The sequence below is a fragment of the Salvia hispanica genome, chromosome 1 (genome assembly GCF_029641045.1).
Source record: "Salvia hispanica isolate PSC_SH4W2 chromosome 1, Shi_PSC_v1, whole genome shotgun sequence".
NCBI lineage: Eukaryota > Viridiplantae > Streptophyta > Magnoliopsida > Lamiales > Lamiaceae > Salvia > Salvia hispanica.
The window spans coordinates 36,322,492-36,394,580 of record NC_142692.1 but is presented as its reverse complement, the minus strand read 5'-3'; the positions used below and the strand labels follow the sequence as shown (position 1 = coordinate 36,394,580).

The 72,089-nt window shown below is 36.5% G+C and overlaps 4 protein-coding genes and 1 long non-coding RNA gene across 6 annotated transcripts; 3 read left to right on the top strand and 2 right to left on the bottom strand.

Annotated features, from left to right (window-relative positions):
- Positions 1–24,922: 24,922 nt before the first annotated feature.
- Positions 24,923–28,240, bottom strand: LOC148933702 (uncharacterized). Its single transcript, XR_016134395.1, has 3 exons — positions 27,546–28,240; positions 25,306–26,657; positions 24,923–25,234 (listed from the first exon to the last, which is right to left on the bottom strand). It is a non-coding gene; the product is annotated as an uncharacterized LOC148933702 (long non-coding RNA).
- A 3,017-nt stretch (positions 28,241–31,257) lies between these two features.
- Positions 31,258–35,658, top strand: LOC125223586 (serine/threonine-protein kinase Nek4-like). Its single transcript, XM_048126790.2, has 15 exons — positions 31,258–31,518; positions 32,225–32,368; positions 32,457–32,523; positions 32,643–32,708; positions 32,966–33,012; positions 33,094–33,139; positions 33,231–33,311; positions 33,395–33,437; positions 33,535–33,584; positions 33,665–33,746; positions 33,836–33,885; positions 34,047–34,120; positions 34,222–34,273; positions 34,355–34,810; positions 34,884–35,658. The coding sequence occupies exons 2-15, from the start codon at positions 32,283–32,285 to the stop codon at positions 35,490–35,492; spliced, it is 1,809 nt and encodes a 602-aa protein (XP_047982747.2). The 5' UTR covers positions 31,258–31,518; positions 32,225–32,282; the 3' UTR covers positions 35,493–35,658.
- A 4,179-nt stretch (positions 35,659–39,837) lies between these two features.
- Positions 39,838–43,319, top strand: LOC125218305 (VAN3-binding protein-like). Its single transcript, XM_048119945.2, has 7 exons — positions 39,838–40,247; positions 40,320–40,439; positions 41,715–42,159; positions 42,243–42,482; positions 42,733–42,782; positions 42,870–42,927; positions 43,013–43,319. The coding sequence occupies exons 1-7, from the start codon at positions 39,936–39,938 to the stop codon at positions 43,225–43,227; spliced, it is 1,440 nt and encodes a 479-aa protein (XP_047975902.2). The 5' UTR covers positions 39,838–39,935; the 3' UTR covers positions 43,228–43,319.
- Positions 43,320–47,878: 4,559 nt separating this feature from the next.
- Positions 47,879–51,861, top strand: LOC125221906 (protein TIFY 4B-like). Of its 2 annotated transcripts, XM_048124232.2 has the most exons (9): positions 47,879–48,195; positions 48,263–48,429; positions 48,585–48,733; positions 48,954–49,044; positions 49,162–49,321; positions 49,654–49,719; positions 50,646–50,706; positions 50,797–50,996; positions 51,632–51,861. In XM_048124232.2, exons 1-9 carry the CDS (start codon positions 48,060–48,062, stop codon positions 51,637–51,639), a joined length of 1,038 nt encoding a protein of 345 aa, XP_047980189.2. In that variant the 5' UTR covers positions 47,879–48,059; the 3' UTR covers positions 51,640–51,861. The 2 variants fall into 2 exon arrangements, with proteins under 2 accessions (XP_047980189.2, XP_047980191.2); XM_048124234.2 differs by lacking the exon at positions 51,632–51,861 and having other exon boundaries at positions 50,791–50,924.
- A 38-nt stretch (positions 51,862–51,899) lies between these two features.
- On the bottom strand, positions 51,900–56,204 carry LOC125221905 (ETO1-like protein 1). The gene is made up of 6 exons (XM_048124231.2): positions 55,985–56,204; positions 55,596–55,854; positions 53,304–55,010; positions 52,938–53,229; positions 52,335–52,644; positions 51,900–52,258 (listed from the first exon to the last, which is right to left on the bottom strand). The coding sequence occupies exons 2-6, from the start codon at positions 55,703–55,705 to the stop codon at positions 52,038–52,040; spliced, it is 2,640 nt and encodes an 879-aa protein (XP_047980188.2). The 5' UTR covers positions 55,706–55,854; positions 55,985–56,204; the 3' UTR covers positions 51,900–52,037.
- Positions 56,205–72,089: the final 15,885 nt, after the last annotated feature.

The window sequence follows — 72,089 nt, the reverse complement described above, 5'->3', positions numbered from 1 at the left end:
CAAATCGCACTTATAATTCACATATCAATACCGAGAATATCGAATGTCAACAACTCGTATTAAAATGTCAACAACTAACAAATCGCACTTATAATTCACATATCAATACCGAGAATATCGAATGTCAACAACTCGTATTAAAATGTCAACAACTAACAAATAACACTTATCATTCACGTATCAATACCGAGAATATCGAATGTCAACAACTCGTATGAAAATGTCAACAACTAACAAATAACACTTACTATTCACATATCAATACCGAGAATATCGAATGTCAACAACTCGCATTAAAATGTCAACAACTAAAAAATAACACTTATTATTCACATATCAATACCGAGAATATCGAATGTCAACAACTCATATTAAAATGTCAACAACTAACAAATAACACTTACTATTCACATATCAATACCGAGAATATCGAATGTCAACAACTCGTATTAAAATGTCAACAACTAACAAATAATACTTACAATTCATATATCAATACCGAGAATATCGAATGTCAACTACTCGTATTAAAATGTCAACAACTAACAAATAATACTTATAATTCACATATCAATATCGAGAATATCGAATGTCAACAACTCATATTAAAATGTCAACAACTAACAAATAATACTTATAATTCACATATCAATATCGAGAATATCGAATGTCAACAACCCGTATTAAAATGTCAACAACTAACAAATAACACTTATAATTCACATACCAATAGTGAGAATATCGAATGTCAACAACTCGTATTAAAATGTCAACAACTAACAAATAACACTTATAATTCACAACTAAGGGAATTGTTGTTGACATGGTTTGAAAGTGTAGTTGACATGACTTATAATTGTTGTTGACATGACTTGTACGTGTACTTGACATGGCTTGTACGTGTAGCTGACATATTATATACCGTAGTTGACATGACTTGTATGTGGAGTTGAGACGATATGTACTATAGTTGACATGACTTATACGTGCAGTTGACACGATATGGGTTGTACGTGTAGTTGACATGGTTTGCAAGTGTAGTTGACATGACTTATAATTGTTGTTGACATGGCTTGTACGTGTAGTTGACATGGTTTGAAAGTGTAGTGGACATGACTTGTATTAAAATAACACTTATAATTCACATTTTAATACTGAGAATATCAAATGTTAACAACTAAAAAATAAAACTTATAATTTATATCTCAATACCGAGAATATCAAATATCAACAACTCGTATTAAAATATCAACAACTTATAAAATTCATACTGATAAACTTCTAAACCATGTACATGCCAAAAAAAATGACACGAAATCAAACATTTAAAACTTGAAAAAACACAAAATAGAAAAGAAAAAAGAAAGTAAGAAAGAAAGAAATGCATTTGTTTTGTTGCAACAGACATAGCAACTGCATTATAACCCTCAATGAAACATTAATAACAGAGTGAAAAAGTTAATTAAACGAGAATTGAAGTGCAACTGCGAAGAAACCAATCCGTTTCCTACTCAATTCAAATGAAACAGCTACTCGATGGATTATTCATGAGAAAACTCCAAAACATATTCCAAAAACATCAACTCGCACCTTCAAACTAACACAATTAACAATTACTTGTTTAGCATAATGAAACAGCTACTCAAAATCGAAAGCATGAGGAACAACAAACCTGAGCCATAGGTTGAGCCGGAACGACGAGTGAGCCAACTGCATCAACGAGTAGAGCATTATGCGTCAATCCACCGTACAAATTCCTCCTATATTCCTCGTAGTATTTAACAATAGCTTGTATATCAAATGTTAACAATTTGTCAACAACTTGTATATAGTGTCAACAACTCAAAAACAATTCTTGAAAGTGTGGCCTCTTAGATTTTAAGCTGAGTCTTATGAAGAGAAGAACCAGTTCATAAATTAACTAATGGCCCTACAAGAACAGCATCAGCAGCAGACTCCTATTTCTCAGTTTCTGGTCTAGAAAATAGAGTTAAGATAAGTTACTCCACGGATAAAGTAACTAATCCATGCTGTCAATAGTCTCCTAGCAAGTTTATCATAAAATTAGAGTGGTATCACTTGACTTCCAAAAAATTTCTCAAAGTGCTGATTATTTTCATATTAGTATACACCAGAACTAATCTACAAAATATAAGATGCAGATATACATATATATCACTTTTGAAAACTCAGAAATTATAAGAATTGACCTTATTGCGATTTACAAATTTGAGAGATGAGGATTTAAGCTTTTGTCGTTTAGAGACTCTCAACTGGAATTCTAAATCCAGTGAGCAACCATCATGCAACTCATGTACAGTGATCCAAACAGAGCAATGAAAAGAAATAAAATATGGAAGTAAAATTTAAACAGGCATATTTCCAATTCATATCCAGAGTATCATTATCTACCAAAAGAATCTTACACCCGCAAACAAACTTTCCGGAAACGACAAAATCAGTGAATATAATTCATGAGTTGAACATGCCACTTCAATCCAAAACAAGAAGACCATCGTCAGTAGTATTTTTTGCGGCTCTGCACAACATCAGTAGTATTTTTTTAAGCTAGATTCAAGCTACTGTAAATTTGTGAAAAATCATCAAGTAATCAACACTAATTCGACATCTAATGCCAGATTCATACACGAGCTTAAATCACTGAGCAGAAATCAACCTCTTCTTGTTATGAGAAAGCTGAGGCGATTCATTAATGGCGGAATTCTCAATTTGACTGCTAGAAAACGAGCAGCTGAAATCCAGCACATTTGCCGGCGTCAACAGCCCCGATGCCGCCACCATCACATCGTAACAATGCAGCAATTCCTCCTGCCACCAAAAAAATAACACTTATAATTCACATATCAATAGCGAGAATATTGAATGTCAACAACTATCAAATAACACTTATAATTCACATATCAATACCGAGAATATCGAATGTCAACAACTCGTATTAAAATGTCAACAACCAACAAATAACACTTATAATTCACATATCAATACCAAGAATATCGAATGTCAACAACTCGTATTAAAATGTCATCAGCCAAAAAATTAAACTTATAATTCACATATCAATAGCCAGAATATCGAATGTCAACAACTCGTATTAAAATGTCAACAACTAAAAAATAACACTTATAATTCACATATCAATAGCCAAAATATCAAATGTCAACAATTAAAACAAAGTTGAGATATCACAGTTAACAGGAATATCATTATTTAGGTGAATCTCCATCCCCATCATCATCCATACATCAATCATTCAAGCAAGAAAAAACAACAAAAACAAAAAAAGCAACAAAATCCGAGGGGAAAGACGAAGAATATGTATAAAAATCAATACAAAATCAATCGGATCAAGGTTGCTGCTATCAAAATCTAAACGAGAAAAATGAAATGAGATTAGAAATTAAATTACATGCGTGTCCAAGTATGATCTGCGAATTCCAGAAAGCGCCGCCTTCGCCGAGAGGAGATTGCGGCAGAGCTCCCGCCGGCGACATTCTCCGACATGTGGACGTCCGGTCGCGTAGGCGTTTCTCGCCTGAATCGCGTATTTCCGATCTTGCCTTATCCTCGTTCACGAATCTCTGAATTCCAGCTTCTCGAACCCCCATTCCCTGTGTTTTCCCTAAATTTCACCGAATTAGGTTTTCAATTAACGCGAATTGAACATTCAGATCATCAATTGATTCAATTCAGTTGCTGATTCAGCTTCTCGAATACCGCCATTTCCTCGACGGCGTCGAAAACGCCGATTCATTCAGCTTCAACGGTGAAGGATCGAAGCGCGCTCATGAAAGCTCTCTCCACCTATCCGGAATATCTAAGAAACAAAGCTTCCGATGAGAAATCAGCGAAATGACAAAGAATTTCGAAGGATTGATCTGGTTGAGAGAGAAGAATGATGATTGGATCACCGCATCGACTCTCTGGGTGGCCATCTTCTTCATCCCTAATTAAAACATAAAATTACTATTATGCCCTTTCATATTAAATTAATCTAAAAATATTTATTGTGTGGCAAAATCTGGACCACTCATTTAATAAAAATGAGTGGCTGATATTGCATCTCATTTCTCAATTACCCTAAAAAATCTCAATTGATCATGGACCTATATAATAGGGGTTGTGATCAATTGAGATTATTTAGGCTAATTGAGAAATGAGATGCAATATCAGCCACTCATTTTTATTAAATGAGTGGTCCAGATTTTGCCACACAAAAAATATTTTTAGATTAATTTATTATAAAAGGGTAAAATGGTAATTTCATAGTAATTAAACTTGAACAGCAACTCCCATCTCTTACTCTCTGCTTCTCGATCTCTCTCTCCATCTCTCATTTCTCTCTAGCCGCTGCGCCTCTCTCTCGTTCCTGGCACCACAGTGCCATTGCTGCTCGCCGAAGTCAGCCCCTCGCGTATCTCTCTCTCGTTTCTTTTCTTTTCCGGCGTTTCACAACGCCATCGCTGTTTCCTGCCGGCGTACCCTCTCAAATCGATGAGGAAGGTTTGGGGAAGGAGAAGAAGCTCAGGGGAAAAATCGATGAGGTTTGTGAATTCGCGAAGAAAATCATGAGAGAGAAGGAATCGGAGCTGTGGCGGCAATCGACGCTTGAATCGGAGGATTTACTCTCTAGCTCTCTCAGATCTGGTCAATCCGACGAGGAATTCATCATCGACGTCGTGATCTGCTTCATCCTCGCCGGAAGAGACACCACGTCAGCGGCGCTGATGTCGTTGCTAAATTGATTGCGCTGCCGTATTCAGTGGTTAGTTGTTTTCTCTTTTCCCCTAATTTGATTAGGTTTTGCTGATTCATCTCCAATTGTTTATATTATCGGTTACAGTAAAATGCAGTGATGCAATCTAGCAAATTTGGTTGTGCATTCTTCTTCACGATTAGGTTGGATTGATTTGGAATTATTTGAATTCATGAAGAATGCTAATTCCTTCGTACTCCTTTAACTTTGGTAGTTATTAGTAGTATTTAAGTTTTTGAGGTTCAATTTGATAAAATTTTGTATCACTGAATTGAAATGCTAGTGTGTGTTTGTGTGTGTGCGTTTCTTCCCAATTTTAATCATTTTGTTGTGATGAACTTGATTGAATTGAAAATATTTTCCAACACAGAGATTGTGATTGGGGATTTGATGTGGCAGGCTGATTTTGAGGATGCGTTGACAATTGATATTCTCGGTATCCAAATGTGAATTATAAGTGTTATTTTTTAATTGTTGACATATTAATACGAGTTGTTGACATTTGATATTTTGGGTATTGATATGTGAATTATATGTGAATTATAAGTCTTATTTTTTAGTTGTTGACATTTTAATTCGAGTTGTTGACATTTGATATTCTCGGTATTCAAATGTGAATTATAGTAAGTGTTATTTTTTTAGTTGTTGACATTTTAATACGAGTTGTTGACATTTGATATTCTCGGTATTGATATGTGAATTATAAGTGTTATTTGTTAGTTGTTGACATTTTAATACGAGTTGTTGACATTCGATATTCACGGTATTGATATGTGAAAAATAAGTGTTATTTGTTAGTTGTTGACATTTTAATACGAGTTGTTGACATTCGATATTCTCGGTATTGATATGTGAATTTTAAGTGTTATTTTTTAGTTGTTGACATTTTAATACGAGTTGTTGACATTCGATATTCTCGCTATTGATATGTGAATTATAAGGGTTATTTGTTAATTGTTGACATTTAATAGGAGTTGTTGACATTCGATATTCTAGCTATTGAATGTGAATTGAATAGGTTGTTTTTATTCAGTAAAGTTTCTTGTTGATTTCTTGTCTTTTATTGCTCCTTCCATTCTATATAATCATTAAATTCTTTGTCTCTCAACAAAACTAGTAAAGGTTGTGTTCTTGTGCAACATTTCATTCGATACATACAAATTCAAAATTATGGAGTATGGGAGAGATGGCTTCTCTTTGAAGTTACGCAGAGGTATGTAATCTCTTAATTTGTATCTCACAAAAAAAGTAAATGTATGATGATTCATTCAGTTTAATTAATCAATCAATTGTCTAGTGTAAATTAATGATGTTTGAATTAATGGCAGCATGGAGAAATGGATGAATTGGGGCAGAAGCTGTTGTACATGAGCCTGGAACTGGAGAAGCTGAAATTAGAAGCGATGAAAGAAATGCAGAAAAACAAAGAATACGTGAACCAACTGATCCAGCTCTAGAAATGCGCCATCGAAGAGCGAGACTAAACAAAATCAATTATTGATTCGTTTATGGAATTGGAAGTTTTAGGGTTTGGATTATCAATTGTGTTGGATGTGAGCTGGATTAGGGAATCAAGTTTTTTATATGACAAATAAATGACAAACCATTTGCATAAACCGTCATTGAAGATGTTGAAATCAGCTATATAATTCATGTCAACTATACGCATATAATGTCAGCTAGTGTACAATCCATGTCAATTATATATATAATCCATGTCAACTACATACATATAATGTCAACTACAATCCATGTCAACCGCATACATATAATGTCAACTACATATATCTACATACATAGAGAAAGCAATTGAAAAGGCAAATAAACCTCATAGGCATTGTGGAAAATGTCATAAAGTGAACGATCATAATGCCAGAAGTTGTGGCAAAGAGAAGACATAATTGTTCTTTTTTAATAATCAGAGTTGTTTTTTAGTTTTTGACATATACTACAAGTTTTTGACATTTTCTTATTAGTTGTTGATATTTGATTTTGCTCTCTATTGATGTGTATTGTATGATCATCATACCAGAACTTGTGGTAAAAAGGAAAAAAAAAAAGAAAAAAAATACTTGTTCATTTTTAATTATAAGATTTGTTTTTTGAGCGGTTCACACTATAAAAGTTGTTGGCAAACTGTTGACATTTTGCTATAAGTTGTTGACATTTGATATGCATTGACACGTATTGTATGACCACGATGTCAGAACTTGTGTCAAATAAAAAAATTAAGATACAATAGTTGTTATATTTTAATTACTAGAATTATTTTTGAGTTGTTAACACTTCATACAAATTGTTGACAAGCTGTTGATATTTTGCTATAAGTTGTTGACATTTGATATGCAAGCTATTGACATGTGTTGTATGATCATGATGTCAGAACTTGTGTCAAATAAAAAATATTAAGATAAAATAGTTGTTATTTTTTAATTACAAGAATTGTTTTTGAGTTGTTGACACTATATACAAGTTGTTGACATTTTTATATAAATTGTTGACATTTGATATGAAAGCTGTTGACATGATACCAGAACTTGTTTCAAATAAAAAAATTAAGAGAAAATAGTTGTTCTTTTTTTAAATTTTAAGAATTGTATTTGCGTTGTTGACATTTCAATACAAGTTGTTGAACTGATTGACATTTGATATATATTACTTACTACTAAGTTCAAAAGTCAGAATCCACAATAGTAGTCCATGGTTTGTGTTGGAAGTGTAGGTTTTGGGAAGAAGCCTTCAGCAACCCAAAATTTGATGAGTTTAGAGGCACATATCTCACAATCTTCTGAGAATGCACCCAGGTAAAGGAAACAACCTTGAAGTCTAGCGGGCAAGTAAATGTAGCTGAGAACCAAGATCTCCATGTAGGAACCCTCCCCCATTGCAGCATCAGCTGTATTTTCTTCAATCCTTTTCTAGAAATCAATATTTTCTATCTCCTAATGAGAAGACCACCAACCACAACCAGTGACAGGGGAAGACCTTTCCATTTCTCGACGATCAATCTTCCAATTTCCTTCAAATGAGGAGGGCAATGCAATGTAACATCATCATTATCATTTTTCAGCATATCACCGAAGGTAAGATAACAGAGCAACTGCTAATTGTGCTCCAACCCGAGCAGCTGCATCTCATGAAGTAAACTAGATTTTTTGAAAATTTTATCAGCGACCTCCCGAAGCCTAGTGGTGAGAAGAATCCAACTGCCATTCCCCTTATCCGGCAAGGTGTGCGCGATCCGATCCCAAGCATTAGTGTCCCATACATCATCCACGACGATTAGAAACTTGAGATTGTAAAGCTCCTAATGCAGGCACTGGAGCAACGTCTGCTCGTCGCCCTAGGTGGCATAGTGGTCTGATTGGTAGTTTTTACTCTCCATGATTACTAGCAGTTCATGACCTCAACTATAATTCATTTTCTACTGTTGAATATCAAATGAACTTAGTAAATTTGTTAAATTTAGTCATGCATCAAAAACATTATTCCGATATTTCATACTGAGAAACATGTTTTTACAGCGGAACGAAATTAATTGATATCAAAATCATAAAAATAAAAAAATAAAAAAACACTTTGACAAACTTTTAGTAGCCAACTTCATTGAGGACTTTCATCAAACAGTTGGCAGAAAGATGCCACTTACATATGTCAACAGTATACATTATCATGTCAATAGCTATTGTATAAAATGTTAATAATCTTAAAAATTTAAACAAATCCTTAACTGGAAGGCGATGTTTGTTCTCTTCCTTTTTACCAGCAGCAATATTCAATTCCATCTCTTCCGGTTTTACCATAGCTAATCAACAAAAAAAAATCAGCAGAAATCGAATTCATAAGAAAACAAATCCAGATGTGTTTTAACAACACTAAAATCGAAGCAATATACTTAAAATTTGAATAAATTTCTTAACCTGTAGAAGTCGCTTCAACGATCGCCGATTTGTATGCCTTTTTCCGGCAACAATCGGCGCTTCAGCTCCATCCGATTCGCTTACATTTAGTTCTTCGATCCTCATTTTCGGAAATTATTGATGTAGGAAATTGACTTCGTAGATCTAGGATTAGGAGATGAATAACAATGTTTGATTGATTTTTGAAGATTTGCAGAATTGTATAAGTGATTTTTGAAGATTTGCAGAATTGTTTGGGAGAGAAACTTGGGAGAGAAACGTTCGAGAGTTTTAGAGGGATTTTGAATATAATTTAAACATTTAGAACTGAAATGACAATAATACCCCCTTATTGACATAAACTACATATTGTTGACATTTCATAAATATTATGGATGAGTGGCTGAGATTACATCTCAATTCTCAATTAGGCCCAAAAATCTCAATCTAATAGGACCCTAGGTTGAGATTATTTAGCTAAATTGAGAAATGAGATGCAATATGGGCCACTAATCCACAAGATTAACAAAATGTCAACAAATACCACATTATGTCAACAAGGGGGTATAATTGTCTTTTCATTAAATAGTGTTTGAAATCATTTTCTAAAATCCTCTCTAAAATTCTAGCTACAAAGTCTTCAAATCTTCAACATTCAAATATTCAAATCTTCAAATCTTCAACATTCATATCTTCAAATCTTCAACATTCAAATCTTCAAATCTTCAAATCTTCAATATTCATATCTTCAAATCTTCAAATCTTCAACATTCATATCTTCAAATCTTCAACATTCATATCTTCAAATCTTCAACATTCAAATCTTCAAATCTTCTCATATCTTCAAATCTTCAACTCTTCAACATTCAAATCTTCAAATCTTCAAATCTTCAACATTCATATCTTCAAATCTTCAAATCTTCAACATTCATATCTTCAAATCTTCAAATCTTCAACATTTATATCTTCAAATCTTCAAATCTTCAACATTCAAATGTTCAAATCTTTGAATCTTCAAATCTTCAACATTCAAATCTTCAAACCCCTTCAATATTCAAATCATCAAATCTTCAAATCTTCAACATTCAATAAAATAACACTTATAATTCACATATCAATACCGAGAATATCGAATATCAACAACTCGTATTAAAATGTCAACAACTAACAAATAACACTTACAATTCACATATCAATACCGAGAATATCGAATGTCAACAACTCGTATTAAAATGTCAACAACTAACAAATAACACTTACAATTCACATATCAATACCGAGAATATCGAATGTCAACAACACGTATTAAAATGTCAACAACTAAAAAACAACACTTACAATTCACATATCAATACCGAGAATATCGAATGTCAACAACTCGTATTAAAATGTCAACAACTAACAAATAACACTTACTATTCACATGTCAATATCGAGAATATCGAATGTCAACAACTCGTATTAAAATGTCAACAACTAACAAATAACACTTATAATTCACATATCAATAGCGAGAATATCGAATGTCAACAACAAACATTATTTATGTCAACTACAATGTCAACAACAAACTTTATTTATGTCAACTACAATGTCAACAACAACTTTATTTATGTCAACTATTATGTCAACAACAAATATTTTCATGTCAACGACGTATATTGTTTATGTCAACAGCAATGTTTTTCTTATAATTCATGTCAACAATAATGTTTTACATATAATTTATGTCAACAACATTTTTCATAAAAATTATACCAACGATCTATATAATTCATGTCAACAACAAACGTTATTATGTCAACGAGCTATATAATTCATGTAAAAAATAAACATTTTCATGTCAACAACTTATATAATTTATGTCAACAATACTATTTTAGGCAATATCACAAACACCTTATCTACACAACTAAAAAATTCCAGCAACATAATCGAATTAAAAACTGCATCCATATATTTCACAAATTTCATTGTACAATTAAACACACGCAAATTTAAATCTACAAATATTGACAAACACCAAACCCAGCATGGCTCCGAACAAATACACAAAAAATACAACCTAAACTCAACCCTTCTCACCATCACCCACAGCTCCATCTCATCCACAACTCCCACACCTTCCACAACATGACTCCCCACATCTTTCTCCACCACCAATCACACTATTTCTATTCAATTTTTACAGTGAACAAACACTTCATTTATTGCTCAACATATGAACACAACAATCACTTATTATCTCTTTGCATCATCAACAATCATATACACAATAATTAATGTCAACCACAAATATTTTCATGTCAACAACCTATATTATTTATGTCAACAACAACGTTTTACGCATATCAACAACAATGTTTTACATATAACTCATGCCAACAATATTTTTCATAATATTTGTGTCAACGACTTATATAATTCATGTCAACAACAAACGTTATTATGTCAACGAGCAAATGCAAGTGATTTACGAAGCAGATTTGAGAGGCATAAATCGAATTAAATAAAAAATTGCAAGATCTGTGCTGAAGTCGCGAGATAAAAGCGAAATTCAGCATTGAAATGAGCAGAAATCAGTATTTTCAGATTTTTTCCCAAATGTTCAAGCATTTTGATAAAAACAGTGAAAATCGTGAAGATGAACCTCAAAATAGTCGACTTTTACACAGAGCTCCGGCGAAAAAACAGAGGTAGCAATTTCTCTCACTAAAAATCAGTTCACATCCAACACAATTGATAATGCAAAGCTTAATACCTCCAAATCCATACTCGAATCAACAATTAAGCTTCCGGCGAAGCGACGGCGTGAGAAGCGAAGCTGTTCGGAGCTTCGTACAGCAGGAGCGGCGAAGCACGGTGAACAGCGGCGGCGTTAAACCGCGCGCGAGAGAGAGAGGGGGCTTGTCTGGAGGCGTCGAGGATTTTCCTTTGATTGTATTTCGAGGATTTCCTTCGGATTGGATCCGGCGGAGCTGGATTTGTCGCCAGAATTCGGCCACCTCGCCTCCTCCTCTTTCCGCCACCGTCCACATCATGATCCTCCGCCTTCGCCGCACTGATCTCTATCTCCAGTTTCGCCTTCTCCGCATCGTCTTCTCCAAGCTTCGATTTCAGCTCGCAGATATGCTCAATTCAACACAAATTCAAAAATTGAAGCTCAGTTTTCCCTGCCGCCGTCCAGATCCTGATCGTCCGCCTCCGCCGCGCCGATCTTGATCTCCAGTTTCGCCTTCTCCGCATCGTCTTCTCCGAGCTTCGATTTCAGCTCGCGGATCTGCTCAATTCAACACAAATTCAAAAACTGAAGCTAAGGTTCGTGAGATGGAGATCTTCGTGTAATTGAGAAGAGGATGAATCTAAACCCGTTTCCTAACTAAAACATGGAATTTGACAACTAACAAATAACACTTAAAATTCACATATCAATATCGAGAATATCAAATGTCAACAACTCGTATTAAAATGTCAACAACTAAAAAATAACACTTATAAATCACATATTAATACCGAGAATATCGAATGTCAACAACTCGTATTAAAATGTCAACAACTAAAAAATAACACTTATAATTCACATATCAATGCCGAGATTATCAAATGTCAACAATTCGAATTAAAATAGCTTAAACCAAAGTAAAGTCGACACTGATATTTTTGTTTTTCGAATTAAGAAATAGCTTAATTAGAAAAAAAAAATCATGGAAAAAGTTTAACAAACTGTATAGAATAGTAGAATACCAATAGTTTAAACAAACAAAAGTCAAACCTAGCTAAGAATAGCAATTTAGAAAACTTCCAAAATTACTGTAGATTGAATGAAAATGATTCTAAATGACCTGTGATGATTCAATAAACATGAGCTCAGTAAAATTTAGATATAAAATGAAAATAGTTAAAAAACTGTGAAATTAAACAGAGCAATAACTTCAAGTGAACTGAACTAGAGAGCTACGCTCTACTTCAAAATTAGCTTCCAATAACAAAAAATAAAATTATTTCAGTAGCACGTTTCCAGTAAGCATCAACAAATCAACATACAAATTTGATATTGTACGAAAATAAACAGAATTCCGATCGCGATCACCTGGTGCTGGTAATTCCAGTAGCTGTTGGATCCAGCGAACAGGACAGCCCACCGAGTCCCCTCGGAGTCGTCGGCGCTCAAATCCTCCTCGCTCTCCTCACACTCTCCGCGTTTTTCCTCTCGCTCCACGCCGCGGCCGATTCGGATCTGTCGAGGTCTCTGCTCCAGAATTCAGAACCGGAGAGAATAGGTGCGGATCCTCCGTCGGAGGCGGAGGCACCGGCGGTGTGGGAGAGCAGGAAGATCGGGAAGCACCACCGCTCATCGGACAGATCGGTAGCAGTTTGAACGTAATCCGCCGAATTTTGCGCCGCTGGAGCCTCGGAGCAGCCGCGGCGGAGGCCATGTAGTGTTGATTTAGGTCGTCGTTGAACGGATTGTGAGGATCCGATGGCTGATAGAGCTGCACCACAGCTCTGCCGTTGAGATCCAAGGTGAATTCGGTCATGCTCGTAGTCCTCTTCATCGGCGGCCGACCTCTCTTCCCCACCATCATGTCTACTCTAGAAGCTTCCTCTTACAGATTTATGATTCAATCTAGGCGATTTGCGAAAGTTAGGGAGAGTGCAGAGAAGGGGAAGGTTGGGGAAGATAACAAAGAGCCAGAAACGACGACGGATTTGACGGCGACGAAATGGAGGGGAGAAGTTGCTGCACTTTGTTTTCAATTGGGTTTAAACAAAATTACCATTATGCCCTTTTATAATTAATTAATCTAAAAATATTTATTGTGTGGCAAAATCTGGACCACTCATTTAATAAAAATGAGTGGCTGATATTGCATCTCATTTCTCAATTAGCCTAAATAATCTCAATTGATCACAATCCTATATATATATATATATATAGGGTCATGTTAGGTTGAGATTTTTGGGCCTAATTGAGAATTGAGATGCAATCTCAGCCACTCATTCACAATCTTTGTGCGATGTCAACAATGTCTGGTTTATGTCAACAGGGGGGGTATTTTTGTCATTTCTGTTCAAAAATGTTCCAGTTGTATTCAAAACACGCCGCTAAATTCTCGAACATTTCTCTGAGTTCTCTCCCAAATTTCTTCTACAATTCTGCATCTTCTCTCCCCTTCGTCGCAATTCATCTCCTAATCTTAGACTTCGTTCAGTTTTCTACATCAATTAATTTCCAAAAATGAGGATCGAAGAAGTAGTTGAAGCTGAAGCACCGATTGTAGCCAGAAAAAGACATTCCAAATCGGCGGTCGTTGAAGCGAATTCTTCAGGTTAGAAATTGATTCAAATTTAAGTATATTGCTTCGATTTTAGTGTATTAAAACAGATCTGGATTTGTTTTCTTCTGAATTCGATTTCTGCTGATTTTTTTGTTGTTGATTAGCGATGGTAGAATTGGAAGAGAGGGAAATCAACAAGGCTGCTGGAAAAAACGAAAGAGAACATGCATCTGCTTCCAGTTAAGGATTTGTTTAAATTTTTAATATTATTGACATTTCATATAATAGCTACTGACATAGTTATGATAATAGACTTGTGTTTTCTATAAACAGCATATACTTGTCATTGAGATGATATTGTATACTGTTGACATAGTGTATGCTTGTTTGGATTGCTGTTGACATTATAAACTTTAACAATTGATATAAAAGTAATAAGATAGTTATATGTTTGCTTTAAACATGATATACTTGTTATTGACATAGTGTATACTTATTAGAATCGCTGTTGACATAGTCAAATTGACATAATAGTAACCAGATAATTGTGTTTGCTATATATGAGATATACTTGTTATTGACATTGATTTATTATGTACTTTATCTATTGACATAATTTTAAAAATATACACGCACTTGTTGTCGATAGGGTATACTTGTTATTGACATAGATTTATTGTGTACTTTATCTATTGACATAATCGTAATAACATACATGCATTTGTTGTCAACAGGGTATACTTTTTATTAACATGATATCGTGTATAATTGATATTGATTTATTCTGTTTGATTTTAAAACAGAGAAAAGAAAAATATCAAAGCAAACTAGGAGTGTTATTGAGATTAGAAGTGTAGATCAAATAAAAAATTTGAAAAAATAAAAGAAAAGTATAGAGGAAATACGAATAAACAGCGAAGATGAAGAGATGCACAATTAGAATAAAGAACAGACTCACATAAAGAGGAATGACCTCCTTGTTAACAGAGTTCACCTTAAGGATAAGGCCACTGTTCAAGGCCTTCGCCCCGATGTCGTTTATGGAAAATTTCTCAGTATTATTCCTCACTTTTGATATATTCTATGATATTATGTTCTTTTTTCTTGATTTTGTATTTTCATGTCACAGTTTTTAAGATGCCATTTTGCACTGATTTTCTCAAGTTCTGCTTTGAACGCTTTGAGGTTACTCTGTGGTCTTCTGCAAGAGAGTAATTCTGATCTTCATTTATTTCTTTCTTTTCCATTCATGTTTAGTTATTTATGAAAAATGTTTTATGATTTTGAATGCATGATTGCTCAGGCATAACATAGAAGGTGTTTTAACCAATATTACTGATGGGAGTGCAAACAGAAACAAGTTGCTATTCATTTGGGTAAGTAATGCAGTCACATACCAATTTGCATCACAAAAAATGATTATAACAATTTATTAAGTTTCCTCAATTACATGAACATGACCAAATGTATCTCTTCCGTGGGCTACTAGGCTAAAAGTGGCGCAGGATGCTGCAAAAGGACTAGCATATCTTCATGAGGGCATGAAAATTCAAGTATAACTACTTTCTCTCTGTCGAAATTCGCCTCAACGTATCTCAGCAGCGTAACTTTATATAAAGAGATGGCTTTTCGTGTAGATTATATTCAGAGATTTCAAGTCTTCAAACATTATTTTGGATGAGCAGTGAAATGCTAAGCTCTCGGATTTTGGGTTGGCCAAATAAGGCCCTACTGATGGATTAAGTCATGTCTCTACTGCTAAGGGAGAGATCACCCAGACATTGGAGAAAGCGGATGAAATCAGGTGTTACTGTACAAGACAGAGGAGCGTCTTTCCTTCACCCCCTCGCAGTTGAGGCCTTACCGCGAGTGGGTCAACAAGAGGTGGGTTCTCCCTTTGGACCCCTCCTGCTCGTCGTATAAAGCTGATGTAAGCATCCTTTAAATGATACTTCTGTGAATTCGAATTGGTGATATGTGGCCTTGATGATTAATTGTTTGAACTTGTATAAGTTGTGAATATAAGTACTATTGTAATCTATTTGTTGTATGCTCGGATGTCCCATTTTGCTTTGTTGACAACTATTGCTCAAGTTAGATATATATATATATGATTTCATATTAGAAGTAAATAAGTATCTTAAACCAATGTTTTCTTAGTAACTGAATCAACCAGTTATTTGATATTTCTGAAATGTGAAATTTGAAATTGACTTATCTCTAGATGTTCAGCAGTTGTCACCTGAAGTGGAAGCAGTGATTGGACATGTCTTTAACTTAGGAGACCATGTTGAAGCCATGATTGATGGAGATGGTTTTTATGGTGCTTTGAAGTGGAAGCAGTGATTGAACATGTCTTTAACTCAGGAGACCATGTTGAAGCAATGATTGATGCAGATGGTTTTTATGGTGCTTGGTTCCCTGCAATTGTTCTTATAAAAATAGAGGCTTATAACTACTATATGATTGAGTACAAAAATTTGATGATGGATTATAATTGTTGTTGACATGGCTTGTACGTGTAGTTGAAGAACAAACATCAATGATTTGAAAGTGTAGTTGACATGACTTATAATTGTTGTTGACCTGGCTTGTACGTGTAGTTGACATGACTTATAATTGTTGTTGGTATGGCTTGTACGTGTAGTTGACATGGTTTGAAAGTTTAGTTGACATGACTTATAATTATTGTTGACATGGCTTGTACGTGTAGTTGACATGGTTTGAAAGTATAGTTGACATGACTTATAATTGTTGTTGACATGGCTTGTACGTGTAATTGACATGGTTTGACAGTTTAGTTGACATGAATTATAATTGTTGTTGACATGGCTTGTACGTGTAGTTGACATATTATGTACCGTAGTTGACACGACATGTACCGTAGTTGACATGACTTGTATGTGCAATTGACAATGATACAAGACTCTGAAAACTGGATAAATGCAAATAGGCACAGATTGAATGAGTTACAAAACAAGTACAAGGAATGGTTTACCCGTAGAAGCAAGAAGTAAACAACTGCCTTATTCTGATTTGAACAAAAAATGGTTTGAATATTTGATCTTAACATGTTTTTTAGATGGATATGTAAAACAATTATCACATCTGATTTTTAAACCATGAAGTCTATAATAATATATCAACTGTCAATCAGTTCAAAAACTTGAATTGATATGTCAGCAACTTGAATTGAGATGTCAACAGCTTGAATTGAATGTCAACAGCTCAAAAACAATCCTTGTAACTAAAAAAATATACAACTATTTTTTCTTATTTTTTTATTATTTTTTTTTTTTATTTTTTATTTTTTTTTTAATCGAACACCTTCACGGTGGAGGGTTGAGTAGGTCCCTCATCCCATATATATCATGTAAACAAAATTCCTACAGAGACCATTCCCGAAAGTGGAGGGCCCAAGGAGGAAGCGCATTACACCAACCTACAACTTCCTCTACACCAAACAAACCTCAATCAAAACAAAAGAAAGCAATCTCAGAATCTAAAGCTAGGCATGCCGAGCTGGTCGAGCCTTGCCATGGCTCTCACCTGTGCCGGGATTGTATTACCCTCAAATCTTACCAAGTTTCGGCACTCTTTCCCTTTTGATGCAAGGAAGTCCGCCACTTTGTTTCCTTCTCTTCGAATATAAGAAATTCTCCAATGAATCCCTTTTAGCTCCATGTAGATTTTTAACATGGTGTGCCTTGTTCCTGCCGGCCCCCACTTCCTTTTTTCCAGCAGCAGACACATTATTTCTGCATCCGTTTCGATCCACAGGTTGTTGCCATGACGTTTGGCAATTTCCACTCCCTCTAGCAGAGCCTTTAGCTCAGCCTCGAACCCCGAGGAAGCAGCCAGTGGTAGACAGAAAGCTTCCACAGTTTCTCCAAGCTGATCTCTCACAATGCCAACCCCACCTGCTCTACCTGTCAGCCCCTCAAAGGCGCCATCCGTGTTAAGTTTTATCCACGGCCAATCTGGGGGTTTCCATAACACTTTTTCTACCCTTTTCATCTTGCAATTTTTATCCTGTGAAACCATGAAGTCGACTTTTGGATCACATTCCACCCAATGTTCCGGGCCGAGATGACCTGCCACGACCAGGTTCCTCAGATAAATGACAATTCTTTTACAGATATTGTCCACTCTAAAATCCTTTTCAAGGTGGACACAACCATTCCTTTCTGTCCAAAGAAACCAGAAAATTAGACAAGGGATCAAGATGCAAATGTGGCGTTTATTCTTACTCCCTGTGTGTCTCTGCCACCACCTCAAACGCCCCTCTAAATTATACCCTCTTCTAGAAAGCTCCGGGACTTGTGGAAACCATCTCGAGAAGTGTTTCCACACTCCGGTTGCTGCCTCCCCATTTACAAACAGGTGCATCCTTGTCTCCATATCAGGCTCCGCGCAGCATCGACATTTAGAAGCAAGGGAGACTCCTCTCCATTGTAGTTTTGCATCCACAGGGAGACGGTTAGCTAAGAGTCTCCAAAGGAACACCGATATTGTAGGGCTAATATCTTTACTCCAAATGAATTCATACACTTCCATCCTCTCTCCTCTATGCCTTAGGAGCTCCCATGCCGAGGCCACAGTAAAATTACCATGTGGAGTCAAAGCCCAGCGGCCAATGTCCTCAGCATCTGTGTCAACAGGTATCTTCATTATTTCCTCGCTCACCTCCCTTGGAACGCCCCACTCATTCAGCATATTTAGGATAGCCTCCCCTCTCCATCCTGTATCTGTCCAAAACTCCTTTACTCTGGCAAACGGGGGAATCCCTGGCTTCGAACAAAAGGCACTAATCGGCTGATCTTTCAACCAAATATCATCCCAAAAGCTAATCTTACCTTCTCCCACCATCCATCTAATGAGGCTTTGGCATTTCATCCCTGCCTTAAACATTCTTCTCCATATTGGGCTGAATCTGTTGGATCTATAGATAATTAAGGAGGGAGAGATAGACCAGTATTTCTTATACATATATTGAGCCCATAAAGAGTTTTGTTCCCGGAATCTCCACCACAACTTGTAACTATAAGCTTCCACCGTATCAGCCATGCATCGAATTCCAAGGCCACCTTCAGAGGTAGGTCTACAAACGTCTTTCCATTTAATCCAGTGAGTTTTATTTGTTGTGTTGCAAGAACCCCAGAAGTACCTTGCTAAGACTTGCTCCAGCAATCTAAGAGCTCCCTTTGTTGGCTCAAGGACTTGGAAGATGTGTACCGGGATAGCTTCAAGAATACTTTTAACCAAAGTGAGCCGACCTCCAAATGAAAGATATCTGTGGCACCAACAGAGGATTTTTTGTGATATCTTTTCCCGAATAAACATGAACAGGTTTGATTTCTTTCTCCCGCGAAAAATAGGAACCCCAAGGTAGGTGCAAGGAAGGTCGCCTTGCTGAAATCCTCCCACCGAGGTGACTCCCGCTGCCCATTCCACATGTTTTTTATCCATGTAAAAACAGCTCTTCCCCTCATTGATCTTTTGCCCTGAAACTTCCATATAATGCTTGAGGCAGTCTTTAAGCTTTCTGAGAGAGGCGCGCCTAGCTTGTGTGAAGATAATAATGTCATCCGCATAGGCCAAGTGAGAAATTCCCATTGTATATCTAGCTGTACAGTATCTCATCTTTTTGTTTCCCAGAATAAGGCGGTCCAAGGCTCTAGAGAGGTAATCTGCCGCTAGAATAAACAAGGATGGTGATAGAGGATCCCCTTGTCGCAGCCCCCTTGAAGATTTGAAAAACCCAGCTGGGGATCCATTAATAAGGATTGAAAACCAGCACGAATTTATACATCTCTCAATCATCCCCAGCCACATTTCTGAGAATCCCATCTTCCTCAACACTTTTAATAAAAACGGCCATTGAACGCGGTCATAAGCCTTAGCCATATCTAGTTTAAGAGCCAGATTTGGTGAAGGGTTACACTTCCAAAGTTCGTGAAACAATTCCTGGGCAAGCAAGACATTATCGCTCAGGAGGCGGCCTTTTATAAAGCCACTCTGGTTAGGAGCAGTGAGGGCAGGGAGAAGAGGTGCCATTCTTTCTGCCAACAGCTTTGAGATGATTTTATTTGAAACATTGCACAAACTAATCGGCCTGAAGTCAGACCAACTAGTAGGATTTTTCTTTTTTGGTATCAAGACAATCATGGTTGCCGCCAATCCTCTTGACATCTGGGTTCCTTGGAAGAAATCGATTAAAGCATTAGTAACATCAGTACCAACAATGTCCCAGCAGGTTTGGAAGAAAAGGGAAGAAAAACCATCCGGCCCCGGTGTGCTATCTGCCTTTATTCCAAAGACTACCTTCTTAACCTCCTTTTCTGTAGGTAGCCTTTCCAAATCATCCATATTTACATCAGGAGGCAGGGAGGTCAGAATCTCTAAATCCGGCTCTTGTAAGTGTTCAATGTCAGAGGTTAACAGATTCTGGAAAAACTTGGTTGCCGAGGCACGCAGCTCTTCATCATCTGTTATGGTTCTACCTTCCTCTTCAATAGAGTGGATCCTAGATTTTGCTCTTTTCTGCTTTACCCAACCTTGAAAAAATTTGGTGTTTCTTTCCCCTTCTACTGTCCATTGAGTGGCTGCCTTTTGCTTCCAATAGTCTTCCTCCATTCTTAATCTTAGAACTAATTCTGCTGAAGTTCTGTTCATCTCCATTCTAAGGAAAGGAGACTGGTCTTGTTCAAACTTTTTGAGGGCCTCCTGAGCTTCCATGTCAGCCTGTTTAACCTTTTCAAAAACATTCCCAAACACATTTTTGTTCCACCACTTCAAGCATTTTTTTGCACGTCCCAGTTTCAGTTGTAAGTTCAATATGCCTTTTTCTTCCGTGGGTTCAGACCAGCACTTCTGCACTTCTTCCAAGAATGTGTGATGCCTAACCCACATATTTTGGAATCTAAAAGAAGGCCGGATAGGAGGTCCTGGTGTCTGACATTGAATAAGCAGCGGTCCATGATCTGACATCACTCTAGGGAGATTGGTTACCCTTGTAGCTGCAAAGAGATCTGGCCACCCTTCTCCAATTAGAGCTCTGTCCAGTCTTTCAAAGATGCTTCCTCTGGCCCAGGTGAATCTTGCCCCGTCTGCCTCAAGGTCCAAGAGTTGGCAGTCACTTATAGCGTTAGCAAAATCTGCCATCTCCCTTGATCTATTCTTGTTGGAGCCTTGTCTCTCTTCTTCCGAAAGGAATATGTTAAAATCCCCTCCAACTAGCCATGGAAGTCCTTCCATCTTAGTAGCAAGGTCTCTAAGTTTGTCCCATAATGGGATTCTCCCTTCCCTCCAACATTTCCCATACACCACTGAAATATGAAAAGGAACAGGAAAGAGATTAGATGAAATGCGAGCATGGAGTACCTGTTCTGAGCTATCCCAATCATCAGTCACCAATCCATTCTCAGCAAAGAGCCAAATTTGTCCATTATCATTTACTCCCTTGAACTGAAGACCAAACATCCTGCTGAATAAGTCCGGGTTTGGTTTTATAAGTGGCTCAATGATGGCCATGATCGAGATCCTGTGAGCTTTAATCAAGAACTTGATGGTGCTCTGTGTACTTTTGTTAGCTACACCTCGAGCATTCCATATTAGAATGTTGAAAGTCATCAGAACAGTTGGGCTGTCTCCGAGGTCTCAAACCTCCCCTTCTTGTGCGTATTATCATCAATCCGGGCTCGAGGGTCCTCTGTCTCAGCCTCCCTCTTTTCCAAGGGATAACCGAGCTCAGATTTTTCCATCTCGTCTTGTTCATCATCTGGTTCCCAATCCTTTTCATCCTCATAAACCTCATCCTCGAAGTCTCCGTTAGGCAGCATCTTGAGAAACCTGGAATTGGAGAGGGGGTTTTGCACTAAGACCCCAGGATCCTCACTCAAATCCTTCTCCTGTTGTAAGGCCAAGATATCAAACCTCCACTTCGAGAAGCTCTCCACGCTCTCCACTGGCATACCTCTCCCTCCTCTTGCCCCCGAGCTCCCACTGGCCCCACCTCGAGGAAAACCTCTCCCTCCCCTGCCCCTGTCAAAAGAATACGATCTTCCCATGCCCCTACCCTGACCCCTTCCTCTAAAAGCACCAGAACTACCCTTTTTGCTCCAAGTAGTCTTGAACCCATCATCATCTACTTTCACCAGAGAGGCCCTCTGAATTTCCATCTTACTAACCACCATTCCTTCCCCCATGATTTTGACCACAGAGTTATCCATTGGTGTTTGAAGTCCAGCCATCACAACCTCCATTTCCGTCTGTTCCTCACTATTTTCCTTTTTCTTGCCATCTTGCTGTTGTCGTTTCTCATACTGAGTATTGTAATTTCTTCTTGCTGGTTTTTCCTTATTTCCGTTTGCATAGCAGACCTCCCTTGCATGTCCCACATGTTTACAATCCTGGCAATATTGGGGGATTTTGTCCCATACTACCTTCTGACGTATCTCCCTTCCTTGAATATCTATGATTATTTCCTCTGGAGGTACTTTAGAGATATCAATTTCAATGCATATCCTTGCAAAGGATAATCGTTTTTGAGAGAAAGTGGCATAATCAACCTGTATTGGTGTACCTAGAAGTCCTCCAATGGCAAACAGAGCTGATTTTTCAAAGAGGTGTATGGGAAGCCCTACCAAATTACACCAAATAGGAGCTATAGGAGACTCAAAGAAAGGGTCAAAATCTGGTGACCACTTGAACACTCTCATAGGGTGTCTGTCTATAAACCAAACCGGCATACCATTCGGCCCGTTGAGGAGTTTGGCATAATCTGCAATCAACTTAAGTTGTACTAGAATGTGTTTTGCATTGATATAACTCCAAGAATACTCACCCACAAGTTTCAACCCTTGGAGAGCTTTCTGGATTTGTTGGGCCGTAGGTATGGAGTGTGAGAACTTTCCAACAATCGCATGCCCCAGTTTCTCCGCGAGGAAGGATGTGTCTGAGCTAGAGAAATAGATGGAGGGTAATCCTGAGGATTCTCCTACTATGCCAATCTTCTTGATCTTCTCCGGCTCAAAGAAGATAGGATCCTTCTCACCATGCTTAATCATATTCGCAAAAGACTGCCTCTGCTCGATCCCATTTTTATTTTTAACAGCCCCGTTCTTGATGTTCTGTTGTGGCACTGAGGAACTGCTGTCACGCAGTGTAAAGGAGGGATGTCTGCTTCCACCAGGAGCTTCAAACTGAGGCTCTCCTGTCCCTTGTTTGCCCTCCCCCTTTTGTTCAGATGAGGATGAAACCTCCTTGCTCTTAATCGGTTGTGACGTATTTTTGATCAGAGGAGGGAAGTCCTCATTTGAAAAAATCCCACCCATTAGATGATCCTGCAGATTTCTCTCTTGCAACTTTGCCCATTTACCACCACCCTCCTCAGATTCCAGCATCTCTGTGCTTTCCCTTACCTCCATACTTTCTTTTGGATGTAAGAATTCCATGTTTTGCAGTGGTTGTGCCTCACAAAGATCCAGCGCATTATCCATTTCTGCCATCGACACCATAGATTCAGTGACAATCAGGTTCGTAGTCTCCTCATCACACACACTAACCACCATAGCTTCCTTTGCTGACAGCAAAAAGTCATCATCTCCATCATTCCCTTGAGGCAAATCATCAAACACCTCATCAGCAATACCACTCTCAACATTCACAAGCCTACCATCCACCTCCCCTGTCAAGGCAACTCCAGCTCCATCTTGAACACCCTCAATGCCACCTGCATTTCCCTCTAAGCCCAACCCCTCCATAAGACCACCATCAGCATCGCTACATTCCGAAAATCTCATCTGCAAATGTGGGCCCCTGCCTGCACGACCCTTCTTTCCCTTGCTAGATTTCAGATCGTAACCCTCCGTCTCCTTCATCCCCGTGTTGCGCAGAGCTCTGCCGCGTAATCCTCCCTTTCTCATTTCTGCCATTCTCATCATCGGCGATTTTGGCCCTGATTTTTTTGGGCGACCACGCGGAGCTTTCTTTCTTTCCAACTGCCGAACTGGGGTCAAATCTAAATCACCACCCTCATTCAGTAGAAGATCTTCTTGCTCCTCACTTTTACTCTCCAGAACTTCCGAAATGCCCACATCAGCCATTTCCCCAAAACCTCAAACAACAGCGAGCAAAAATTGGTATCCGCAACTTCACCACCGGCGGAATTGTCTCAGTACCGAGAAAATGACAAGGAACACACCACAAAAAAGCAAATCTCAGCAAAACAGTCAGCCAGCAATGGAACAGTAACACGAAATCGCAGCAAAATCCGAAGAAATTCACTGTGTGAAAATCGCACCTACTGAGTGTGAAAATCGTCTCTCATTTTTGCGCTACTCTTATTTTTTTAATTTGACACAAGTTCTGACATCATTATCATACAATACATTTTAATAGTTGGCATAATTACATCTGTTTAGTTGACATTATATGTGTGTAGTTGATATGAATTGTATATGTAGTTGACATTATATGTGTGTAGTTGACATGAATTGTATATGTAGTTGACATAGATTATATATGTAGTTAACCATTTTTTGTCATTTGAAAAGCCCTCAACCAATAATTCAAGATGAAAAGCATAGCCAGAAGTAAAATTTTCATAAGCAAAATGATTAATTACGTGCCTAAAGTGCAAAATTAAATAAGATCCATCAAATGTCAACAAGTCGTATTAAAATGTCAACAACTGAAAAATAACACTTGTTATTCACATATCAATAGCCAGAATATCAAATGTCAACAACTCGTATTAAAATGTGAACAACTAAAAAATAACACTTATAATTCACATATCAATAGCCAGAATATCAAATGTCAACAACGCAGTATTAAAATGTCAACAATTAAAAAATAACACTAATAATTCACATATCAATAGCCAGAATATCAAATGTCAACAACTTGTACTAAAATGTCAACAACTAAAAAGTAACACTTATAATTCATATATCAATAGCCAGAATATCAAATGTCAACAACTTATAGCAAAACAACAGTGTGTCAACAAGGATTTCCAAAATCCATAATCAAAATCTCAAAAACTATGTCTCAAAATATGCAGCACCAACACACCAGTACCAACATCTCAAACATAATTCTCAACCTCATCTCCTTACTCTCCGGAGCTCTAATTCCACAGATCTCCCTCTCACCTTCAGATCTCTCACCGAGAAGCTGGAGCGTCATCATTTTTCCTCAAACTGGAGCGTCAACTATATGTTCTTGCAGAGCTCTTCTAATTTACTTGATCTCAGCTTCTCGCTTTCACTCACCAACTGCAAAAATCGAACAACATCAACAACAAATCTGCAAAAATTGAAACCAGTAAAGCAAGAGCTTCATCTACCTCTACTAATTTTGCGAGGAGTTGCGCCTTTTCCTTCTTATCATCGAAAGCCTCAGCCGATTATTTATACTCTTTGTCCTATAAAATCTGAAGAAAGAGATAAATCAATCTGGAAATCAGAGATAGAATAAGAAAAATCATCAAATCATCAAATCAAAACTTCTTCTGACAGTCGATCCCCAATATCTTCACATCTCACGTCACGATTTCAACCTTTTTGCAGATCGCGACAACTTCCTTCCTCATCAGAGTCACGGAATCGAGCTCCTAATCAGCCACAGATCGCCGACATAGCTCCGATTCCTTCTCTCATGATTTTCTTCGTGAATTCACGAACCTCGTCAATTTTATCCCTATCCAAACACAAAAGACAACAAACTGTGCCAAAATTTCATTATTGCATTTTTACTCCAGCTGCGATCGATTATATCGGAGAAATTCGACAGTTCGTCTTTGCCCTTCCAAGCATAAGAATAACAAAACTGAGCAAAATTTTGTTCAGGATCACGTTTGTAACAACCAAAAACGTACTCTGTATAGAAGAAACAACACGCACAAATCTCACCGGAAAAAAATCATGTGTGAACGGCTTCAGCGAAAAGCTGATAAATGACAATTGATTCCAACCAAATATTCAATTAACTCCAACAAGTTATTATCTAAAAAATAAAACAACAGTATCTGAAGATTTTAAAACAAAAGCAACAGTGAAACATAATTCACCCGAGAAGAGCGACACTATATGAATGTGAGAGAGACGAAACAAGTTGAAACATATAATGTCAACTATTATATCTTAAGTGACAACATAGAGGGTTTCTAAAATCCAGAATCAAAATTTCAACACTACATCTCAAAATATGCAGCACCAACACACTAACACCAACATCTCAGATATCCTACCATGGACACTCAACCATATCCATAACCCCTTCCTCCACCAACAAACACCACAGCTGGGGGGGTGCATTTTGGATACAATTATTTTGTATGTAAACAGAATGTCAACAAAGAGTATAGCTACATAAAATATTTAACATGTAACATACATCATGTCAACAGAATTGCATTTATGTCTTCAGCCAGAGGATGCATTTTGGATACAACTATTTTGTATGTAATCAGAATGTCAACAAAGAGTATAGTTACATAGAATATTTAACAACTAACATACATCAAGTCAACAAATTTGCATTCATGTCAACAGAGTATAATTCACCAACATAACACAAAAAAATCATGTTAATGAAAATCAAACAAAATTACCTCCACCATTCGTCGACGTCGACTCTGAATATGATGAAGAATCCATCAGATAACACTTACGTATTGATTATGAACTGAAATCGAAGCTAAAGATGAAAAAGCCAAAAAAAAAAAACTGATTAGGAACAGATTTGACTGGGCATCGACAAATAAAACATAAAAACAGAATCAAAGTGGTAAAATCGACCGAAAAACTTCAAAATCAACACCGAAATCCGTCGAACTGGTCGTCTATTTTTGGAAAATTGATATGCTAAGGAATCGTCGAATCAGAGATAGTTGAAATCGTTGAAATCGTCTGAATTCTAATTTTTCAATCAATTGAATCATAAATCCTTGGAATAGATTCATCAGAGAACTCAAACAAATCGCAAATCTCACAGAAATCGCCGATGAAAGCTGAAGAGTCCTAAATTAAAACATGAAATGACTATTATACCCTTTCATAATAAATTAAGCTAAAAATATTTATTGTGTGGCAAAATCTGGACCACTCATTTAATAAAAATGAGTGGCTGATATTGCATCTCATTTCTCAATTAGCCTAAATAATCTCAATTGATCACAATCCTATATATATATATTGTTCAAGACCAAGGCATACTAGTCCTCTAATGTATTGACCGACACCTCTGATAATTTATTTTAAAATATAGGCGGTGTTCGGTTTTCTAGATAAAATAATTGTACCAAGATACAATCTAGTATTGAGTTGTGATATTATTTTAGTTATAGGGGGTTAGTTATGACTAATTATCCTATGAATATCCATCTAAGATTGAATTGTGGAATTGAATCACATTAACCGAACACACTACATATTTAACCTGAGATACAATCTTATAAACCGAACACTCTCATAATGCACTGGAATAAAGTAAACCAGAGAAAATAATTTGGGTAACAAGATGAAAATGAGTACAACAAATGAAAATGTTTGATATCATAGTAATGTCAAGATAAGGATTTTTAACCGTGTATTTCCGGCTGTTTGATATCAAAGCTATGTTTATCTCATGGCCCGCATTTATGCCTTAAGCCCATCTAAGCCCGGCTAAAAATCACTATTTCACCCATTTTAGTATCTCACCAAATTGGTAAGATACAAAACTGTTCAATCCCGTTTTTTAATATGCCCCTTCTTCATTCTCTCACCCACTCTCCCTCTACTTCCCTCCCCATCCCAAGTACTTCTACCAACTACCACCGCCCTATGTCACTCTCATGGAGACTCTCTCGCTGAAGGCGGTGGCCCTTCGGTGGTGCGCCGCCGACTCACTCTCTGCCCCTACAGCTTTACCACTCGCCCATGGAGATTCTCTCACCGAAGACAGTGGCCCTTCGGCGGTGCGCCTCTGCAGCTTCACCATCTCTCCTTACCATCTCTCTCTTTCTCTCTAGTCCATTCTCACATCCATATGAAAAGAATCCAGATATGAACACACTTGAATTTTTACGGAGAAAGAAGTAGTCTTGTGTAGAAAGAGAGATGGGAGAGTGGAGGCTGAGATATAGCTGTTAAAGAGGGGACGTCGTCCACCGACGAAGAGGAATTTGAGCATGACGGAATTCACGCTTTCACCGTCTATTCGACGCTTGTCGGATTTAGTTAAAACCAAGGGCAAATGTTATTATAAATTAATTGAAAACGTACATAGTGAGAATAAGGGTAAATGTGTGTTTTCAGTTTTATATATGACATTGTATTGATAAATATATTATCTATCAAATAGCAATATTATAATCTTTATCTTGTTCCTAATTTGAACTCGGGCGTGTTTCTTATCACAAGTTTCGTATCTTGTTATATCCTACCTGAACTATCAAACGTGCCAGTATAATACAGTATTATTTCGTTGCTAGTAATATGATGTCGTTTGATTTGATATTTGATAGTATCATAGTATCACGTAAGTTAGGTGAAACACTAAATTTCGTTTATCACTAATTAAATTCATCAGATAAAAGTCTACATTAAGAAAATGTAGAGTACTAGTACTAAATTTCAGTACAATAATTTAAAATCTGATTACAAAATTATTGCCAACCGTGTGCACCGACTAAAGTGTTTGCCATTTTCAAAATTTATTTCATTTATGGCATATAGATATTTTAAAGTAGACAGGCCCCATAAAATATTCGGTGACAAAATTACAAATCACCATAATTATTTATTTCTTGTCAAATGTCAAAAAGATATGTTTATATCAAATGATATACCACCACATTATTTAACAGGTTGGAAAAACAAAATTTCATCTAAATAATTTCGAACACTTTTATCGTGAATCTCTCATTTCTCATTAGTTAGGTGATCAGTCAATTAGATGAAGATTGTAAGGTAATACTGAATCATTGATTTAGATTTTATGATTACCTCTTACCAAAAATATTATGATATGATACAATTGTTTTATGACGATTTCGAGCTAATGCATTATTTTAAGTTTGATAAATTGAGTATATGAATGGTTTTTAGAGTCTATATAAATCCAGTTCTCATATAGATTATATATTAGGTAAATTCTCGGAAAAATCATAAAATTTGGTCAATTTTTAATAAATCCAGAGCTGGTTGAAAAATGATCGATTATATCATTTTAAAGTTACAAAATTGACCAAATTTAATTTTTTTTTTCTGGGAGTTTGCCTTTTATGCTAAAGGTGAATATGAACATTTTATGTTATGTTAAGTTTAATTTTGAAATTAACGAAAATAAATAAATAAGCATTGCATTCTAGTTCAACAATTTTAATTTTAATTTTTTAATTTTTAATCATCATCCACTACATAAAATTAAATGACACTATATATAACAAAATTATTCCATTAGAAATCATAAAATTATAAAGTTACATAATTAAATTTCCTAAAAATTATATACTCCAAAAAATTTAGTATCATTTGTATAATACTCTCTCCATCCCTTCAGTTTTGTCACATTTTTCCATTTCCGTCGGTTCCACAAAATTTGTCATATTTCACATTTTACCATTTTTTATAGTGGACCTTATATTTCACTAACTCATTAGTATCACTCACATTTTATTATAAAATTAAATAGTATAAAAGCAGGACTCACTCTCCACTAATTTTTTCAACTCACTTTCTATTACATATCTTAAAACTCGTATCCGGTCAAAGTGTGACAAAATTTAAGGGACGGAGAGAATAATTTTGAATTTTAATTTTTTTCAAAAATGGCATGCAGTTCGTTGCGGACAGCAAAACCCGATGCCCCGCCTCTCCCAGCCCGGGGGCCTCTCTCCCTCGAGCAACGCAGGGTACCGGAGATCATACCCCTCTGAGTGGTCCGACACCCATTCCCGTCTCTCGATACCAATGCTAGTAATAAGTGTTTAATTATGAGGCTCACAATTATGTACGGGAGTGTGCACGGATTTGACGTGTAGGGAACCAAATTGCAAAATCTTTTTATGATAGGTGGTTGGTATTGGTATACTACGGTTGGCACATTAATTATTTAATATTTTAAATTAAATATGTATCTTCGACAACTTTTTTATTACCCACACTACTATCTTATAATCTAGGCCCACGCAGGTTCATGTACGTCATCTAGTACATTTGTCCACTTCGAGCAAATAAAAGAACAAAAAAAGAGAGATAAAATGATAATCATACACATTACACTAATTAAGCAATCATAAGTGTGGCCTTTAAGTGGTTAACAAACATTCATCATTTGATTTTGTTGGTTAATATGAAAAGTGGAAAGAATGATAGGATACAAATTAAATCATATATACTTGCTTGGTTACTATAAATCCTAAATATATCATAAATTCAAAATCTTATCAAAAATAAATCCGGTCCAAATTGTTCAAAAATTCGAATTCAAAAATTTGGAATTCGAACTATGAAATTTGAACCGATCCAAATAATCTGAAATTTTAATACCAAAATCCGAAAATCTGATTCCAAATCCTATTAAAAATTGTTCAAACAATTGCTTGAGTTTTAGAATATCCAATCCAAAAAATATGAACAAAATTTAATTCATCTGTTTAGTTCCGGTCAGATTTTCGGATTAAGATATTTTGCTCGCTCCTATGCACATGGGCGATTAAAGTTAATTTTCGGTTGTTTTTCGATCAACCAATCAAATTGTTGCAGTCAAGGGTTCAGGCTAATTGATTCCTTAGCCGATTAACTGAATAATCAGTTTAGTATTAACCGAATAACAATCCCTAACCGCGTTTATTAAAAAAAATAGTATATACTAAAATTGAAGACTAATTAAATGATGCAATTAAGGATAACTAAAAACGCAATTAAGAGTAATTAAAGATCGAAAAACCCTCACCACCTACCTTGTCTCAGTCGCACCTCTCTGGAATCGAAATCAAACAATAATTCGAGAGAATCGCACAAAGAACGGGCGATTCTCGAAATCCGTGTGCCCCACCACCACCATTCCCTCTCCCCTCTTAAATACTAGCATTGGTCTACTGTCCTTTTCCAAGAACACACATTTTTACCATTTTCTTTGACTCTTTAAATCACTCACGATCGATCACGCGGTGTGAGTGAGTGAGTGAGTGCTCATCCATAAACCGCGATTCAATGCGGCATTCATCGGCATTAATTGTTGGATAGATTTATTAAGCTCGAATTGATGCGATTAAGCGTTACCTTTCTGCGTGAAGAAGAAGTGGGTAGCATTTCCTTTTCCCTCTTTCTGGATTGTGGTTAGGGAATCGCATTTTCGAGTTTGAAAATCCCTTTCTTTTTTTTGTGTGTGGGGTTTATCGATTGACATTGGGTTTTGTCCTCTTTTGCCGCTGCTCGATTTTCCCCTTTTTTATATACACCCAAATCATAAATCATAAATTATAACATATTCAACTTCTCATTATGTTTATTGTTTCCTAAATTCACTCATTGTGCTTGAGTTTAAAGATCTGCAGTTTATCTGATATGAGGTAAAACTGTTTAATTGCATATCTTCTGTGGTTTGTTCTGAGCTAGTTTGAGGTTGCCCTTGTTTGCAAAACCCTTTTTTGGGGTTTATTGATTTTGGGTTGATTATGAAATGCAGTACTAATGTGAGTCCTTTTGAAGTAAACAAATTAGGTAGTTTGTGATTTTTTCGACCTTGTACCGAATAATTTGTTTCGTCGAAAATATCAAGGGAAATAATTATGTTAACTGGTTGTTCGTTCTTGAATTATTATGATATAGTAGTACTTGTTTTTTGCTCAAAGCAAAAATTGCATTTAATTTCCTTTTTTGGCCTTTTTGTTTCTTGAAAGTTTTTGGGAAATTGTTGCTATATCTCAATTAGTTGTTTCTTTGTTTATTAGAGAAAGAGGAGTACATTTTTTCAGTTATTGGAAGAGAGAGTTTTTGCTGAGGTTTCTGTGTTGTGGTAAATTTCCAATGCTTGAACCAAATTTCATTGTCGGTTGTGGTTCATTGTTTTTTTTGGCCATGTAAGCTCTGCTGCGGTTTTGCAAATGTTTTGGTGTGGTCTTAACTAGATCTGTAAGTTGTGTGCCATAAAGTTATGTCCTATTTCTGGCATCTAACGACTATTCACTCTATCAAGAACTTGGTGTGTCGAATTTTACGCATTTGGCAGCTTATTGGTAGCCTGATTACTGATAATTTTCTTTGTGATACTGAAAGGTGTTGCGTCTTGTGATGTTATTTTGGGAGATATAAGTCGTCGCTGAAACTGTTCAAAATGGAGAACTATGATATACTGGAGCAGATTGGTAAAGGGTCGTTTGGTTCCGCGCTGCTTGTTAAGCATAGACAAGAGAAGAAGAAGTAAGGGAACATTGTAACTATAATCTGTCGTTTTTGTTGGAGTTTATGCTTCTCTTTTAGCTGATTTCTGTTTCTGTTTCTTTTGAAGGTATGTTATGAAAAAAATCCGTCTTGCTCGGCAGACTGATCGGACCCGCAGATCTGCCCACCAGGAGGTGATACTTTGTTTAAATTGTTTGAAATAGTAAAAAAGTATCCATGCAATATGTGTTTTGCTTGGCACCTGCCCGATTTTATATACTTATGGTTTAGATCTTATTTTTCCATTGTGCAGATGGAGCTCATTTCCAGAGTGAAGAATCCATTTATTGTGGAGTACAAAGATTCCTGGGTGGAAAGGGTATGTGAGTCGTATCAAACTTACAAATGAAAGGAGATGAAATATTTTCGTGATTATTCATTTACATAAGAAATGTATAACCATGGAACTTGTTTTACAGTTACATTGTTGCTTGTGGTAGGGGACATGGAATTAGGCTAGGTCAAAAAGTACTAAAAATAATCACAGCTTGCTACAATTTCACCCTTTTTCTTGCTTAATATTTGTTTTGTATCATTATATTATCCTATAGCAAGTAAAAGTTTTGTTATTTTCAGGGGTGTTATGTGTGCATCGTGATTGGTTACTGTGAGGGAGGAGACGTGTAAGTTGCTAGTTTCTAGAATTGGATTAGTGTACCTTATTTTGCTCAACTCTGATTACGTTGCCGTCTATTATGTATCAGGGCCGAAGCCATTAAAAAAAGAAATGGAATTCATTTCCCTGAGGAGGTTGTACAAAAACTCATTTTTTTCTGTTATTTTAGTTTTTTCACGAAACTTAGTTGTTAATAATTACATTCGTTTGTTGAATTACGAGCAGAAGCTTTGCAAATGGTTGGTTCAACTTTTGATGGCACTGGATTACTTGCACTCCAACCACATCCTTCATCGTGACGTCAAGGTATTAATTACCCATCATTTGACATATTTATACGTCCGATAAACAAAACATCACATTTTAAAGACTCTTCAATTTCTCCCCAGTGCTCGAATATATTTCTGACGAAAGATCAAGACATACGTTTAGGTACCTAACTCCAGCTGCTATTTTTGACGCCTTCATGAAATTTTTTAGTACGAAACGGCATCCATTTTTTTGACCTTCTTCTGTTGTAATGTTTCAGGGGATTTTGGCCTTGCGAAAGTATTGGTTTCTGACGATCTAGCTTCTTCTGTGAGTATAACGATGAACGAGATTCAGATTTCTTCATGATCTCCTTAGTTCATATGTTTAAATACGCTATCAAATTGCAGGTAGTGGGTACGCCTAGTTACATGTGCCCCGAGCTTCTTGCGGATATACCTTATGGTTCCAAGTCAGATATCTGGTCCTTGGGTAACATTCTTGCGATCTCGTAATTCTTGAATGTGCTACATTGTTTTGGTTCGTTTTAGTTCATTTATGAATTTTAACGTCTTAATCAGGGTGCTGTCTTTATGAAATGGCTGCTTACAGGCCTGCATTTAAAGCCTTTGTAAGTCTTAATTCTGTTTTCTTTAAACATGTTATCATCGAAGTGACTCATCTAGGTTGTGATTGATGTCGTTGTAATACATTCGTTCACAAAACAACTCGTCGTCTTGCTTTCTTAATATTGCCGTTGCTTCATTTTCTTCTGATGTAGTTCATGAACAGGATATACAAGGTCTCATCCACAAGATAAATAAATCGATCGTCTCTCCACTTCCAACCATGTATACCGCTCCATTGTAAGTCCGTTAACTAATTATAATTTATGCACCGGGTGTTCTGCAACCACAGTTTATCTTTTTGCTAAACTCGCATCTTTGACCGTCTCCCTTTCTGCTAGCCGTGGGCTAATCAAGAGTATGCTTCGGAAAAATCCAGAGCTCAGACCAAGCGTATGTTCCGTTTCTATGCTTTTCCTTCCTCGATGGTCCATGAATATCTCATCGATGACATGGTCCGATTTCCTTGTGCAGGCTGCAGAGTTGCTCCGACATCCACATCTCCGGCCCTATATCCTCGATATGCATCTCATGTCGAACAACCCCAGGAGGCATACTTTCCCAGCTTGGCACTCTGATTCCAAATTTGCCAAGAAAACGGGATTCGTTGAAGCTGATACTGTCAAACAAGAAAAAAGGCTGTCAGCCGGCAACAACAGGGCATTGAATCCTAGCATATCTGGAAACGAACTCGACAGTCCGTTCTCTTCTGGAAGAGCACAAAAAACGTTCAGCCATTTGAATGATAAACTGTCCGACTTATCGGTTGGTAGCGTGGGCGATGATATTGGAGTGCAGAAGTTGACGAATGCCACCAAGTCCAGCGCTGTCAAAGCTTCGAGAACGGCTTCAGCAAAGGCTTCTTCGAATAATAGAAGGCAGTCCACGACCCCGTCAAGAATATCAAACCCTGGCTCGACTCGCGAATTGGTGCGTTCGAAGTTTAATTCGATCTAATTCTCGATAGTTCAGCTATTGATTCATTGTTTTGCATATATGCCAGCTTCCCGTGTCGCACACTCCGGTGAGAAAACCATCCCAAGCAGCACGCAGAGCGTCTCTTCCGCTGTCCACACGAGCTAAACCTAGCGTTGTCGGTCCACTCGGTAGTGTCGATTCTTCCGACGTCTCCGTCAACGCGCCGCATATCGACAAGATGGTCGACTTTCCGTTGGCGTCCGCAGACGAGCCTCCACGAAGCCGCCGGAGCTCATTCTCCTCAGCTCAGTGCTCGTACACCCCACCGTACAGCGCCGACCGTTCCATCACGAAAGACAAGTGCACGGTCCAGTTTCTCGACAGGCCGATCTCCGCTCAAGGCGTGCAGTACAACGGGAGCGAGTGCTCAGAGCACAACCCAGTCCTCGTCGGCGGCGGTGGAGGGGGTTCGAGCCGCTCATCGTCGGATTCCCGGCAGCGGAGGTTCGACACGACGTCGTACCAGCAGCGCGCGGAGGCTCTGGAGGGGCTGCTGGAGTTCAGCGCGACGCTGCTGCAGCAGGAGCGGTTCGACGAGCTGCAGGTGCTGCTGAAGCCGTTCGGGCCGGAGAAGGTGTCACCTCGCGAGACTGCGATATGGCTGACGAAGAGCTTCAAGGAGAACTCGGCGTGATCACATCTCTCAGACTAACAGCAGCTAACCGCAGGTAGGAAGGAATTTAGCACGTGGTAATGGCATAAAAATGTAGGTTTTTTGCTTTTGGATTTGGCATTGTCATAAACGGCTAATACTAATACTACTATGATATATGATGATGTTACAATTTGTTCTTGCCTCACTTTGTTTCTTTTTCCATCATATCATATGCTCACTCTTTTAGCATGGACCATAATTTTGATATTTTAGTACTCCTTCCATCTTACAATAAGAGTCACACTTTGTCATTTTGGTCCGTCCCACAGTTATAGTCACACTTCATATTTATCATAATAAATGGTAAGTAGACCCTACATTCCACTAACACGCTTCACTCACATTTTATTATAAAACTAATATCATTTCTTAAAATTCGTGCCCACAATAAGAGTGACTCCTATTATGGGACGGATGGAGTATATGATATTTTTATTAGTTTACCATGAGTGTGTTCGGTTTGCAAAATTGTATTAGAGATTAAATTTGTAGTGTGTTTGATTTATGGGATTTAATCTCGCAGCTCAATCGTAGATGAATAATCATGGGATAATTAGTCATAGCTAATTCCCTATGACTAAAATAATCACAATCCTAAATTATATCTTGGTACTATTATTTATCTTGAAAATCGAACACCATCCATGTTTTACAACTCAGTGCTCAAGCACGAATAGACGTGTTAGTGTCGCAGTGCTCCGATATTGAGCATGCGTGCGCACGGAGTCAAGCACTGATGCTCAAAAGAACACCAAATGCAAGAGATCTCTGAAATGAATTAAGTAAAAGGAATCTTGCCAAGAAATTTGAAGCTCTGGTAAATTATGACAGCAGACATAATTCAGTAAAAAAGAAAGACAACAATCTGCTTAAAAGCTCTGAATAATTTTGCATGCGGTTTATTTGTGAAACTCGAGGGACATTGCATTGCTCTGCATATTTAACTCTGTTTCTGTTCACTTTTGCCCAGTAAAAAGTTAAACAGATTATTACAATGTGAGAAAGTTGTGACAACTGATACTTGATCGAGTATGAAACAGGTTCAATTTCAATTGCTTATTTAGCAAATATTTTTATCTTTAACTCCACAAATCTCATTTAGATTTAGGTTTCTCATATGATCTACATGCCATCAACAATGAGTATCTCTCGTCATTATTCTTCTCCTCAGTTTCTGTGTCATATCACAACTCTATCTGCATAATTGAACGGTCAACTTTCACCAAAAAATCTGCCGGTAATATGCTGGTAATTTTTTTAGCGGACATTTCGTTAGTAATCTGAGTAATCTGCCGATAATATATGCCAAAAATGTCCGCCCTGAAAAAATGTGTATTTTTTGTAGTATTACTTCAACAATTTTTATTTCAATTTTGATTTTATTTTTTCATATTTTTTAAATTAAAATACATATACATTTATCTCCCCTGCCTCATGTGAGGAGATCATATTGTTATAGGAAATAGATTTGAACGAATGAATATACAATAGTCACGGAGCACAATTAGATAACAAATACTCCATAGAAGATAAAATAAGTATTATAAAGGCTCGGTTCTAGTACAACCACATATTTGAAATACTACTATCTTTTACCAAAGTTCGCCAATGTTCAAGTGAAGAGACACATCTTTTTCTATATAAACAAACCTGAGACCTAAACTAAGTCACCAAGCCACCAAACTACACAATTCCGACAATGATTCAAGGAGAATAATTGGCAAGATCTAACTAACACCTAGATCTCACTCAAACGTTCAAGTTCCTCGAATCTCACGGCACAATGACAAAACTCACGGCCTTATCTATCGGATAGTTGAATCCGACCACCGGACAACTCAATTTAGGTAGATTTCCACATATATATTAGTATTATGTAATTAAGTTGGTATGTTTTAATATGTTGATTATGAAATTGATTTGAGGCAATGATATGTGGGTGTGAGGCAAAGGGAATAAAGCAGTCTGTGTATAGTAGGAAGCAGTTGCTGCCATGGTCCCAATCTCTATGAATTGCTGAAAAGCTTCAAATATTTTGGTATGTGTTTTCAAAAGCAATTGATCATTTCATCTAATATAGCTATTGTTGAGAAGGCACGCCTTTTTCCTTACACAATTTGGCAGTTTGGAGTTTGGAGCATCCAGACAAATAACAATGTTGGTCGGCTCTTGATGTTGCCAACACAATACTCATCTTTCAACTTACAAACATTTCCCTCTCACATCTTATATACTATTATCATTCTTTCTTCATTCCAATACTTGGGTTCAAATCAAATCATCGCCTCAAATTTTGTTAATAAGTTTGTATTTTGCGTTTGATAACTTATAATAGTACAAAGATATTTATGGAATAGATTAGGATAATGATCTAATTAATTATAGTCAGACTATGAATTAATCAACCCAAATAAGGAAAATAAGCTCATTGGCCTATGCCCCACTTCACACAACCTAAAATTTTCAAGAATTTCTTCCGTAGAATTATTGTACTGGAAATTGTTCAATCATCAGATCGAAAAACAAGTGGATACCAATAATGGTGAGTTCAACTGCAAGATTTGATCAATCATAGAAAATAAATTTTGTAGTAACAATATGTTATCTAGTTGTCCCATTGAAATGTCCAACATGCAATCTATGTTATGAATTTAGATTTGATTTTTGCCTCAAATTTCCATTGCACACTATTAAATGAAGACAAGATTTTCAAAAACAATATAGGCAAGGAGGTCGAAATAGTGTAATCCTGTCCATGGCATCAAAAGAGGTGAGATTAGTACTATATGAAATCATGGAGAAATAGAGGGATTAAACTCAACCTAGGAAATTGTGATTTGAAATTATGTACTGTACTTAAATATTTTGTACATTTCTTTAGTGAGACTAATTGTATAAGTCAACAAATTCTCCATTAATTTTCTATGTGGGTGCAAAATATAAATGCTACTCCATTATTTGTTTTACCCTTTCACCCATTGCCTCCATATGAACACACTACTTAGATACAAAACTAAGATTCTATTGTTGTGTTGATGAATTAATAATTTTCCAAGCCTCTGGAAATCTTGATGTCGGAGCCAACTTTGCATCAGTAAACATATAGTCCCTCTGTCTCATTCTAAGTGGAATATTTTTTTTTAACACTAAATTTTATGCATTGTTGTTTGATAAATTAAATGGAGAGAATATTCTAAGAGAAAGAAAAAATAAAAAGAATGATATTTTGATTTTAAAAAATTTATCATTTAAAATGAGATATTCTAAAAAAAATGTATCACTGTGCAGCAGAAGAAAGGGAGTAATATATTCAATAAATATGAATTAATTAATAGTGGAGTAACAAAAATACAATGATCTCAGTCCTCAGATGTAGTAGTACTATACAAATAATAACAATGGAAAAACAAATTGTTGATGACGACGAGCATGTGTAGAAAATAGTGCCTCAATCAGAAAAAGAAGATGCCAAGTGATGATAAAACTAAACAAGCAGCAATCCCAATGAGGAAAAAAGAAAAAGTTAGTAGTAGTAGAGTAAATGAATCATGTTTTCACAAATAATTGTTGTCACACACCTTTTGCCTTGAATAACCAAAACCAAGAAAAGAAAATTACCCACTTTCGAAAATAAAGAAAAAGAAAAAGAAAAAGAAAAAAAGAGCAACGCACTTATCTCTTTAATTTCCCACCTTCCGTTCTTTTCAATGTCTACAGTGCACGCCGTTGTACCTCTTCAACGTACAACCCAATATGAAGGTGGAAACGGACGAACCGCAAGATACCCCACTGCAGACAAAGTCCCCATTGACCTGAATTTTGTTGACTGAGTGGGACCGTGCTGTGGGCCCGACTAGTCACCATCCTAGGCACTCTCAAATTCCCCCTACTCTATATTAAATTAAATTAAATTAAATTAAAACAAGTAATAGTAGCAGTAAGAAAGAGGATAATTTGTTTATGAGTTTTTCTAAATATTTGTATTCATGTAAATAATTAATTAATTTATTCTGAGATTATAATAAAACTATTGATTCGCTTAAATTTTGCAATCAATCGAGATTTCGGAGATGGCATAGTTCAAGACTAATGTTGCGTTATTGCATATCAACCAAAAAGACATCATTGTATCACATCATATTACAGTAAATTAAAAAATTTCATTTGTTGAATTATGATTGGTATTAAGAAAATAAGGAAATGTAAGAGAGGAAACGAGATATGAAAAATAAGCAACGAGATAGAATGAAGCACGACACATGAAATTGCACAATTTAGTAGTATCATTCTGGTTTGTCATATCCACACGGGTACCAAAATCTTAATCAATTACAAAATCAAAATAAATAACCCAGTGAGTAAGTCTATATAAACTCACGCCAACTCAACATTCATGCAACCATTCCCCCAAACTCTCACACCATGTACAACACTAGCGGTAAAATGGACATGTTGTGGGCCGAGAAGGGCCCGAACGGCGAGCTCCCACTGCCGGAAAGCCCGAGAGGGCCCATCGAGTTTCTCTCCCGCTCATGGAGCGCCTCCGCGCTCCAACTCTCCAAAGCCATCACTCCCTCCAATCCCACCGCAATGCTCGTCAAAACCACCTCCGCCGCCATACCGGAAAACCACGCCGCCGAAGAAGAGGACAATTCTAAGCTTTCCGGCAACACCTTTTCCTTCGCTTCCACCGCCACTTCTCAGCTCATTCTCGAGCGCATCATGTCACAATCAGTAAGTGTATAGAATTATTAATTTTGATCATGTGACACATAAAATTAATTTAATTTTGAAATGAAAATGTAGGAGATTTCACCACTAACATCAGGAAGGCTCTCGCATAGTAGCGGCCCTCTCAATTGCCTCACCGAGGAAACCGAGTCGCCTCCGATTTCGCCCTCCGACGAATACGAGGACGTCGTTAAGGTACCGGACAACACTCTATCCAGCCTATTTTCTCAATTAAGTCTTCAAATTATCATGCGAAATTCTTAGTTCTCTTTTTTTTCTGCTGCGTCCGCACCTAATTTAATTTCCTATACTACAAATTCATAATTGATCACTAATTCTTTACACATTTTGTAATTGACTCATTTCATACATTTTGTGATATACATGTTGATGATTAGTCAATGATTTGGTGTTAGAGTAAAAAGTTTATTACTATTAGAACACAAGGCCGCCATAATTTATCAGCTTTCACAACGTATTACTGCGAAAAGTGAAGAAACATAGATTGCTTTTGTCACTTTCGATATTTACTTTTGTTTCTTTGTAAGAATGCTTTAGCCGTCTCAAACTTGCCTTTTGACTTTTCCATACACACAAGCAAATGGATTACTTTGAAATAGTACTACTACTTTAATCAAAGCTAATACGAAATGAAATTAATTAAACAAAATCTTAAAGTTCATTTATGGTATAGTATTTTAATCAAGGAATCTCAAATTTTTGCCTTTAAAGGAAGGAAAGAGAGGAACAACCCTCAATAAACTTTGAATTTCATGCCCTTTTTTTCAAAATCAAGATATTACAATATATTTATATATAGTGGGAAAATATCCCAATTTAAAGAATCCTATGGTAGTAGAAATTTAAACACAAAATTGCAAACAAATTATATAGAAAAAAACAACTGGTTGAGTGCCATACTGATTTATTATTGGTGCAGATTTCCTAGAAAAATAAATGAAGTATACTAGACTTTCTAAATATGATTTGAAACTACTGCCACTGATTTGCCAGGATTGCTCTGCCATTTTTATGCAAACTGATTTTTTTTGGCTCAACATTTACTTCACATCACACCATACTTCCATATATACATAAGATACAAGTCTCCTCATTTAAATCAATTTTTTTAACCTTTTCCTATTTTCATCCAATATTTTCACTTTTCCCAACCTCGGAATGCGTTGTATATCTCTGCAATTCATCAAGGGGTAATTATTGACAGTACTTACAATATGTAACAAAATAATTTCATCAAAATATATTCAAAAATCATTTGAAAAGTAGTACAAATTCAAATGGACATTTTATCTATAACAAATTATACTTTAATCTTTTTATGCATGTCATGTAAAGAGTCTTTTAATCTTGATAGTGATTGATAATACTCCTATCATTTAAATTATTAGGATTAATTATCGATCAAATCATGAACTTTGGTATTAGTCACGCACTAAATGAAAAATGCAGTATTTACGAGCAAACAACACGCTGCAACCGCTCTTCACCGGCACGCCGCGGGCCGGCTTCGCGGCGGCCGCAGCCGTCGGCGGCACGAACACGCCGGGTGGAAAGACGGTGGGGAGGTGGCTGAAGGAGCGGAGGGAGAAGAAGAAAGAGGAGACGCGGACACACAACGCGCAGCTCCACGCCGCCGTCTCCGTCGCCGGCGTGGCCGCCGCCATCGCGGCCATAGCGGCCGCTACCGCTGCCTCGTCCTCAAACGGCAAGGACGGGGACATGGCGAAGACGGACATGGCCGTCGCCTCGGCCGCGACCTTAGTCGCGGCCCAGTGCGTGGAGGCCGCGGAGGCGATGGGCGCCGACCGCGACCACCTCATCTCCGCCGTGAGCTCGGCCGTCAACGTCCGGTCCCATGGCGACATTTCGACCCTCACCGCCGCCGCCGCCACCGGTGAGTTCCTAAATTAATTTGATCAATTTAATTTTGAATGAATATTATGTAACTAATTTATATGATAAATCGTGTTTTATTAGCTCTACGAGGAGTGGCGACTTTGAAGGCGAGGGCTCTGAAAGAAGTGTGGAACGTGGCGGCGGCGGTGCCGGTGGCGCCGGTGGAGAGAGGGGTGAGTTCCGGCAACGGGAATAACAGCTCCAGCAGCAACAACTCCGGCAGCTACTGCGAGGAGCTCTTGCCGGAGGAGAATTTCCTTGCTTCTTGCAATCAAGAGATGCTTGCTCGCGGCACCGAGCTTCTCAAACGAACTCGCAAAGGTTCGTTATCCCGAAAAATTACAAAATTTGGTCAAATTATAGTTTCGTCGGAACTTTAAAAATCAATTGGACAAAATCATAAATTTGGATTTGCGAGTTAAGCGATATCTTCTATTCATTGATAATATATTATGTGACCGGAATTAAATCCAAATTTCAAGAATTTTCTAATAATATTGAAATTTGACCAAACTTCATGTTTTTTCTCGATAATTTGCACTAAATTGATGGCTCGATGATATGGTTGCAGGCGATCTTCACTGGAAAGTTGTATCTGTATACATTCATAGGAGTGGGAATGTAAGTTTGGGTTTTGTTCAGATTGTCGACTGAACACACAAAGATTGGTTATTTTGCACGTGTGATGATGTGAGTGTATTGGTGCAGGTGATGCTGAAGATGAAGAGCAGGCACGTGGGAAATACCTTCACCAAGAAGAAAAAGAGTAAAGACACATTAGCCTACATATAATTTTATGTGATTTGGATTGGATTAGAGTTGGTTAAGTGATTGAAGATGATTTGGTGCAGATGTGGTGGTGGATGTTCTGAAAGACATGGCGGCGTGGCCGGGGAGGCACCTGTTCGAGGACGGGGAGCAGAGGCGGTACTTCGGGCTGAAGACAGAAGGGCGAGGAGTGGTGGAGTTCGAGTGCAGGAATGCCCGAGAGTACGAGATGTGGACGCAGGGCGTGTCGAGACTCCTCTCCATGGTTGCCCATAGGAAAAGGAACCATTATAAATAGTTTTTCAATTGACTACTAGTAATGTATTCATATTTATTTTCGTAATTATGTTGACTTCAAACTTCGACCTATTAATTAAATTATTATAAATAGTTCTATGTTGTTTTTTCTATTGTCAAATTTGTCGAAATATTCTTGATATTCAACTCTCTCAAGAGTGTAACAACCCAAATATTAAGTATGCACTTTATTTTTTATGAAAACATGAAAGACTGCTCTGCGAAAAGCCCAATGGACTTCAAACGAAAGCAAGCCCATACTTATTTCACAATAATATTAATAAAAAATATGTCACGATTTAATTGGGGACCAAAAAAATATCTAGAATTTTACTAAATCCTATTAATAAAGAATAGTCATATTTTTAAAATTGATTCGTTCATCAAAATTAGTACATTATTAATAATATTTCGGATCACTTTTTTCTTTATTCATATCTTACTTTATCGATTTTGCAATAAAAAGAAGTATCGATCATAACCACAACTATTTTTTATAAACGGGAATATTATGTATTATAGATGTTTCGTTGCAGTTTATTTCATCACAATCTTCAGATGTCTATCAAATTTAAATCACAATTATTCCAAAATATATATATACGAGTACTTTTATTTTAGCGAAGAACAAATAAAATGTAAAAATTCATACCCTTGTTACAGTGCTAGTGACAGAAAGCACAAAAGGACACAACCGTCGTCTCCAATGAACACACTTTTATTTGACAACGAAGCGCAATTTTATATTTACTAGTATCACCCACGTGCGTTGCACGAAATATTTTATTTTTTTCGTGGTAACTAAAATGAGAAAAAATACAATTATATGTAATTTAAAAATAAATAAATATTAAAAAATAAAAAAGAAAATGCTAAAATAAAATTAAACTTATACAGTAAATAAATTAAAAGAGAAGGGGGATGGAGAGAGCAAAACACACTCGGTGACTAATTACAATATTAATTTTAGAAGCATAAATAATTATACAAAAGGTCCATTCAGATGGCCCTATAATCACTCAATTTAAACCCCATTCTAAACAATACAATAAAAATTGAATATATGGTTCATACTTCATATTATGCGGCGGCTCCTATTCAAGTCTCATCATATCTCTATTCTCCTTCCAATTTGAAAACATAAATATCTCATTCTCCTTGACACACTACTGGGGCCTTCTCCGTACTGGCATTGCTGCCTTCGCTCCATTGCCTCCTTTCTAGTTCCATGGCGTCAAGATTTCCTCCTATGGTAAGAGTAAAAATTGTATGCTTAAGTTCTATAAGGTAAGTAGGTAATGACATATTTATAGGCTAAAATATTATGCACGTAACTCTTAGTAAAACCTCACACTCACTCCACTTAGCAGTTAGTCCAAGGAAAAGGTAATGTGGAAGTGAGTAATAAACTTACATATTTATAGACAAAATATACGAAGAAGCTATTCTAATTATCCTCAAAACAAATCTGAATAATGTGACTGTTACAAATTTATAATTAGTGCCAATGTGTAACCTCTCCAGGCTGTCAACTTCAGAACCCATTGAGGTCACATACGCCAGATTCAACATCCCAATTTGATTATATATTCAGTTGAAACTATCAGCTATGTAAACCTATCAACAACTCCAATGCACTCTTCCAGAAAGTTTCAGCTTATCTGAAACCTTATTTGAAAATGCCTCATCTACATTCCTGCATTGGTCAATCATTCAACCTCTTCTAGCCAAGCTCCTTAACTGTGAGAATGAAATACATAGCTTGAAAATTTAAAGTATACAAAAGATCAAATGCCACTCTAAACACACGAATTGCACGCACTCATGTAATACTAAAACTTGGAATCTATAGGAAAGCAAATCAGACGGTGGAAAACACCTTTTTATGCTTAAATCTTAAAATTTCATTTAGGTCATGCGGCAATGCACTTCACTACTGAAGAGAGCAGAGTAGACGTGCAGTTTTGCGCTGTGTGTGATATCACTCGATCTAACAGGTTCACAGGATTCGACTAGACTTCAAAGGCTAGAAGATCATGAAACTATCAGAAAGGGGTCGTTGGGTGCACTCTATTCCTTCAAAAACCTCAACCCACTATACTACAACTTAGCACAGGGAAGTAAATGATCAATCCCACGAGAACGAAGGTGTTACGAAACTGCATTTGAGGATGTTTTGAGAAAAAGGGGTTGGCTGCTGCCACGCAATTTTTGTGGGTCGAGAACTTAAAACTAGTGGGTCTGAGAGATAAGAAAAACTTTACTCTACCTACTGGGTCTAAGAAATGAGAGCGTACAGAACATGCATGACTTAGAGAAACTGAGATATTTTAAAGTTCTAAGACAACTGGAGTTAACTTAACTAGACTGACTTTCCTAATTTGGACAGACAGGCATAAAGCGAAAAGTAAAGACAAATTTCCTTAAACTACCAGGGTCTGGAAAAGCATGCAGAAAAGTAAAAAGACAAAGCAGATCGTACCGGACAATGCAGAAAAGTAAAGTACATGCTGAAAAAGTACTGACATAAAGCAAATCTGGCTCTAACTAGCAACAACTTCATCTTCTTCGGGAATCAAACGAGAATAGCAGATAAAACAGAGTATTAAACACCATGAAAACAGAGCAAGCTTCGGATCTAAACTTAAAACGAGAAATTAAAGCCTAAACTAACAGATCTACGCTACTGGACCTAAAGGATGCAGAAACAGAAAGTGAACAGCCATAATCATGCACAACGTAAACAACAAACACCAAATACGCAAAACTCCAACTCAAATACACCACGATTCAACAATTCCAGACATCTACATACGCAAATACATAACCTCTAACAACAAACCAACAGATCTCATCACCAAACATCCAACAATAAACAAAGAACGAAAGTAAAAAACGAGAAATAAAGATCAACTCAGCGAGATCCAATAAAAGCCAACATAAACTTCCATAATAAAGAGAAATAGGTTCAAATCCAGCAGATCAAAGCAAGAACTAAAGTTATGAAACTTAAAAACCAACAAGTACTAAACGAAAGTAAATAAAGATTGTTTCTTCGCCTTCACAAGACGGTGTTACACAGCAGCAAAATAACTATGATGAGAACCACGGTGGCCAGAATCCTCCATCTCCAAGTGCGCAGTAAAGGAAATGAGAAATTTGAAATGTGGAACTCCGGAATGGAATGGGAGCTTAAGCTAAAGTGCGAAGTAGAAGTGGTTGTCTTGTTCTTCAAGGTTGAGCTCTTTATATATGTGAGGCTCTGATCCCTAGGGTATCCCTCTGGTGATTTGACGCTCTTGCCCTTGAGTAAGACTATTTAAAATAATCTGCTCTCGCTCCATTTTGCTCCTGTCGCCAACTTTTGATTCTCCCAAGTCCGAACGACGACTTCTGATTTTTACTTCAATTCCATCTCTTTCACATCTGCCAGGTCCGGTAACAGCAACTCCTAGGTCCGGCAGATTTACTACGCACCTGAACTCATAAACGCACATTAGCGTCCCAAATGCACAGAATTTTAACCATAAACCAATGCATGAAACGAGCCTTATCAACTACTAATCTCGAAAAGTCGCATTATGCAAATTCTGATGCACCTACTTATCAACTAACAATATCCATGAAAAACAAATTAACACCAGGGTAAATTTCGCATGGTTGCAAAAAGTCAATCTCCAACAACAAAAACAAATTAACAAAATCCACGTACTTTTCTTCACCGTTAAGCAACCAACTAAAACATAATCAACAAAAATGTCACAGCCTCCTCAGAAAAGATAAATGTGAATCGAAAGAGAAAACTCACGAAGAGATGAACGGCGGCGAAACCCTACAAGAAGCGAGGCAATGTTTATCTTATCCTGATAACAACACATATAAATGTGGCGGTTACAAAAATATTATGCACATAACCCTTATAAAACCTCCCACTCACTCAACTCTCTGATTGAAAGGCCACACAAACCAGTTCGGATCACCTCTACTCATCTCCTATTCCACTCCTCACAAACAAAAAATATGATGATAGACCCCTCACTTATGTTAGTAAAAGGTGGAGTAGAGGATGGATCAGGAAAAGTATTAGGTGATCTAAGCTGCACACCAACATGCAATTAATATTTACTACAGTTTAATAAAAAAAAAATTTTATTTAAATAATAATATCTATTTTAAAAGAACATTTCCCTAAATACCCTAAAACTTCCTCTTTTATACTCCCTCCGTCCCATAAAAGTTGAGACAAAATTTTTGGGCACGGAGATTAAGAATTTATATTAAATAAATAGGAGAGATGAAAAAAGTAGGAAAGATAAGAGAGAGTAAAGTAAATGATGGAATAAAATAAGAGTAATTAGATGTTTTGTCTTTAGTTAAAAAAGGAAATGACTCAACTTTATTGGGACGGACTAAAAAGAAATACGGCTAACTTTTATGGAACGGAGAGAGTACTGTTGTATAGAGATCCGGTTAACAAGGAGTATTCCGTTCGAGTTATGTCGAAAATAAATAAACATTATTAATAATTTTATAATAAAATAGATTACCCTTACGTGGCACTCTAGGGATGCACCTACATGGCACCGGGGCCCCACCACCAAACCCATAAAGAAAAAGGAAAAAATGAAAAAAGTAAAAAAAGAAATAGCGCACTATGACAAAGCTGCGACGCCGCGGCCATATTTCCCGCAACCACCAGTCCACCACCCACACTCGCTCCACACCGTCGAATTTACCAAAATAGCCTCCAATTCCGCTCGAATTCCCCTCTTTAGCCCTCGATCTGCCGCCTCGCTTTCGCCGGAGAACTAATCGTCCACTTCATCGGAATAGATGCCGGAATCTAGCCCCGCGCCGCCGGAGGAGACCGCCGCTAAGTCGCCGCTCGACAAGCCGCTCCACCTGCTCACGGAGGATGACATTGCTCAGGTCACTCGCGAAGACTGCCGCCGTTACCTCAAGGAGAAAGGTACCGAGCTGTACCGAACAATCAGGCGCTGTTATTGTTTTTTGGCGTTAATTTTGGTTTGGCGCAGGAATGAGGAGGCCTTCGTGGAACAAGTCTCAGGCGATTCAGCAAGTGATAATGCTCAAGACGCTCCTCGAATCGACGCCGGATTCGGACGCTGCTGGTGCGCGCAAGCGCCTCCGCATTTCGCGCCCTAACAATACCGATATCAGCAGCAATGTTGCTATGGAGAGTGTGAGTAGTTCTTCTTATGCGTTGGTTCATTATTTAATTGTTTGATGGAATTTGGGGATGGATGGATGAATAATAGAGTATGCGCATGTTCTGCCTTGAATTTGAATTGAGTGATTGCAGTAAAACCTTTTTAATTCATTAATTAATAAATGTAGGTTCCTAGAGGAACAACTGCAGAGGCGGAGAATTCTTTATCCGCTGAGGAAACGACGCCGCATTCTGTGAAAGATCTCGACAAACCTGATTCTTCGGGTGGTTTGTCTAGCCGTTTTGCCGCCGCAAAGGATGAATCTGCTCAGCTTAGGTTATTACTGTACTAATTTTGCTCAATTCTACACCGTGAAATTGTTGTTTTTGGAATTAAGTATTTTACTTCCTAGATAAGTACTAGAGCTGAACGACATGTTCAATAAATCAGTAAATTAGCTGAGTTATGAGTTATGTACTCTTTGTTTTTATGTTGTTCTTTAAATTCAGTACATTACTCTGCCTTTTTGATGAAGAGAGCATTTTATTTCTTCCAGAACCCCAGGTTCGAGAAATATGCCTATCGGCCAAATGACAATATTCTATTGTGGCAAAGTGAATGTGTATGATGATGTCCCCGCAGATAAGGTATTGAGGCTTTTGTTGCCCTACTTAGAGGTTATTGTCCCTCATTTGTCGCTTGACTTGATGTCCGTGGATACTGGATACTATGTTGGGACCATAACAAACTGTTGTATTTCTCAGGTACGGGCATTAATGCATATTGCTGCAAGTCCTCTACAGGTTCCGGATGAACAGCTAGTTGATGGTTCTGTAGGACTGCAACCTTTACCGTGCATCCCGAAAACCGTTAGCTCTTCTCATCAGGATTCAGCTGTTCTTATCTTGCCAACTCTCCCAGCAGGTATGGATGCCTTTGTCTTGGGACTATCGGTTAACAGTTTAATTCATTTTCACAAGGCTTCCTTCATTTTTTGTGTGGTCACATGCTTGTATGGTGTGTGTATGTTCATGTGGAAAGTCATATTTAACACCTGTGTAAGAGAACCTGAAGAATGCTAGTTCTGATGCTGACTATTCTTACCCTTTTAAGCCGTCTATATTGATTGTGATTGGTTCCAGGAATTCCTAGAAGAGTTTGTTGCTCTCTTTCTTTTTATTTAGTGGAGTATATAAATATTTAAATTACTCTCCACTAACAATTAACTTTATTGGATTTTTGAATTGGTTTTGCAGAGAAAATAAATGAAAGCACCTCACTGCCTGGAGAAGAAACAAAAAAGCTACGAGAAGAAACCCCTGGTAGGCATTTTGACACTTGTCTGAAGTTCTTCTGGTATTGGATTGCTAGTTATATAATAGCCATTCTGGTATTCCAATTTTTATTTATTGTATAATTGCGTTGGGAATACATCAGTTTGCTTTATTTATTTGTGGCAAGATACATAAAGAGATACTCTCAACCCAAACGGCCAATGATGATCAACTACTCAATAATTAGTGCAAGTTACCTCTCCTAGGCGAAATGATGCTGATGGGCATTGAATCTTCGATCTCCTTCCCAGTGTTACAGATATGGGCTTCTTGTAACTGCTTCAGATAATGCTCTTTGGAGGGATGAATGTCTAGTTTTCAGTTATCCGGATATTTGGTTGATGCGAATTAGATAGATAGGGTGAGCATGATATCATGTCGAATGTCGATAAGATAAAACCAAAGAGTTAGAGCAAGCTTAGCTGTAAATGTTTTGTCTTTACTAGTTGTATTGGTCCCTTGTCATTTTTGGTCTGAGTTCAACTATGTTTTCCTTTGAGCAAAATGATCTTATCATGTAGTATTAAGTGAAATATCTTTTTGGGAAAGAATATTTATTTAGATTTTGTAACATCAAATGCTTTCATTTTGGTGCAACATTGCAACTGTTGCTCCATGTGTCCATATCTAAACACATCTCCACTGTGCTTCGTATGGCATTGTTGATATAAATTAGCCTCATCACTCTGAAACTTCTGCATAAAATGGCTATATTTTGCACCACTTGTGTAATAAATGTGGTCTAGTGTGTATAATGCCTTAATGTTCATACAATCTGCATTTGTGCTTGCTCTGATGCAATATTAAAATGGTCTGCAAGCTATCTAGAGAAACTAAAGCTATGAGCTGTGAAAGAACTTAATGGTATTTTTCAGAAAATTTCATTCTAATGTAAATTCTCGTCTTCAAATCAGTGGAAGGACCGTCAACCAGAAAAGCATCTCTACAAAGATACCTTGAGAAGAGAAAAGACAGGTACCCCGAATAATTTGACAAGAATAAAATAAACCTAGAAAGAGTTTCTGGTTCTTGTTTGCTGTTTCCTCATATCTCTGTTAGGTGAAGGTTTAAGAGCAAGGGAAAGGCTGGAATGACCTCGTGTGCGAGATTGGATGTTTATATTAACCATCAAATGGGTAATCAACTGCCAAGAATTGACACTTCCATAACCCGAATCAGAAATCCTTCTAACCCTACACGGTGCAGTTCAATGGAAAATGATTCAGTGAAGAAAGTTTGCCTTTCTACTGGTCTGGGTAACAAAGGTGAGATTATTCATTTTAAAGCTCTTTTAACTAGATCTTACTTGGACTTTTCTCGAAACATACCTATTTTCTTGCTGGCCACAATAATTTACATAATGATTGTGTATAGTGGCCAAGATTTGATTTCTTTAATATATCCATCTACACTTGATATGAATAGGTAAAGAATGAAAGACCTTGAAACCCTTATAATATTCAATCCAGTTTTCTATCATAGCAAATTGTGTGTAAAGTATCCATAATGATCATCTCATTGGATTACTTTTTGTTGGAAAAACTCATGCTCATCTCATTACATTATTCATATTGTTAACCCAAAGGTTGCACGAGTGCTTGTGCAAGCCCCGGAAATTAATCGATTAAATTGTATAATCAATATATTTGTATGGGTAAGCTTGGTCACATTACTATGAACCTTAAATCTCTTCCTCAGTTGTGAGATCTGTCTGAAATTTATTCATAGTGATAATCAAAGGTTGCACTGACTTTGCTATCACATAGCTGTTCCACTTAGATGTTAAATTTTGCATATAGCTTTACTTCAACCTCTTTGTTGTGCTCTTTTCTCGGGAACGGGAAAGAACTAAGAAAATGAAACTGTAAGGATGGAGTTCTAACGAACTACTACGTTGCAGGTGTATAGGTGGAGTGCACGCGCCTTGTTGAAATTTTGTACCACGCAAGTCTGTAGGGCCGAGTTTGTTCTTCATCAGTTGACTATCTCATCCCTCCCATGTATGCTCTTTGCTATCTTGTGTCAATTAGGTTCAATCATCCCTTAGTTTTAATTGACACCAAAACAGTAGTACTTGTCAAATTTATCGGATGTTGACAATCTTTCAAAATGGAGCTGTTGATTACCTCAGTTTCTAGTCAATCCATTCCCTATCTAAATATAATTGATGTTATAATGATTAAATTTATAGAAAGACCACAAGTGCATCAACTTAGCACCTGGTAATAAAATTATACTATTAACAATATATTTTTAAGTATACAAAATTCAAAGTTAGGAGGGATAATCCAATTGACCCAAAAACCTCAAGGTTCTTGGCTGTTCACACGGCTATGAAGCTCAAGCATCTCTTGATGATTCGGGTCGACGGAGAGTGCAGCTCGACAATCACGCAGCGCGCCCGTAACATCGCCAACGTGCTCGTGGAACGCAGCCCGGAGGTGAAGAAGATGAAGATCCGCCTTGAACGCTATTGCCCTCGAGAGTTCAGCGATGGCTTCCTTATCCTTATGGCTGTCCATCAGAACTGCAAGTCGAAAAGGGTGTTTAGTTTGAGAGAGAAGATTTTAGAAAAATCAAACAAGTTCATTTTTTTTTCTAACCTGCCGCTCTGTAACGGTACGGGTAGACCCGAAGAGGATCGAGGCGGGTGACCATCTCGAGGTCCGCCTTCGTGAGGTCGCGCTCGCAGTACTCTGACCGTTTTTCATACGCGGACGCGTTGTTCATTGCCTTCTCGATCAGCTTGGTCATCTCGGCATATGCGGCATTCTTGTCGTTCCTAAGGTAATGGACACGGGCGAGGCCCTGGTGAGCCCGAGTATGCCGGATCTTGAGGGCATTGATGTAGCAGTCGGCTGCAGCATCGAGCTTCCCACAGTCAACGTACACACTTCCGAGGTTGTTCAGCGCCTGGATCAGGATAGAAAATTAGTCGAACACTTAATACGATAGTATTTGAAGGGTAAGATGATCAAACGAACTCAAAAAATTAATCAGCTTGTCCTATATTTTATCTATCTAAGCCATCACCCAGAGTAAACACCACTTCAAGAAACAGAAAAGGAGAAACAATAATAAAGAGTCGAACGCCAAAATCCGTGTAGACGATACGGATGCAAGGACTGTTTCTCAAGGTGAAGCAACCTTCGGCTAAACAAATTAAACTATATTCGAAATTCCAAAGGGGGAAGAAGGCATCATACCTGACCCTTGCGAAGTCTATCTGACGGACACTTCAGAGCTTCTTCGAGAAGCAATACAACAGTGGACGAGCAAGACGGATCTTGACAGGAGTCGGCTAAAGCATAAGCTTTTAAGAAAAAAGCTTCAAAAGATCTCTGGAGCTTAATGGACTCCTCAGCTTTCTGTAGCCCTTCTTCGCAATGACCTGTATCGTATAAGATCCACCCCTCGTATACTAATCTTTCGGGTTCACTTGATGCATGCTCACGAGCTAGCTGCAAACTCCTCATCGCTGCTTCAGGACAGTTTAATCTGATCACATATAGTATTATTCATCAGAATTATAAAAAAAAGTTTAAAGATGAATGATATGAGCCATTAGTTACCTGAGGAGAAGTAGAGACTGTCTAAAGTATAGAACGCCCTTCGGTGCATCAGACTCGAGCATCTGATAGATTACAGACAGTGATCCGATATCATCGACTAAGGACCATGTATCATAGAGCTGTAGCCAGCAATCCGCAGTTGTCCAGCTCTCGACATGTTCCCGCACAAGAATGCGGAGTTGGGAAGCCCCAACTCGCCCACCAAACATCCTATAATCTGGAGACACTGTGAGAATCGCTTGCACATCACACAAAGCTGATTGGTAATCCTCGAGAGCGAGATAGAAACAGAAGCGCAGCTCCAAGCACTCCAACGCTAGTTTGAAGGCAAGAACCCTGTTTATCTCCGCAAGGGCGGCTTGAACATCCAGCTTTCTCATCATGGATGCAGCTCGATACATGAAGGGGTAAGTCAAGGAGGGATCTAGCTCAGTAGCTTTCTCGAGTTCTTCCCATCGTTTATCAACATCACAGTATAATGATCTCTCTTGATACATCCATCCAAGAGGTGTATAAGAGGATATGACGGAACTGATCTTTTCGTACGACTGTTTGCTATGCCCTCTCATATGACATAACCTGGCTAACCCGAGAATGGAATAAACATGCCCTTCACTCAAAGCAGCTTCAAACAGCGTCTCTGCTTCGGCACATTCTTTTCTGAGGAGTCTAGTGCATCCCAACTGATGAAGTGCAATCATTTTCTGCCGTCTATTTCCAGCACCGTCTACCAACTGCTTACCGAAAAGAACTGCTCTGTCTGAGGAGGGATTATAATTCATGGAAACTTCCGCCAACAAAGAATATAGAGAGAACGAGGCAGGTCCAGCCATTATTGACCGTTGTTGCCTATCCAAACTGCACAACAGTTCAACTACCTGATCGTCATTCAGTGAGTCAGGAAGCTCGTGTAGAAACACTTGCAAACAAGAGGCAGCTAGTACAGGAGAATTCTGCTCAAGAGCGAATTCAATGAGTTCTACTGCATCCTGTCTGCACAAAACCAAAGAAGCAAGTTTCCGATCACAAGCATCCTTCAGGCCTTCGCAGCAAAATCTGTTTCCAAATACCAAAATTTCCAGCAAAAGACTCGGAGCCAGTTCACTTAAACTTCCCGTTTTACTGAAATCTCTGATTGCTCTCATCCCTGAAGCAGAAATGTTGTTTTCTGAAAGATCTACGTCATCACAAACCGATTCTGTGAAGCATCCATTGAGCATCGCTTGAAATGGAGCAGAAAGTCCAGCAATCTTATGCCTCTCACATGTTATTCTCTCATCGTCGATTTGAAAAGAAACAACACGTGGGAGATTAGTGCTGCTCACCATTCCAAGCGTACTTGAAGTTTTAACAACAGGGAACTCAGACGCAATATCTATAGATCCGAACTCCTTAGCACATTTACCACAAGAGGACAGCAAGTCGGATATTATATCATCACCTTGCTTCTCATACTTCAACCAAGCTCCAAAGACAAGTTTTTCGTGAACTGTACTTGCCTTCGACCAAGCAGAGTGAAGGCTTCTCCGCATCAACTTTGATTGCCCAAGGCCTTTAAAGACCTGATACTGCAGCAAGTAAAGACTCGACCTTTCTGTAGGGTGACACGCCTCAAGTTCTTCATGAATTTCAGCTAGCACTTTAACGTAATCAACAGGCTTATAGAACGGAAGAATTGAAGGTTCGGGAACCTTGATAAGGGATTCTCTACAAACAATGTTAAATCTCGTTCAATATTCAATCACATCAAGCACAAAGCAACCTGCCTAATACACAATGAATTATTCACACGAAACACACAGTCACACACACATGTTATTCTCTACAAACAATGCTAAATCTCGGTCAATACTGAATCACATCAAACATGAAGCAGCCAGCCTAATACACAATTAATTAGTCCCACAAAACACAGTCACACACACATGTCATTCACTACAAACAACGTTAAATCTTGTTCAATACTCAATCACATCAAACATGAAGCAGCCTGCTTAACACCCCAATTAATTAGCCACAAAAACACACACACATTTTATTCTCTACAAACAATGTTAAATCTTGTTCAATACTCAATCACATCAAACATGAAGTAGCGTGCCAAATACACAGTTAATTAGCCACACAAAACACACACATGTTATTCTCTACAAAAACTGATAAATCATGTTCAATATTCAATCACATGATCACATCAAGCAGGAGGCAGCTCAATACACAATCAATCAGTGCCACAAAACACACACATACATTACACTCTACACACGCATGATGAGTAGAAAGGGTGCTCACATCGAAGAAGGAGACTGCGGCACGAATTTAGTGAGTTTGCCTCTTTCCACTTGGAGCCATGACTGAGGATTGATAGCACTAACAAATGGCTCATTACATGACTCCCTCATAGAACAAAAAACACTAAGAAGCTCCCAAATCTCCACAGTAGCAATAAATTATGTACCCCCAAAATCTTCAAGTGTAAAGAGAAATGTTGAAACATACATATATACAGAAAGAGGAAAACATTCCCTTCACATATCAGTCAGTATCTCTCCTGAAAAAGCAACCAAAAAATCAACATAATTCAAACAACTTCAACAGTAACTACAGTTGAGCTTTCCTACAATTCTAATCAATTCAAAAACCAGCATAAATAGACAAATGGAATCTGAAAAGATCTCTACCGGAAAGTGACCAAAAACCACATTTTGCGCAACAAATCTCCCAAAATTATCGGGAAATTGACCAATCGGCGACTAAATCCGAAATCAAGAGCGGAATCGTCACTCTATTGGTCTCCATTGCAGAAAATCGAGGATCGGGAATTGAGCTGCCGCGTGGATTAAAGTGGTGAGAGTGGAATTGAAGGAGGGAAAAAACAACAGTCTCTCACTTTCTTTCTTTTCTCTCGTTTTGGTAAAACAAAAGTCATCCACACGGCGTCGTTTTGGACTGCATAGTAATAACAATTTGACTCTTTATTCTGAAATTAAAATAAAATTCAAACGTCTGAGATATGACTAATGTTAAATAGTAGTAGTACATAATTGGATTATAAGAAATGCATATCCTTGCCACTTAAATTAGATGTACGAGGTGTATGTTTTAAATAAAAATAGAAGAACGATTGGAAAGTGTAAAGGGCTTGAAGAAAGACAAAGTATTTCAAATATAAATACATGCAACTCATTCAAAAATCAAAATGGTAAAGGTCACATGAAAAGGCTACGAGGGTCCCAAAAATCTTAGACAATTGGAATATTTGCTAAGCCAATAAATTAAATTTAAGTTTTGCAAGATTTGAATATGTATCTCACTTGAAAATCATTGCAGAAAGTGTTTAAAGGTGTCTATTCATAATATACCCAAACAGATTGTGTTAGGAAAACAAAATTAAAATTAAATTGATCGCCTACTGTAGTTAGGAAAAAAAATTGGACAACCACATGGATGGGATGCACTTCGAAAATATCACTTTTTAAGTTCATAACTTCCCACTAATATAGACCATCCGATTTCAGTTACGGACGCATATGATTGTGCCACATTATCTACTGGCAATTTGATTTAATATTCATATTTATTTGCACAAAGGGTAAGCTTCCCTTAACTGCCGTCATTCCCACACGGTAAGTTAAAATATTTACTTTTTTTTTTTACGTTGAATTAATCATACTTTCCACAGATTTCATTATTTTCTACGGTTGAAGAAGATTGATCCTATCTTCCATTATTGACTTACAATTTTTACAATCTTTCATTATCTTCTTCTAAAAAAAACTCATTTACGCATATTATTTGAGAAGTTTTCACGCATATGCACGTAACCCTTGTTCTCAGTTTTATATATTGTAGAAATACAAATCGTAAATCTTGATTTCACTCCAAAGAAACGCGTCAATGGAATCAGACAATTCGCCAGTTTGTGAGTTTTTTTATTATGCTTTAATTCATCAATGGAATCTCGAGTTTTTTACTCCCTCCGTCCCCTATTATGAGTCACTTTTTGACCGGGCACGGGTTTTAAGAAATGTAAAGAAAAGTTGGTTGAAAAAGTTAATGGAATGTGAGACCCATTTTTTTATATGGTTTTATAATAAAATGTGAGTGAATTGAGTTAGTGGAATGTGAGACCTACTTACTATTTATGGTAAAAATGAAGTGTGACTCTTAATTTAATTGAGGACGGACCGAAATTGAAAAATGTGACTCTTAATGGGGGACGGAGGGAGTATTAAGCAAAGTTTCGCACAAATAAAGCAAATGCTTGCACAGAATAAGCAAAGTTTAGCACAAATTAAGCAAACTTTCGAACAAAATAAGTAAATATTTACTTCAAAAGAAGTTGCAGTTTCACGACAAAAGTAGCAAACTTTAGATTATTATGCATCTTCCTATGCTTAATATTGCATTATTTCAAATGTCAATAAAGTGCACGTTGTGTGAAGTAAGTATTGAAGTCTGATTTTGCTTTGTACAGTCAACAATTGAAACAATTGCATTTTACAGAAAAGAAGTTGCAGTTTTCTGTTCAATTTTTCATTATATATACTCTTCCAGTTTCATCGTTAACTATTCTATTCACATCGGATTTAGACAACTCGAAAGTAGTGATAAATTAAACTTTGTTGTTTACATTATACGTGTGTGGAATATGCACTAAATGTACAAAGCATTGAAGTGCACTAAATGTTATATTGAGTCTGTGTTTTATAAATAATTGCGTCTAAGTACATATATTATTGCATTGAACGCAAAAGGTTGTAAGAGTTTTGAATAACATATATATTTGCATAATAACCGGTCATTAAATGCATGATAGCCTAGACATTCGCCTTGCATCTTAAAATTGAAATCAAAATCCCATCTCCCTGACTGCATTCCTCTGCTTCGAATCAAGTCTAGCAATCAAACGACTAAAATGTTCAGTAGAACTCCTGAAATGGAGTGATTTTATTTCCTTCTCAATATGCTAAAACTGTTCAGCATCGCGATCAGTTACCTCATCAATTGGATTCTTTACTTTCCGTCGCTTGTGAACTAAAGGTGTACAAAAAACTCGGTTCAGACCAGGATAATAAGCAATCTTTTGAAGTAAGCAATGTATCTCAATAAGCTAAGTAAGCAACTTTTCGAATAGCTTAAGCAAAACTTGCTATAGCCAAATTAAGCATAGGCAAGCACAAAGTAAACAATCTTTTGTAAATAAAAAAGCAATATTTCGAATTGCACAATCAAAACTTTTCATTTTACAAAATATCAAACAATAAGCACATTTAACAAGAAATTAAGCATGTACTCGAACAGAATAAGCAAAATGTCTAACAAATTAAACACTGTACAGAGTGAGCAAGAAGCTACTCATCGTTTCCAAAATAAACACAGTATAGCGCAAATAAGCAATCTTTTGTACAAAATAAGCAAGTTTTCGAATAGTTTAAGCAAAAAAATTCAACACACAAATACCACACAACAATAAGCACAATTAACATGAAATTAAGCAAACAAAAAAATGAGTTAACCACATTTAGACATAGTTAAGCACAAAGTAGGCAATTTTTTGTACTTTTAAAAGCAACATTTCTAATAGTTTAAGCAGAACTTTTCAACATACAAATATCATCTGACAATAAGCATATTCACCACAAAATTAAGCAAATAAAAAAAGAATTAAGTAACAAATCAGTCGCAATAAGCAAAAGGGATACAACGCTAAGCAAATGCACAACACAAAATCAACATAACCAAGAACATCTAAATACACAAAAAATGCAATTAAACAGATTAAGCATTTGAATCAACAAATAGAAATTCATGAAACAAGAACCGGAACAAGCAAGAAAATACCAATTCGCGAAGATTCTTCGACGTCAGGCTCTGTGGTGTTCGAAATTTCTCGTCTTTTAGACGTTTATCGATTTGGTGGTTCGTTGATGGAAGCGGTTCACGCTCTGTTGATGAAATTGCTGGACTTTGTTGTCGCCGGAACTGTGGTGAGCGGTGGGCTTGGGCTAGGGTTTTGAATTGAGAATGTGTTTTTGGAGGTTTTTGGAAGTGAACGCGGCGGAATTGAGAAGTTGAATGGATTCGAAAGAGAGTGGAAAGGTTTGAAAGGAGTTGAATGAACAGACGGATCGTGTAATTGAATGACGCTTGAAATCTCGCGCCTCAAATTCGAGAGTGGGTGATAAGGATCCATGTATTTTATGATCCATTTCCCAAGGATTACCCATTTATGATGTTTGATCTAACTATTTTTGTGATGATATTTTCAATTTATCAACACAAGGCAAAAGATAATAGATGATCCAACCAACAAAAATTGAATCTAAACAAGAAAGGATGGTAGATTAGGAATGAAAAGCATGTGTAAAAAAGATGAGATAAAAGAGTTATGACCATAGGACCTTGACCAAAAGGATGGAAACAACCCTAGGCAACTTTCAATAGCTCTATCACCCCTTGGCTCCACTACTCAATGGATACACCCAATTGATGCATACCTCTACTTGAATCAATCTATGAAATTGAAACAAGCAACCTTCAAGGAAGGAATTGAATACATTCCTTAAAGATGAAAAACTCACAAAGGAGATATCTTAATCACAATCTTATCTTAATCTAGAATGAAAAATGACACCAAAAGGTATTTATACTAAGGGCCCAAAATGTGGAAAAAGACCCTCAAAAACTAAGTCTCGGGTGATTCACCCGGTCGGGTGAATTGCAGGGTGCAAAACACCCGCCCGGGTGTTCTCTCTGGACTCTCTCGTCAGTTCTGCGCGACTTCTGTAAAACTGCCATAACTCCCTCATTCGGACTCCGATTGAGATGTGCAAGATATTCACGCAAAGCTGTTTCCAAGACGAAGACGATGGTGGTAGTTTAATAGCTTTCGGATATCATCTCGATAAGACGGTTTCTGGTTGAACCCAGCTGTAGTTGAAATCCTTGACGCACGACTTCCATGATCGTATCATCCTCCCCTTCTTGGAAAGGATTTGTCCTCAAATCCAAGCCTTCTCTATTCCTCGCATCCTCGGGAGACCCTCTAGCTTTATTGAATCCTTGGCATGTCTTCACTCTCTTCCTTGGACCCTCTAGCTCACGTCGAGGTGAAGGCACTTGATGTCTAACACTCATGGTCATATCATTCTCTCCTTCTTGGAAAGGATTTGCCCTCTAATCCGGATTCCGCACACCTTGGGCAAGGAGTTCATCCACTTGCCCTTGATCCTCTTGATCCTTCTCCGGGGGCATAGTTTCCAAGCCATGTGCAATTTCATGTTTCACTTCCATGTCTTCAATTAAATCTCCTACAAATTCATCAACACGAAAAGACATAGAAGAAGTGTTAGTGGGTAAGAGCTTATTTTCCTCACCAAGGGCAAGAGGCAAAGGATCATTTGGTGCCCATCCAAGGTTGGCCTTAGAATCTAACAAGCACCCTTTACTCACTTGTGCTTGTGGTTTTTCTCTCATTTGATATTTTTCTTTTGTCTCACCCCCACCACTCTCTCTTGACTTTTGCACCTCACACTCTTGTCTTTTATCACGCTCTCTTGGCTTTTTAGACTCACTTTTACTCTCAAGCCTTTTCTCTCTCTCTCGTTCTTTTTCTCTACTAATTTGGTTTAAGCTCATCGAAGAGGAGACATTTCCATATACATCAAGAGGCTTATGTGAGAAATGGAAAGAAGAGGATGTAGTCAAATGACTTGATGAGTTACCTCTTTGGTTTGTATCAACACCACCATGTGGGTAGGTAGGCCTCAATTGAGCTTTATATGGGTCTTCTTCTTCAATTGGCCTCTCAAACCCCTTTTGGTTAACATGATCTCTCACCCTCCTAGAATGTCACTCTCCATGAGACATGGGATCTCGTTTCACTCTACTTCCCCTCTCAAGTCCATCTTCATGGTACCTTGATTCATAGTCACTTCTATCATCGCCATTCATTCCACACTCCTTGCCATCATACTTCCTATAGCCTCCATTGCCCCTCGACACTATATGTTCTATACCGGAAGCTTTGAGATGTAGATGGTCACTTTTAGGAGCGACGGATCTTGATGCACGGACCTCCTTTAAGGCTCCAACCAAGGTGTTTTGATTGGATTTCCATCGGGTCTCGAACTCCTTCCTCCGGGCATCCATCCGGGCATCCCATTCTCTCATCTCTTGTTTGAGATCACGACTAAAATCTTCCATCATTTGGGACATCATGCTCACTAGATCCTCTTCGGGTTTGGAATTACTTGAGCCCGCACCCTTCCCTACTTCCTCCTCATGGATGTCTCCCATCTTGTTAGATCGAGTAATAGGAGGCATCCAAGTTACCTACAAACACAAAGACAAAGACTAGGAACTAGCATTAGAGATTAGTAAAATAAGAAAGAGAGATTTAATTAGCTAACTCACCCCAATATAGTATCCCAACACCCCTCCCCCCAAGTCACTCACCAATGTCACTCGGTAGGTTTAGAATATAGTGGGGCTAGTATCACACACTCTCGATCCAATTCCCATTCGTTGGCGCCCGAACAACTCAATCAAGGTATACACCTCAAGAACATATGGACACCAAGTAGTAAATACCAAAGTAATAATGATTAAACATATGAAAGCAAGGAAAACTAGGCCTAGAGCAAACACACACACTAAAGAACACAAGACATGGGATGAAGCTTTATGCTGAAATCTGGCTGATCTTTATGATTTTTTTTGGTATTGATCCCCGCGCCCAATTTTTGATGAAATTTTGCAGGTAGCTAGGTCACATAACATAGATCATACACACCAAATTTCAGCTTAATCTAAGCAAAATTGATCAATCCGATCATCCCAACAAAAACAGAGCAAAACAAGGAATAAAAGAAAAAAAAATAAAACTCAAGGAAGCAATAGATCAAACACCTAGTGGGTACTAGGCTCTAGATACCAAATGATAAGGATCCATGTATTTTATGATCCATTTCCCAAGGATTACCCATTTATGATGCTTAATCTAACTATTTTTGTGATGCTATTTTCAATTTATCAACACAAGGCAAAAGATAATAGATGATCCAACCAACAAAAATTGAATCTAAACAAGAAAGGATGGTAGATTAGGAATGAAAAACATGTGTATAAAGATGAGATAAAAGAGTTATGACCATAGGACCTTGACCAAAAGAATGGAAACAACCCTAGGCAACTTTCAATAGCTCTATCACCCCTTGGCTCCACTACTCAATGGATACACCCCATTGATGCATACCTCTACTTGAATCAATCTATGAAATTGAAACAAGCAACCTTCAAGGAAGAAATTGGATACATTCCTCAAAGAGGAAAAACTCACAAAGGAGATATCTTAATCACAATCTTATCTTAATCTAGAATGAAAAATGACACCAAAAGGTATTTATACTAAGGGCCCAAAATGTGGAAAAAGACCCTAAAAAACTAAGTTTCGGGTGATTCACCCGGTCGGGTGAATTGCAGGGTGCAAAACACCCGCCTGGGTAGACGTCACCACGGTTCATGAACCGTCAGTTCCCGGTTCGGAACCGGCGGTTCCGGTTCAAAAAAATATGGAACCTGAACCGGCCCACCTAGGGTCAGGCGGTTCCGGTTCCGGTTCCGGTTCAATCACGGTTCCAAGCCGGTTCAAAACCGGCGGTTTCCAGACGGTTCCGGGCCGGTTCTGGTTCGGACCGCCGGTTCAATGCCGAATTTTTTTATTTTTTATTTTTTAATTTTATTCCGGTATAGTACTAATTGTAGAGTTGTAGGTGTAGTTGTAGTCTTGTACTATCGAATAAATAAATAAAACGAGAATGACAATTGACAAATGGAGTAGAAGTCGACATTGGAGTTGGAACAATTGGAATTTTAATGAAACAATCATACAATCATACAAATTTGAACGATATGTGAATGTCGATATTACAAATACAAATGTTGAAAATTGAAATTACAAAAGAATCAAAAGACTTAAATAAAAAAAGTTGAAGTAAAAAACAATAAATTATAAATGTAAATAGATAGTATATATATATACTCTTAGTCGGCATGCCTACGCCTGCATGCCTATACCCTAAACCCTGAAAAGCTACCGGAACCGCCGGTTACGAACCGGCGGTTACGGTTCTTGATTTTTCGTGAACCTGAACCGGCCCGCCTAAACCGCCGACTCCTATCCGGTTCCGAACCGCCACCGCGGTTCCGGTTCACGGTTCGGGGCCGGTTCGGTTTGGTGACGTCTACGCCCGGGTGTTCTTTCTGGACTCCCTCGCCAGTTCTGCGCGATTTCTGTAAAACCGCCATAACTCCCTCATTCGGACTCCGATTGAGATGTGCAAGATATCCACGCGAAGCTGTTTTCAAGACGAAGACGATGGTGGTAGTTTAATAGCTTTCGGATATAATCTCGATAAGACGGTTTCTGGTTGAACCCAGCTGTAGTTGAAATCCTTGACGCACGGCTTCCATGATCGTATCATCCTCCCCTTCTTGGAAAGGATTTGTCCTCAAATCCAAGCCTTTCTATTCCTCGCATCCTCGGGAGACCCTCTAGCTTTATTGAATCCTTGGCACGTCTTCACTCTCTTCCTTGGACCCCAATCAATCCATGGCTCACGTCGAGGTGAAGACACTTGATGTCTAGCACTCATGGTCATATCAGTGGGTTATAGACGAACTGACTAATTTACCCTTTAATGCAACTAAAATACTCAAAAATGCAATCTCAGTTGATAAAATCACAACCCCGCATCTGTATATCTAACGGTTCATATCAGTAGGATGTTATAACTATATAAGTGTATAGGGAGTGTAGTGCTCCCCGACAACCACATATAGTTAGGAAAAAATATACTACTCCCTCCGTCCCACAAAAGATGTCACACTTTTCTAACCATATGTGGTTGTCCAATTTTTGGACAACCGCACTATTTGTGTACTTGCATACTCGAAAATCATATGCAGACTTACTTCAATTTGAGTTCTGTCATGGGCCCAAGTTATCCAACTACTACTAGCCACAGCCAACCAACTAATTAAGTTCAAATGCAATTGCTAATTTGAGAACAGAAGAGTATGTAATGATCCAAAAAGTTTCATAAAGCTTTTCAACTAGTAGTATTTCTTTAACGCACTAAGTTGCCAATTTTAAAACATATTTTGGGAATGACTAGGTTAATATATTCTATTCGGCATTATTTAGTTGGAATCACAAATATATGAAAATGTTGTTGCTTCTCACATGAGGTACATATTCATCAACGGGGAACATGTGTTATAGTAGAACTTAGCAAAAGAAAGAATGAAAATAATTTCCACACCAGGAAATATTCTCATTTGAATCTATATAGAGAGATTAGAGAGGGTATATGATAGGGCGGGGTTAATTAAAAATAATAGGGATGCACAACTTTTTCAGAAAAATAAAAAAAAAATAAAAAAATAGGAACATATAAAATCGTTGTATTTATAGTGAAATCAATGGCATTCCTTGATATTGAATTGAAAAAATAAAAACAAAACTGTTTTAATATGATTCAAACCATAACAGTTTGATTGTGTAGATCATCGACTGACACACTTACGAGTTGCAACCTAGAAAGGACTCAAGCTCCAATCAAAATATATTTTCCTATTTTAAAATAATAAGTATTTAATATTTTGTGTATTTATTGTCAAAAGTTCTTAATTCTTATCATGAAAACATATTATAGCAAAAATTCTATTTTCGACATTTTGGAATAAAAAAAATTAGAAAATACAACCTCCACGGAAAAATTCTTCGTCCATTCCTAGTGTTTCGCAATAGAAGTAAGTACTAAAAATTGTTCCTCGTACTCACAATGAAAATGAATATATATTTATATGAAATATATATTATACAAATCCTTCTAAATATTTAGATTCAATTTTAAAATATTAGTAGAGGAATAGGATAGAGTCGACATCCGGTGGGCGACAAAATTTATTGCGGTTTATACCCCACACCCATTGCTGGACTTTTATTACATGCTTTCATTTCTTTCAATATAAAATTATCAATACTGATTTTTATACTATTATTTTCTCTTTCCGAGGCCTATATTATTAAAATCTATGCTCATAGAGATTCTACAAATGAATTACTAGCAAGTTCGAGAACAAAATTTTTATACTGAAAGTTCGAGAACAAGTATATAGGGAAAGTTCGAGAAGAAGTATTTAGGGAAAGTTCGAGAACAAGTATGGGCGACTGACATAGGAAGCACAGATGCATAAATTTAGCAATACATATGATCTTTGGATTGAGTTATGCCTATTGTCGCATGTTCTTATTTTATTTTTAATGTCCCAAAGCTTAACTTGCTAATGACACTTGTCTCCTCATGCCAGTGTCACATGTCCAAGCATGGACTAATTTTTTTCTCCCTATGTTCCTTGTTAATTGAGGTATTTTTTTACCGCACCGAGTTAGAGAATAGAGTGTAAATAGATTTTGAATAAAGTAAGAGAAATGACTATTTTTTTCCAAAAATAGAAATGACTCAATTAACTTGGAATTTTTCAAAATAGTAAAATAAATCAATTACCATGGAATGAAGGGGTAGTATTTTAAATTTTCATGATGTATTTTTTTAACGTTTAATGATGTGTAATATTAGGTTTTAATAATTATGTATTTTCGACTGTAATTTTAGACTATAATTTAGGTTTTTAATTGATATAATTTTTAAATCTTGGTAAGTTATGTTATGGAATTCTCTTCTTTTTAATGGTGAACATTGAAATCCAATAATTAAAATGCCCCATCATGATGAACGGAAGAGATCACCTTATGCATTTCATAATACATTATATAATACACTACTAAATATTTGACAAGTGTATCCTATTTTATGGTAAAAAAGTTATTTCTAGACACTATTTCATTAGCTTTCTCACTACTATATCTAATCAAAATAGTTTTATTAAATTCTTGTTAAAAAAATATCATGGTCAAATTTTATTTTTAAAATATATAAATAACAAAAATTTCCCTTTTTATTTCTTTTTATTATATTATGATGTATACTTTTTAATATCACTAAAAGAACGTCACTCTTATATAAAATTGTAATAACTAAAGCTTGACCAAATTTTATGTTTTGTATAGCTACTATCTCAATATAAAATAAAATAAAAAATAATATAAAATTTTATTATATATATTCAATAAAAATTATTGCAAAATTTTAATAAGTTAAAAAAAATAGACATAAAGTTGACTATACTTTTTTAAAAATTCGGTCTCATTATAATATAATCAACTAATTATGTAAAAAAAAATTTAATTAATTAAAATTTTGAAATTATTTATTAGAGTATATTATTTTAATAATAGCTATATAAAACATGAAATTTGGTCAAATTCTAGTTAATTATATTTTTTTATAAGATCGGCATCTTTTATGGATATTAATAATTAAATAATCTCAAATAAATTAGAAAGAAATAAAAAGAAAATTTTTAAAATTTTTGGAATCCATGAAAATTTAATCTTTTTATATAAATATTTTGAAGTAAATAAAATTTGACTTATTAAATATTTTTAACACCAATTACGTAACTTCTTGATTAAATATAATAAGCAAAAGTGAATGAAATAACAAAACTATTTTGATTAGATATAGTAGTGAGAAAGTTGAGAAAATAATTTTTAGAAATAATTTTTTTATCATAAAATGGGATACGCTTGTCAAATATTTAGTAGTGTATTATAAAATGTATTATGCAATGTATGAGGTGATCTCTTCTGCATAGCGTATTGCATCTTCGTGTGTGTGTGTGTGTGAGAGAGAAATAAGGTCCTACTAATTTGGGTTTATACTATTGAGTTTGAGAGGTAGCAAATGTCCCTGTCCTTGATAAATCATGAGATTTGTCCTTTATACTCTAACTTTTATTTATTGTGCATCACACAATGAATTAAATCATTAAGCCTTAGCCAGACAAGGATAAAAATCAACATATGAAAACAAAAGTGAAAATAACAGGGTCAAAATCATGAAACTTGTCCTATACTATTTGCAAAATTATATACGCCAACATTAAATCGTTTTCAAGTTTTTTGTTTTTTTACCTAAATACTTTAACGGAATGAATGTTGATAGATAGAATACATGGACCACACATGCCCAATCTCAAATAAAATATTTATATGGCTGAGTTTATAGAGTTTTTTTAAAAAAAAAAGTAAGAAAGAAAAAAAGATATCCAAAGTTCCCCTTTTATGTTATAATGACATTTCAACCCTTAAATATATAGATCTCATAAAATATTATTCCCTTCGTCCCTAAAAAGTATGAAATATAGTTCGACATAGATTTTAATGCATAATTGATAAAGTAAAAAATAAATAGTGGATAATGGGTCTCACTTCTTTAAAAAGAAAATTAGATTTTCTAAAATTAGAATATTCATACTTTTTAAAGACGGACTAAAAAAAATTGTTCATACTTTTTGAAGACAGCGAGAGTATAATATTCTTTAATTTATTAATGATGTAATAAATTAAATACACTTTAAATTCAACCATTATCTCTGTCTTCTCTTCTATTAGTGTTCTATCTTTGAGAGTTTCCTTTGATGTTGCTCATCTCGCAACATATCGAACCTTATTTCCCTTGCCTATTTCTCTATCTCTCTAAATACTCACTCACTTTAATCTGATGTCGTAATACTTTTTAAATGTTCTTGTGGACAGAGTTGAACATAATTAAGATATAAATTTAATATATATGTTGTTAGGGACGTGATCAAATGAAAACTCTAAATATTGTACAAATTTAAAACTATGATCTGGTCAACATATCACAAAAAAACATTAACAGAAAAATGACAACAGAATTTCAATGGTAGTCAATGATTGATGCTGTGTTGATATTGTGTTGATACTGTGTTAATATTAAAATTTTGAAATTTTACACTGTGTTGATATTGTATTGAAATTGTGTTGAAGATGTGTTGAGGAGCTTTGAGTTTATACAATATATAAATTTACATTTTATCACTACCCTATATTGTTAGGTTAATAAAAATACAAGTACTATATTAAAACTATAAATTAATTATGTGTGTTACCATATTGTGTATTGAATTACATCCAATGGCATTAATTGCATGATTGGATTGATTGTTCGAAATTTTAAATACATCATCCATTTCATAAGAATATGCACTATTTTCTTTTTAATCCGTTCCATGAGAATATATATTTTCTAATTTTAAAAAATCTTTTCTCTCTAACGAGATGAGACCTATTCTCCACTTATAATATTTTAAATATTTTTTCTCTCTATCTCTCACATACTTTATTAGTTTTACATTCAAACACATGCCGAACTCAAAATGTATATTTTTTTTGGACATATTTTAATGATTGTATATGGTGGCCGCCGAAAATAGAAGTGTACGAGAAAGTGTGGCTTACGTATTTATTTCATGTGTGATTTTTTTTATCACAAGCATTAATCATTTATCATATCACTATCCAAAGTGAGTTTTTAATAGTTATAGGCCGTTGACTTTGTGAATGGCCATAAAAATGAAATTGAATTTTTTTTATGATATGAGGAAATTAAGGGGACAACTCCACAGTAAGCTCAGTTGTTCATGAGAATTAGCAATTTTATTTGGATAGCTTTAACAAACATTATTAGAAAGGAAAACTCACTTTATAGATGACTGATGCAAGATTCCTAGCTAGAGTGTCTTTGTATATATATTTGCCAAGAAAATTATCCTTTGCAGCCACCATGATTTTTGCTGTTGTCCCACCAGTCACAATATTAAGAGGATACCAAAGGTAAACCTGCAAACATCAAAACACCATTTTTTTCATTTCAAAGCTTCAGACACAAACCTTAAAAGTTGCAAATTCACATAATCAGACAGCAAACCCAAAAAGATTACATCTTGAACACCCAATTCAACTACAATCAAGAAACTTGTAGCCCAAAACATAGATTACACTGCAATTCAAGAATCATGATCACTTAGTTGTGTTTTTCTACATGTTCCAAACCCATAAACACATCCAAAATTTCTCCTCAGATTGCAACAGAATCAAGAAAATTTAGGCCCAAAAACATAAATTAGAGTGCAATTACATTAGCCATGCGGATGAAGACGACAAATTTGGGGTTGCCATCATCTTCAAGCTTGGAAGAGGGGGCGGTGGGGTCCGCTGGTACGGTCAGAAGCCATTCCTTTCTTGCCTTTAGCTTCAACACTTGGAAATATTCTCATCTGAATCTATATATAGAGATTAGAGAGGGTGGTATATGATAGGGCAGGGTTAATTAAAAATAATAGGGATGCACAACTTTTTCAGAAAAACAAAAAAATAAATAAATTAGGAACATATAAAATCAATTGTTTTTGTAGTGAAATCAGTGGTATTCACTAATATTGAATTGAAAAAACAAATCTGTTTTAATAGGATTCGAACCATAATATATAGTGTGGTTGTGTAGATCATCGACGGACACACTTGAGACCTAGAAAGGACTCAAGCTCCTACCAAGATATTTTTTCCTATTTTAAAATAATAAGTATTTCATGTTTTGAGTACTTATTGTGCAATTTATCATGAAAACATATCATAGGAAAATTTCTATTTTTGACATTTCGAATAAAAAAAATTAGAAAATACAACCTCCACGGAAAAATTCTTCGTCCATCCCTAGTGTTTCGCAATAGAAGTAAGTACTAAAAATTGTTCCTCGTACTCACAATGAAAATGAATATATATTTATATGAAATATATATTATACAAATCCTTCTAAATATTTAGATTCAATTTTAAAATATTAGTAGAGGAATAGGATAGAGTCGACATCCGGTGGGCGACAAAATTTATTGCGGTTTATACCCCACACCCATTGCTGGACTTTTATTACATGCTTTCATTTCTTTCAATATAAAATTATCAATACTGATTTTTATACTATTATTTTCTCTTTCCGAGGCTTATTAAAATCTATGCTCATAGAGATTCTACAAATGAATTATTAGCAAGTTCGAGAACAAAATTTTTTATACTGAAAGTTCGAGAACAAGTATATAGGGAAAGTTCGAGAAGAAGTATTTAGGGAAAGTTCGAGAACAAGTATGGGCGACTGACATAGGAAGCACATTTCATAAATTTAGCAATACATATGATCTTTGGATTGAGTTATGCCTATTGTCGCATGTTCTTATTTTATTTTTAATGTGCCAAAATAGCTTAACTTGCTAACGACACTTGTCTCCTCACGCCAGTGCCACATGTCCAAGCATGGACTAACCTTTTTACCGTTCCTTGTTAATTTAGACATTTTTTTTGTCACAGAGTTTGACAATAGTGTGTTAGTGGATTTTGAATAATGTAAGAGAGGTGGTTGTTTTTTTGACAAAAATAAAAATAACTTAATAAACTTGGAACTTCACAAAATACTAAAATGACTCAATTAACGTGGAACGGAGGGAAACTGATTTACCGGAAATGTACAATTATATCTAAAGGTTGTTCATGATGTCAATTAATTATATATTAATTTAAAAAATTTCCATTGAGTTTAACTGAGTTTGTGGAGTATTTTAAATTTTCATGATGTATTTTTTTAACTTTAATTAGGGTTTTAATTATGTACTTTTTGACTGTAATTTCATCTATAATTTTAGGTTTTTAATTATATAATTTTTAAATCTTGGTAAGTTTTGTTATGGAATTCTCTTCTTTTTAGTGGTGAACATTGAAATCCAATAATTAAAATGCCCCATCATAATGTATTGCATTTTCTTGTGTGTGTGTGTGAAACAAGATCCTACTAATTTGGGGTATACTATTGAGTTTGAGAGGTAGCAAATGTCTCTATCCTTGATAAATCATGAGATTTGTCCTTTATACTCTTAACTTTTATTTATTGTGCATCTCACAATGAATAAATCATTTAGCCTTAGCCAGACAAGGATAAAAATCAACATATGAAAACATAAGTGAAAATAACAGTGTCAAAATCATGAAACTTGTCCTATACTATTTGAAAAATTATATACGCCAACATTAAATCGTCAAGTTTTTTGTTATTTCACCTAAATACTTTAAACGTAATGAATGTTGTTAGATAGAGTACATGGATCACACATGCCCAATCTCAAATAAAATATTTATATGGCTGAGATTATAGAGTTGAAAAGAAGAAGTAAGAGATATCCAAAGTTCCCCCCTTTTATGTTCTTTTATGTTATAATGACATTTCAACCCTTAAATATATAGATCTCGTAAAATATTATTCCCTTCGTTCCTGAAAAGTATGAACATGTAGTTCAACATTGATTTTAATGCATAATTGATAAAATAAAAAATAAATAGAGAGAAAAATAACTAAAGTATTGTTAGTGAATAATGGCCGGGTCTCACTTCTTTAAAAAGAAAATCAGATTTTCTAAAATTTGAATGTTCATACTTTTCAGAGACGGACTAATTTTTTTTTTTCATACTTTTAAGAGACAACGTGAGTATAATATTCTTTAATTTATTAATGATGTAATAAATTAAATACACTTTAAATTCAACCATTATCTCTGTCTTCTCTTCTATTAGTGTTCCATCTTTGAGAGTTTCCTTTGATGTTGCTCATCTCGCAACATATCGAACCTTATTTCCCTTGCCTATTTCTCTATCTCTCTAAACACTCATTCACTTTAATCTGATGCAGTAATACTTTTTGTAATGTTCTTTTGGACATAGTTGAACATAATTAAGATATAAGTTCAATA

What these genes read in the sequence shown, in the direction of transcription:
- LOC125223586 (XM_048126790.2), top strand. Translation starts at nt 32,283, where the DNA reads ATGGAGAACTATGATATACTGGAGCAGATTGGTAAAGGGTCGTTTGGT. An exon ending in CATAGACAAGAGAAGAAGAA is followed by an intron (nt 32,369 to 32,456) that starts GTAAGGGAACAT and finishes TTTCTTTTGAAG; the next exon opens with GTATGTTATGAAAAAAATCC. An exon ending in TACTGTGAGGGAGGAGACGT is followed by an intron (nt 33,013 to 33,093) that starts GTAAGTTGCTAG and finishes ATTATGTATCAG; the next exon opens with GGCCGAAGCCATTAAAAAAA.
- LOC125218305 (XM_048119945.2), top strand. Translation starts at nt 39,936, where the DNA reads ATGTACAACACTAGCGGTAAAATGGACATGTTGTGGGCCGAGAAGGGC. An exon ending in CACCGCCGCCGCCGCCACCG is followed by an intron (nt 42,160 to 42,242) that starts GTGAGTTCCTAA and finishes GTGTTTTATTAG; the next exon opens with CTCTACGAGGAGTGGCGACT. An exon ending in ACATTCATAGGAGTGGGAAT is followed by an intron (nt 42,783 to 42,869) that starts GTAAGTTTGGGT and finishes GTATTGGTGCAG; the next exon opens with GTGATGCTGAAGATGAAGAG.
- LOC125221906 (XM_048124232.2), top strand. Translation starts at nt 48,060, where the DNA reads ATGCCGGAATCTAGCCCCGCGCCGCCGGAGGAGACCGCCGCTAAGTCG. An exon ending in GCAATGTTGCTATGGAGAGT is followed by an intron (nt 48,430 to 48,584) that starts GTGAGTAGTTCT and finishes TAATAAATGTAG; the next exon opens with GTTCCTAGAGGAACAACTGC. An exon ending in CTTGAGAAGAGAAAAGACAG is followed by an intron (nt 50,707 to 50,796) that starts GTACCCCGAATA and finishes TGTTAGGTGAAG; the next exon opens with GTTTAAGAGCAAGGGAAAGG.
- LOC125221905 (XM_048124231.2), bottom strand. Translation starts at nt 55,705, where the DNA reads ATGAGGGAGTCATGTAATGAGCCATTTGTTAGTGCTATCAATCCTCAG. An exon ending in CCGCAGTCTCCTTCTTCGAT is followed by an intron (nt 55,011 to 55,595) that starts GTGAGCACCCTT and finishes CATTGTTTGTAG; the next exon opens with AGAATCCCTTATCAAGGTTC. An exon ending in CAGTCTCTACTTCTCCTCAG is followed by an intron (nt 53,230 to 53,303) that starts GTAACTAATGGC and finishes ATATGTGATCAG; the next exon opens with ATTAAACTGTCCTGAAGCAG.